General features: G+C 48.5%; 1 protein-coding gene across 2 annotated transcripts; it reads right to left on the minus strand.

The window, feature by feature from the left end:
- Positions 1-2821: 2821 nt before the first annotated feature.
- Positions 2822-50135, minus strand: ZIC3 (Zic family member 3). Of its 2 annotated transcripts, none has more exons than XM_080366104.1 (3): positions 49098-50135; positions 48321-48433; positions 2822-47711 (listed from the first exon to the last, which is right to left on the minus strand). In XM_080366104.1, the coding sequence occupies exons 1-3, from the start codon at positions 50131-50133 to the stop codon at positions 47529-47531; spliced, it is 1332 nt and encodes a 443-aa protein (XP_080222230.1). In that variant the 5' UTR covers positions 50134-50135; the 3' UTR covers positions 2822-47528. The 2 variants fall into 2 exon arrangements, with proteins under 2 accessions (XP_080222230.1, XP_080222229.1); XM_080366103.1 differs by having other exon boundaries at positions 48270-48433.
- Positions 50136-71734: the final 21599 nt, after the last annotated feature.

Consider the following 71734-nt stretch of genomic DNA (forward strand, 5'->3'; position numbering starts at 1 on the left):
GACATCAGAAATTTTCTAGTGCACAAGCACCCATCTTGCAACAACCAGAAGGCAAGGCAGAGCACCTCTCTTCACAACATCCAATCAATATATTTTTTGGCTATATAGCAATTTTCATGGAAGACCATTCAGACACATAGCCATCTCCAGTCTAGCCTTATACTGTTATGCAAATCCTCTCTCCAGCCAAAAGGGCTACTTTGCCTACAATACATTTGGCCCTTTAACATAAGGTTTTGTTAACTAAATTTTAAAAATTGAAAATGAAAAAAAAAAAAAAAAAAAAAAAAGAATCTTAGAGCAACTCCCTGTTGTTTTAGCCTGGGAAGATCCCTTGCCTCCAGCAGGGCTTCACCTTATTTTAACAAAGCTGAAACAACAGAGAGAGGTGGAAATGAAGAGTGTGAAGGTGCTTTTCTGGGCTTTGAAAGATCTAACACCAACAACCTAACGTTGACTTGTACAATGCCAGCGGAATAGGCTTCTGACCACAGAACATCTGGGAGAAGACTGGGAGGAAAAAACATTATTTGAAGGCTACCAGAATGTGAACCCCTTCTAAGACATGTCATCTGCAGCAGTGCCAAGTACTCTGAGAAGCAAATGAGACCAGCAAGGACTCTGCTCTGAACATACCGAGAGTATAAATTGGTATGACTGCAGTCATACACATTCTCTAAATTGGACATCTGCATGAGTTAACACCATCTCCACTCCTCAGTTTCTCCATGGTGTCTGTGTCACCCTCTCAGCTCAGTGTTGTCATGAAGATTTATATTTGCAAAATGTTTACAAGCCAGAAGCATTGAAAAAGAAAAAATTAGTAACTGTGTCCACAGCCCAGGGTTTTTGTGACATGCTGTGCTTACACAGTCCATGTATGCCATTCCTGCACATCAGATAAAGAAACCTGGCACACAAGCCTTGCTCATACACACAAGGGGTGCTGACAGCTGCATAAGCGAACTTCAGTTGTGGACTTGATGCAACCCTATCACTTGATTAATGTTTGGGACTGTCTTTGCTACTACCCCAACAGGGTGAGCAAATGCTCTGAGAGCTGCCAAGCCACTGAGCTTCCTCAAGTTCAAAGAATTGAGATCTTTCCCTGTGTGTTCAACTATGCAGAACAGCACTATTTTCCTCAGAGTTATATACCAGGAGCTAATTCTGATCACCAGTGTGTTACCATGTTATTTCTTCAAGGACCAGACTCCCCTCTCTCATGGGTCTCAGAAGTTATAAAGTTTTAACCAGAACCAACCTTGCTAACATTATACCAGCTACTACCCAAACTTCAGTGAGATACCGCACTTCAACAGCATCTTCCAGAGGCTGCACTTTGTAAAATGAAGAGTGCCCTTTGATCCAAACCCCAGCAAAGCAAATGAGCACAGTAACTTCAGTCCATGCCTTTGCTTCAGGTATTTTCAAGATTTTACATACTCAAAACCCAAATTGCCTCTCCCATGGAAAGTTCTCAAAGTCTTTATTGGTATTTTCAGAAGATACAACTTCCAAAGACTGTTTGTGCAATTTACACAGGTGCTAACCACAACTACTTATCATTTGTGCTCTCACAAAGCTCAAAGTGCCACAGGCTACAAGCAGAGCACCACTGTGCTGAGCATAAAAAGTCAAAGAAGAGATCCTTGCCTCTTCCTCCAGGTCCTCTTCTCAGCAACACAATGGGTTACAAACAAGGTGCTCCTTCCATCAGGCATCCAGTGGAAGAAGTATAATCATGATCCTGAAATTCCCAGTCTCCCACTGACTGCAATTGTTGTTCACAGTGCTCAACTCAGAAATAGTATTAATTTTGTCCTTTAAAGCCTATGCTCAGGTACACACCACAGTTCCCAGTTTCCTTAATCATCCCCTGAAAACCAGCAGTTCAGGATAGACACTTCACTCTTCCCCAACAAACACTAATTTTCAAAGATACTTTCCTGGGGGAGGGGAACTACAAGAACACTAATTTTTGTTTAGAAAACAAGAAAGGAGCACACAGAGTTCAAGTAAAACAAAGCAGAAATTAATACAACCTGTTACTTTTTGTCTGTGGTCATTTTTCTAAACAATGTTATCGGGACAACTCTGAGCAACAATGACCTAACAAAGACATCACATATTACACCATTTGCACAAATAATAACACATCATTTAGATATTTGCTTTCCTTCTCAAAGCATCACAAGGGAGTCTTCATTTTTTGAGTGCATGCAACTCCCATTAACATTAATGAGAGCTGCTCACATATATAGGATGGACAGTGGACCTCCTGAGAATCTCTGCATTCATTGTGCCTTGTCTGGGGAAAGCAATGGAAACATAACCAAGGCAGACACTAAATCCAGGAGTATTCAGTCACTGAACTGCCATGCCTGACTCAGCATTTCATATCACTTACTGCTCCCCCAGCTCCTTATGAAACATTGCTGTGGTACTACTCATCATGCTCCTGAACAGCACACCTCTGTCTCCAGCTCCCACTGGAACAGGTCTTTCTCTGTCACTCCAGGCAAATCCACTCTTTTTCCTCCACGTTGGGAGTGAGTCAGGATCGCTTACTGGGGATCTTGTTTCTCAAATTCAAATGAATGGATGACATCTAGATTTTCAGTTTGTAGTTTTTACTATGGACCTTTCCACATTTTGTCCCCACTAAGAAATACAGCACTGCAGCTAGCTGGTTTTGCCAGCACTTTGTTAGGGTTATGTCAATCAGCATCATAATTCTCTGCAGTGTTTGTGCCTTCAGAAATGGCATGTGCAAAGAAGAGCAGAAGGGCTAATGCCTTTCCATGAGAGTGTGGCAATCATATCACTCTGAGACAGTACTAGCAGGTATCTTAACTCCTCCTTTTCCATCTCTTCAGCCCTGTCACAACTATAGAGTACTGAACAAACTGCTATTCTCAGCTATGCTGGTGAGGAAAATGCATCTCCATGTGCTGTACAAGCCTCAATCCTGCTCATAATTCAGCAGGAGCTCCAAGAGAAGGAAGACAGTAGTGTCACTGTTGGAGCAGAGGAGTGGCCACCAAGAGCCTTGATCTCTATACCCAGTTTTCCTGTTGGGGAGGAAACCTTTTTCATTGAGATCTCAACCTCCAAACCAGTGACTGCACTACTTCTCAATTCCTTGGAGGAGTACCGAGAAGGTAGCCAGTCTTTGTGAAGGGCATTTAAAAAACAGAAGTATTTGTTATCCTTGTGTGTCTACATTAGGCTTTTTTTCATATCCCTTACAATGCCTCTCCGATCCCTTGCTTTTATTTCACACTCAGATCCCTGTGGCTCCAGTCCACATCAGTGAGACTGACGGAGAGCACTTTCTCCCCAGCAAGCAAGTCTGGCAGTAAACTTCATAGGGCTTAACCAAATCAACAGAATTTCGATGGGAAGTGAAACATTTCAGAGTTACTATGCTTTAAGTAGTAGCATAAGTTACAGCCTAAACCTCAGAAGCTATTATAAAATTATCACACTTAATTTTCACTTTCATTAGTAGGGTCTGTGCTCAGTAGATAGCAACAGCACTGACTTCCGTGGCTATGTCTCCCTGCCCAAACTGGATCTCTCCCTACAAATGCCTCCTGTGATATGCAGCACTATCTTGTGTCCTAAGAAATCCTTCACTTACATAAAATGCTAATCTAAATATATCACTTTCCATGGCCAACAATGGTTGATAAATTTTGTTCCCTTTATTTGTACCATTCCATAGTCATTATGAGACTTGGTAAAGAACTTTCTCCAGAGCAAAGGTAAGCCAGATCTAAGCTGCTTCAAAGTGCTGATTCAGCTTGCTGGTAGTTTATCACTCAGAGGAAAACACAATTGTGTAACCTAAGATGATATTACAGGAGGACACTCCAAGGAGGAAGAGAAGCAACATTTTTTTAAAAAATCTGCTTCCCTTCTCTTTTACTAGTTATCACAGAAGCAGAGCTCACCTTTAAAAAAACAAATTAAAAATTAATATTTCAGAAAAAGAAATAGCTTCCAAGATCACAATGCCATATTAAATTCTTTCCCAAGCTCAATAAACTATGACTTATAAAACTTATAAAATCCTTACTAGACTCTTGACAGCTCCACATGTGTCTGTGGCAAGAAGAATGGAACCTTTTGCTAAACATCTGCTAAATCTTGCATCTTGGCTAGAACGACTCTACTCGATAGCAAAACACTGTCTAACGCTTGCTGACTGTAGTCTGGGACTGTGATGGAATTTGTCTTTCTCCATGAAAACACTGCTCTGCTTTGCCATGGTGCTTTATCATAGCCTGTATTTGCTGCAGCCATTTCCAGTAATATTACGGCCTTTTGGGTTTTGTGCACAATTCTTTGTGTGTCGTGTCCATCTCAACAGCAATAATAGTTAGTAAGTTTAGTCAAAGAAATTTCTAAGAACAGTCAGAGAAGTTAGAGAAAGTAAATTTGCTTATTTGTGCAGTATATTGGAGACATTGCTCTATGTAGTATATTTAATAGTCTCATTCTACAGAATGGTGACTTCTGGTTTTCCAGGACAGATCAACATGTGCAATGCAGTTCTACCTGTATATAACCAAGTATTCCAAAAAACTATTAAGTCTCATGTTTCTAAGTTCACATTGTCCTGTCATTACTTGAAACACAGATATTCAGGTAGGGACAGTAACCCCACATCTTTTGGAGGGCACTCACATCTGCTTCAGGAGCCTTTTGCAATGGACAGTGATAGAAACAAGACATTGGGCTAGTGGTATTTTAGGCCTGGTCTAGCACAGCAACTAAACATTTCCTATTTGATCCTCTATGCAAGACCTTTAAGAAGAATCTTTCCTTGACACAACTTCCTTATTTGAAGTCATCCTATGACTCTTGATAAACCTCTCTGAGTCAGAAGACCTCAAGTGTCTTTTGTTAATACTAGTTGGAATAAGTTGCTAAAAAGGTTCAAAACATGGAGTTTACAAAAGCTTCACTTGCTTATGCTCAGAGAAGCTTTTCAGCTTCAAGGAGAAACTAACAGTTTTACATAGTCCTGCAGAGATGCAGAATAAAATCATTGCTATTTCCATAGTCTCGTGAGTGTAGTTTCAAAACACAAGTCTGTATAGCACAAGGAACAGATCTGCTAAAAGGGAGCTTTGCCCATCTACACCCTGTAGACATGCTGGTCCATGATTTGGGTGTGAAAGGAAGTTGTACACCTACAGACCAGCTGAATTTCCCAGTCTTTAATGATGTGATACCTCTAGCTCAGTTCTGCTTCCTGCATTGAGATACTTGCAAATCCAAGTAATTTTTTTGCAGCCAACTATTCCACAAGAAGTTTCCTAATTGTTGTGAGTGTAACAGATAGCCAGAACAGCTTTTTGCCATTTAATACATTTTTTTCATCCTAATAATCTACCCAATGCCATTTATAGTAAATAGGCATTTCCCCCATTGCACCTCTGCTCAGCCATATCACTCTGTAGATACTAGTCTCATGGGTTTGACTGATTTTTGACAATCACTTCCTTCCCCCTATTGTAAAGCCTTTTATTTTCTGAGGCTGGCCCTAACACTGGAGGAAAAAAGTTATCTTTAACCTGAGGGGTTCACCTTGGAATACAGTAATGCTCAAGATAGTCTTTCTGGCTTGCTCTTCAGCATGGAGTGCATCATAAGGCACAAAATCCAGAAGCATTTCTCCCTGTATCACTATTACCTTCCCTTACAGGGATGGATTTTTTGAAACTGGTGAGTCATCTTGTCAACCTACTCAAGGTAACCTTTCATAAAAATGTGCACTACACCACCATGTTTATCCCACGCGCTTCCCTCCTCTCAGATGGCAATAGGATAGAAAGACAAAAAGCATGCCTGCATTCATACAAGAAAAAAAATAATCTCTCACATCTAAAAAAGAAAATGTTATGGCAATCTGGGAACTCCAGTGCATTGGAAGATGAAAGATAAATCGTATTATGTGAATGTTACACATGTTGTTGTTATTATCTCCACGAGGAGGACCCCACTGTGCTAAATACTACACACACTCTAAATAACAGGCAGTTCCTGTCCCAGAGGCCTCATAACCTAAGATAAAAGCAGTATTGTTGTCCCCTTTTTATAAAGGGGAAGTGGGACACCAGAAGATTCAGTGACTTGAACAAGTTATTCAATGAAATGGCAGATCTGGGAATTGAACCCAGATTCAAGTCTCCATCCTATGCATCGCTCAAAATCACTTTTAGTTAAGCAGCAACATCTAAGCTTCAAATTGGTACTCATGATTATTTCTACTTATTTAATGACAAAGCGAAATACTTGATCTATTGTTCATCTCTCCATTCACTTTAGATTCCTATAAGATTCATGTTTAAGTATACATCCAAAGGATTCCAGACCCACAAGGAAATCATTTATATTCCCTTCATAGTCAATTCCTATGACACACTGAGTCCATTTGTGAGAGGAATACTTTAGTCCTACCTTTGTATTTAATTTTGTAGGCCAGTGCAAAGGATTAATTTGAAAGTATTTATGCTGTTTCTAAACACAGGACATGGTCATAAGACACTGCAAGAGCTTCTAGCTGATGGAACACCGAAGAAGGGAGAAGGCTCAAAAATAGATTTAACAACAATGCAAAACAGCAATCTGAAGATGTTTGATAGGTTAAGGAAGTTGCTGCAGGAGGTATGGAGGCTAAGGAGAAAGAAGATGGAAAGAAGACCCAAAGGGCAGTCAACAGCAACTTCAGGAGGAAGAAGAGAGCAGATCAGGCCTGATCTGAGCTGTGTAGGGCACAAAAAGCAAGGATACAAGTACTTGAAAGTCTTTGTTGATAATTTACATTCCGTAAGTCCAAGTTTAATTGTGTATTACCATGTAATTACTGCCAAATGGGGAAAGAATTCCTCTCCAAAAGAGTCCAAACGAAAGGCTAAATTGCAAGGAATAACGAACTACAATGGGGCCGGGTGTGTCTCCAGACAGCCCAATGAGGGAATACAAAGGCTGCTGCTTCGATGTTACTATTTGAAAAGTTACTTAAGACAAAAGAGCTCAAAAGCAATCTGGCTACTGAGTACAAGCACAAATGCTAGTATGCACACAGAACTGTACCAAGACTACACAGCACTTACTGCACCAAGAAACGACAGCGCCCAAAGGAGGCTTTGCTAAAGAGAAAGATAAGTCAAAGAACCGGCCTACTAAAAGCAAATTACTTACATATTCAAATTCAGAGAGCACTGGCATCTATCTTTAAACAGGCACCTTAAAAAAACCTACACATTACATGCAAGTGCATACAGCAGCAGTATTATGCCTCACAGGTGGTCACAACTTAGGAAAAAATATTACAACCACTGGGAGCAAAATAAGGGCAATTATTATTTTACCCAGAAGCATGACATTAAGAACTGAGCAGCTTAAATTTTTTTGAAAAAATCAAAGCAGTGCAAGCTGAGTGCCTAAAAAAATCTCAAACTAACAAAACTTTAGAGTTATCCCAGCAGTAGCTTCAAATTCCTGCTTCATTTCACTGTATGAAATAAGTTGTGAAATCACACACTTAAGCTACCCAAACATTTTTCCATTTAATATCTGAACCCAAATCAATATCTTAAGAGTCCTGAGAATGTTTTCTTCTCTTGGGAAATTAAAAGACAAAAGTACTCTAAGACTTAAAACAGATTGAGGAGGGATACAAGTTCTTTGGAGGTGCACAGAATGTTATTAGGATTTCTAAACCTAAAAGTCATGTGAAAGCAAACTCACTAATGTAGAGCAGCTGAAGAGATGTACACTGTGAAACTGCAACCTCTAGAAAAGTCAACTTCAGGCCTAATAGAAAAGCTGAGGTGGAAGAAGACATTTGCACAGCAACAAGGCTAGACAGGAAGCTGCACCCTGGGGAACCACCAAGTTTGTGCAGGACAAAGAAAATGAAAACTCATAATGAAGTTCAAACATTTTGGGACAGGAGGAGAGCAATACAGTCTCGCCAAACTGGATGGCTTTACTAGGCTGGAAAACAGCCTCTCTCACAATCCAAGAGTTGCCTGAATCACAGCAAGTTCTTCCAACGATTTTAAACAAAATACTTGCAGGCTGAATTCTACTCCTTTCCAATGGACTTTACATACCTTCATAAGACAGCAATCAAATTTGATTTGTTCTCAATATGCAATCAGAGATTCAGTTCTGGCTGTGTTTTAAGACAACTAGTCATAAAATGTCAAAAGTATAGGAAGAGGGAAAAGGGTTCTCCCAGCAGACTGGACTGCTACTGCATTAAGCTGGAAGTCACTATAGTGATCAGAGCAAAAAGTTAACTGTGTTTGAGAAAACATTAGATTCATCCCTCTGGAACAGAGACTGGAAAGGGTATCCCACTGCAGCTTTTGGGGTATAGTGGAATAAGAGCCAAAAAAACCTGACACCAGCAATTGTGATTACAGTGAACGTTTTGAAAGTGCATCCAAGTAGACTGCTTTTTTCACTGGTGGCATTAAGCCATTCTCCTAGCCCAGTTGTGATCACTGAGCTCTGTTTACTCCTACAGTCTTTTCTGTCTTGAGAGAGTACCTTTATTTCCTCATTTTCAGGAGGAACAAAATATATAGGGCTACATAATGGTGCTAGACACTGTATTTAGCAAATGGGAAGAGTAAACCCATGCTGGATTACTGAAGCTGTACAGGAAATTTTACCTGTTAATGTCTGACATGTCAATATGGTCAGTTCTGACAGCTTTCTGGCTTTTCAGCAAGAAACACTAAAACAAATATTTTCAAACAGTACCTCAAGAAAATCAAGTTTGCAGAGTTTTGCTTTGGACAGACTTTTTTTTTTTCTTGTAAATGATAAAAAAATAACCAAACAAACTCTAATACAGGTTAGTTTTCTCCTCCTTTAAGAACAGAATGTTTTCTTCCTAAACGGCTTCAAAAACTAGCAAACATTTTTCTGAGAAATTTCAAGTTGAGAGAGTAATTCTGGAAACCTCACTCTTCCTATGCAAACTTGTAACCAGTATCAGCATTCCCATATAGTGAGCTTAATCCTTAACTGAATGAAAATACACATGAAAATTAATAGAAATTTCTGCCAATATGTTCCCTTCCTCTAGGGAATCCTGCACCAGCTCAAAGTCTGCCTTCATTGCCGTGTTACATCAGTAATTATCTGGATAGCAATGTGCAATTCTTTCATTACTAAGTTTGAGAGAAAGCTCACTCATCTTTCTCAATCTTCTACTTGGTAATATATACCTAGTGTTTGGGAGGAAAAAAAATGAGGAACATTGTATTCTCTGAGGAAAAGTCAGATCTGGGACACTACGCTACGAAAAAATAATTGGTCCCATTATTATCATTGTTTCTAGCTTTACACTTAAGGGAGAAATATGTCTGAATAGCTGGTTACATCAGCAATGCAGATAGAGAAGAAATTCCCACAGTGTTAGTAAGTCTTCACACACTTAGAGAACGTGACCACACACAATACACATTACTGTGGAGAAGAACAAAGCAACCTCAGGAAGTGTCCCTGATTGTTTTCGGCTGATTAAGGACATATGCCAACAAGCCTCTAGTTGTTCAGGGAAGCTTTGCAACTTGGGTAGGTCAAATTTACATAACACAATTAAAGATAGAATGGTTTGGGTCTACCTAAAACTCGTATTCAGAACAATGTAAGGTGCAAGTTTAAGACAATTTTGTTGTTTTGGACCAGTTCAACCAAGGGACAACTTTATCTTTCAAGTTAAAAGAACAGGGGAGAGATTAAAAGTCAGCTTAGCTAATGTAAATAGCTAATTTACATTAATGTCAGCCATTTGTTTCGGAATCAAAACATGCAGACTTCAAGTAGTAACAGCAGTTTTAGAAAATAGCATTAAGCTGGCATGAACATTGGGCCTTTGAACAAAGATATTGCCTATTAGTTTTTTCTAAAGTCACTGCACAAAGACTTAGAGCTTTTTGGATAAAATAAACCTCCAAACGCTGCACTGAAGTTAACAGGAATCTGCCAGCCTGTTGCTCTTTCCAGCAGATCAGCCAGAAGGGCCTGTACCAGGTGTTGAGCAGGAGCAGTCATTGTCAGCCCCAAAGGCTTTACCAAGCTACTCAGCAGGGTGAAACATGCAATCCTCTGGGCATTGCTGATGCTGCTATCACCACAGAGCTCATCAACATAAGTTTTAACTTTGAGTTAACCAACTGACAGCATCACTTCGGTGTTGGACCAGGGGTGCCAAGGGAGGCTTTGAGAACAGCTCACCTACACAAGGACTGTTCACTTCTCTCCTCCCTCTGCAAGTCATCCAGCCTAATAAGAAAGTATTACACTTCCCTACAAATCATTCATACTTCTGTAAAGCAGCATTAAAAAAAGCCACAGTAGTTTAAAAAAAAATAAACATAGTACTTGGAGAAAAATGTAAGGTTTCCTGTAAATTAAACTGAACCTTTTTACATAATAGATAGCTCACAGCTATTTGTAAGGAAGTGACAAAGCTGCTGCAGATCTTAAGATATTGTAGCGGTTCACAGATGCACTTATGTAAATATTTTCTGACAACTCAGCTGCTACTGAAAACATTTTTGAAGTTATCAAAAAGAATTTAAAGTATTTTCCACTCTAGTCATTAACTCTTTATTTGCAAAAAGGCACCACCAGAACTGTTAAGCAAAATGCTCCCTTCTACAGGAGGCACAAGCCCAAACAGCAATGCTTTTAGACATGCCACCAAAATCGGAGCTCCAGCACTGCTATCAGAGGGCAGTCCACTATTAGCTTGTTTTCCCAAGCCAACAAGAAGCAGGTTTTCGCATACAGAGCGATCATGCTCCACAGCCCATGTTCAGTCCATATACCACACCACACAAGCAGCACTCTGGTGCTGTAAGCCAGTCAGGCAGCTAAGCCAGGGCAGGTTTTCCAGTCATTAGGCTACCAGATGTAACACTATGCCAATTTAGCCAATACAGTTAGCATTGTATGGTGAGACAGCAAGAGTCAAAGCCTGACCATGCTTGGCTTTAGCAACCTGAAAAACCAAAGGCAGAACACTTCACCTCAAAGCCATTATCTATTTCTTGGCATTACAAGGCAGAAATACTACATGGCCTGGCAGTGGTCTATTAGCATATGTATTTTAGCTACTGTGACACATGCATTGCCATTTAGCTGCAGTTTCTTTTGGAGCTTATTTTTCTCTCCAGGCATTTAAATTGTGTAATATTTTTTAATTTTAAGCATATACAAAAAGACATCTATTAAATGAAGGCTATACAAAATAGAGACAATTAAGAACAATCCATTAATGCTTTTTTATCTCTCTAGCAATCCTCCAGAAATCATTAGTGGACATACCAGATCCTATTAGATTCTGTATTTGAGTCTCAGATTTGAGGCAAAAAAGCTTTGTGAAGACATGTCTACAGACAGCTTTCCCTACTGGGTACTTATCCAAGCCACCTCAAGCATGCAAGGCACAAGATATTACTGCTAAGGTCAGCAGGAATTCACATTACTAAAAGGAACGTCACTATAGCTCTGTTTCAGATGGTACAACAACTTGGTGCTCAAGGCTTGATACTAGTTGCCTGGGTTTTGCCCAAATAGCCCATCCTTTGCAGGGGGAGTGGGGGTGGGGTAAGGGCAAATAATAGGACAAATCCTCGTTGTTGTGGAAAACCAGGTGATAGCAAATTGCCAGGAGACCACATCTGAGGTACAAAACCCTCTTGACAGCCCCTCAGCCATGTAATTCATGCTTCTCAGAGCTACACAGGGCAGATCTCACAGCAGAACAGATCTTCAGGGCAATCTGCTTTCAGAGTTCAATACCGCATAGCACTAGGGAGGCTTAGAGAAGTGTAAGAGACAACTGGACATATTTACAGCACCATCTCCTGACCAAAGTACCCAATTAAAAATCATAGATTACAGCAAAAAAAATGGCAATTAAATCAATTTAGCTTTTTTTTTGGTGTGTTCTCACATATCAACCCCATACAGAGATTTCTGTAAGTGCCTGTTATTCTAATAGAATTAATTAATGCCTTTTTAGTTGGTTCCTTTTAATTGTTATTTGATTTCCCTGTATGGGTGAGAGGTATTTATAATACTGTTCACTGCACTAACAGATCAGGCAGGTCACACGATCCTGGGGAGATGAAACAGATTCTTCCCTCCAGAGGAAAAGCCACATTTAAAGTCAGGGAATGGTCCATACTGGAACACACTCTCTCCTGACTATAAAAAGGACCGTAGGGAATTTAACCCTACAAACACCCCCACAGGTTTTTCTCTGTTGTCTGAACATACACATAGAAGTTTGAGTGGTCTGGCACTGCCGCTGTGACACTTATTTTCTATAAAGGTGTTCAAGCTATAGAGCTTCAGTAGCAAACACTGCAGTGGATGTAACTCCAACTCTTTCCCCACACAGCTGAGAAAATCTTGATACTACTGAAGTCCAGAACAAAATTGCCACTGACTTCAGTGGTGCCTTAATTTCACACTACTTTTAAAGGGATCTCATTTTTGGCTGGCAAGATTTCAACCCTTTTTAATTCCCAGAAGCTCAACCACAAATCCCTCTTCTCCTCCCACACAGCTGCTCTGAAACTCCCTGAGCTCCTCTAAGACAGCAGCCAAGCAGGCCTCCTTGGGAAGGCACAGGGCTTTGCCTGCAAGAGATCCCCACCTCCCCAGACCATCTCCCAGCTCCAGAAAGCCAATCTGTAAAAATCTTCAAATTGATTAAGAACAGACGCCCCCCTGCGAGCTTACCCCTTTCCCTCCATGCTCTGCATATCACTGCCCACAGCAATTTGCTCCTCCTCGCTTTTCCCACACCACAGTCAGGGGAGCACAGACCTGGCACAGGCAGCCCTACCGAGCTACATAAGCACGGGCCAGGGCCTGTGGCACAGCAAAGGACTCCGGGAGGCAGAGGACCCAGTGCTGGGCTCGGGAATCTGCAACAGTCCCATGAAGTCACAGCACTGGGATTAACTCAGAGCCTGACCCTTCCCCAACATTTGTTTTTAAAGAAAGCAGACATTAAAAATACATTAAAAAAATTGCAGTGACAGGAACAAGATAAATCAGGTATTGTCCAGCCAAAAATTAAGAACCCTGCATTTTGGTGTCCCCAAGCATCTTCCAGACACAGAGCTTATCCCAACCATCTGGCCATCAAATGCAGAGACAAGACAGAAACAGCCTAACAGAAAGATGATAGATTTCAGAGAGTGACAAAGCAGCATTAATGGGACAAATAAAAGGATGAATGCAGCCCCCTGAGAAGAAAACGTCACTGTGATGCGAAGGAGAAAGTAATGAAAAAGTCATGGGAGGTTTTCAGACTAGGAGCTTACAAATATCAACATCCACCAACCAACCACCTACAGGCTTTGGCATATTTATTGTAGGTGCCTTTGGCAAAAAATGGTAATTCCAGCAGTGTGAACAACTGTCATATCAGGGGGTCATGGGCACAGCACCGTCAGGCAGGAGCAACTGAGCCTGAAACATTGGTCTGGTTACAGCAGTGGTCAGTTTGTTCAAGCACCAAACACAGCATTAGTGGCAGGCCAGGTTGTGGAGGAGTTAAAGGTTCATTCTGCAAAGGCTCACCATGTGCTTCACGCTCAGCCACCCCACTGGCTATGGAATATTCCCACCCACGCCAGTCTTCAAGGGATGGGGGGCTCTATGCAGCTCAGTCTGGTAGAAAAATCAAAATTCCTGGGGCTCTCTCATTTCTGGCCAATCTCATTACTTTTTACTCATGGTGCAGTAAAGTCTAGAGAGGTTTCAGTCAGAAACTGGAGCCTTTTTGCATTAAATACTGTTAGCACTCACATAGGAAAAAGATGGCCCTTGACCTGAGCACTTGTATCCCTAATACGGGACACAGTCACAGGGAGAATCACAAATAAATAAAAATAAATAAAATAAAAATCTTTCTCAAAGCCCAGAGATTCCTCAGGGAGAACAAGAGATTAGATGATTTCATAGTTAAAAGACACATGCAGCACAAGTTGTAGTATACAAGAGCCAACTGAACTATTTTGTCCTGATCAGAATAGACCACCCAAGTCAATCCAGCGTTAAGCGATGTACTCCAGTTGGCCACTGGCAGGATTTCTCCCTGTAAGTGTTCAGGACAACACTGTGTCACCTCTGGGCTCTAGTCCCTCACTCCCCCTAAATGACATCAAAGGCCATTTGTTGGCATGTCCTTGCTTCATCCTCAGCCATACACAGGAGGAGTAAGCAGATTTTCCACTCTTGGTGAATTTTCTGTCCCTTGTGGGATTCCATAAGGAATTCCACCTGACAGTACTGATGTCCAGTCAGGGTCAGTCAGCTCTGATCTGACCAGGGTACTCTTACTAACCATGTGAAAGATCCCCACAGAAGTTTTTTAATAGCTTTTGCTTCACAGGGGTTACACATCTTAAGGCCCCCATCACAGCACAGCATTCAGTAGGGAGTTGCCATCACACTCACACAACAGGACAGCAAAAGTCATTCTGTTTGAGGCAGAAAAAACATCTGAATTACAAAGCACTTCCAAAGACGGACCATGCAGCAGGTCCCAGGGGTGAGATGGGGCACCGGAGCCCTTTATGAGTCACAACTACCTGTCTGCAGAAGCAAAGGTGGCAGTCCCCAGAGCCTTTCCTCAGCAACATTATAACCAGCTCCCCACGGAGTTATCCCCCCAGGTCACTGCAGCAGCAGAGAACAGAGTTGTCTCAGGAAGGACCTGCCACAAAGCACAGTCCAACACACACCCCCACAAGCCCTGGACTCTGGCTTCCTAAGCATGCCCTGTCACTTCCCTTTCTGCAGAGGACAGCTCTGCCAGCCCTGTAGTCCCATCCAAAAAGCAGCTTTCCCTTGGGCTCCTGAGGTGCCTTCTACCTTCCCTGTTTGACAGGATCTTAGAGCAGCTGTGTCACCACTGAGGAGGTGATTAGGCCTTTTTTCTGAACCTTTTGCAGGCTGCTGCCATTGATGTGTCCCACAAATGTATTCTGCTTCACTTGCCAAAAACATACAGGATCTATAAAAGAGGAAGATATCCTTCAATAGCTCCTAAAATGACTTTTGCTCCCTTCCCTAAAAAGCTGCAACACAAATTAGGGCAGAGATGGGCTGCTAAGGGAAGCTCCTTTGTCCCTGTTATGTTAGAAGAGAAAAATAATTGTTGGCTTTCCATCAGCCAGCAGGAGCAACTGCTGCAGTGCCATGCCAAAAGGATTAGCACCTGTCTGTACTTCTTTGTGGACAGCTATGATCTGCTGTTCTTCAAGTCAGTGTTTCTTTATTATGGCATGTATCAAAAGAGCACCATTGTTTAGAATATGCTCCTTATTTCACATTGGAAAGGGAAAATGATAGGAACACAGGGGCTCAAAGTTTGGAAGATGAAAAGGAAAACACAATAAAGACAGTCGTCTTTGAGCTTATGAGACTCTGACATGTCACAACTGTAAGCACTGAATTATCTCCCTGGTATACCTCGTGAACCACTTCCACTTCAAAAATAAAAATAAAGCATTAGATTTCTTTATGTTCTTGACAAAATCTGCAGTGCACAGCACTGAGCTGTGTCACATTATTTCCCTTACAGGTGACCTGGGATGGGTTTTTAGAAAATTGATTTCTGTTTACTTTCATAGGTTTCTTTACAATGGATAAATAAAGTCTGAAGGATCCTTCCCTCCCTCAAAATCGCCTTCTGTTCTCACTCACTTCCTCCAAACTATTTCTCAATAGCATCAGGAACACTCAATACAGTCTCATCCCTCTATATTGACTGGTCTCACACACATATCATGTTTCCCAGCTGAAATAAGTTCTAGGGACATCAAGGCAAAAATGTATCTTTCCTCCAAGCATTTAAAAGAGCCCAGTGTTACACCTGATTTACGAGCTAAAAGGCCAGTTCTGATGTCACCTGCCCAGCCACCCGCAGTAACAACTCACACAGCTTCTGCAGGTGCTCCCCACCACAGGCTGTAGTGACCTGCAGGCAAAGCAGCTACTGTTGCACAGAGCTTTGCCTAAGCCTACATAATTCACCTTTTCAACAGCCTGAACTACCTCAGGTAGGGTACACTACACGACAAACCTACCAGTTTTCATTGGGAGTGGCAGAGGCCATATCTAGAAGATTCCTGCCTTTGCTTCCCAGCAAGAGACACTTCAGATGTGTTTAAGCTTCAGCAAGCACGCACAAATCCACTAACCTAGTGCAGCAAGCTCAACATCCAGAAATCAGAAATTTTGTAACTTCTAGATTTCACTTGGACCTTTAACTTCATTGTTTAATTTTCATATTTTTGTGTCCATATGAGTATGCGGTAGCATTGGCTTTCTCTCCATCAGAAGGCTCAGGAAGGTGAGCTCTGAATGCACAGACCAAGCCACAGACCATCACAATAGCCTGCCCTTCACTCTAGTGCAGTGCACAGGACTTCTCCAAACCCCATCCTGCTTCAAATCAAATAGCAACAGGATGAGCATATTCTGAGCCTCTGCAGCAGGTTTCGAGAGGAAAGCGTCCTGCCTTGATATTACATTTTCTGGTGACAATTACTTCACCATGTTCCTCAGCAAGGGGTTCCAATGTTACACACTCCTAAAGTAAAATACGTACCTTTTTGACCCTACATATTCCTACCTTGAGGAACTGGGCTGTATTGTGCTTTTCTTCACAAGAATGAAAGCCCTCTATTATGAAATATCTGCTCCCCATGTATGTAGGTACAAACCATGAGCATCTAACAGGGCAAATCTTAATTTGCTTGATTAAAAGGTGTCTGTAAGTGCCTTACCTGCCCTGATGGCTGCTCTGAACCCACTGCAGTGCCCTTCTTAGAGAGTGAAGAGCAGCACTGGGCAGCGTTGCAGCAAAAACTAATCCAGTAATCCCATTCTGAATAAACAACCACTGACTGGTAGCCCTTTCCAAGCACTGAAAAAGTGCAAAGACCTCAGTCATTTAATCAGACCTTCTCTTCCATACACAAGAGCAGAGAGTCAGTTGGTCTTACTGGGTTAGCAGGAATGCACAAATCCTGGGTTCCAGTCTCAGTTTCCCCAATGACTGGCATCTCTACTCCTCTCATTTCTGCTGGAGATGAGCAAGTCATAGCCATTTAACCTGCTGGCTGTCTACATTAACAGTACACCCTGGGGCAGCACCCTCCCTCGTGAGCCAAGCTGCCCACATTCAGGTCTGTGCACTGCTCCCCGTCCTGCCATCATGCCCAGATGTTCTTTCTTGTGGCTGCCAGTCCCTGGCCTACTCCCAGAGACAAGTTATTAATCAGGCACAGCCAGGTCTCCCGGTTTTGTTTTCAGGGGCAGCTGCTGTCTCTCATTATGGGTTTACCCTTGGCCTTATCAGCAATAAATGGGAAACTTAGAGGCACAGACCCACTCGTCCCTCATGCACCACGAAGCAGAGGGCAGGGAGCTACAGCAGAGAAAGCCCGTTGCTGCTGGGTCACTAGCCCACAGCTGCCCGCAAAGCACGGCAGGACTCCCCCGGGTGACTGGCTGAAGGAGTTCTGAGAGCCAGAACAAAGCCCAGAGCACTAACTATCTAACTGGTAATTACTTTCTGGTGAAGACTGAAAAATGGGTCATTAAAACCATATTAAACTGTTTTCATTAATACAAAAACCTGATTTACATTTTTTTTCCCACAGAGCCATTATGTTCCAAACGCGCTACACGGATGATTTGTTTAATCACAACCACATGGAATAGCAATTTTAAGGGCCTGTGACAATCACTTTTTTAACCAGGAAACCTGGTTTGCAATAATTGTCATGTTTTCTGTTAGCCACCCTTCCCACTGCTATCATAAACCCATTCCTTTCTAAACAGACTGCCTTCCTAGTTGCACATAAAAGCAGCACAATCCACTGATACAATTAATAATACTGAATATTTAGGTCAACGTCAGTTCTATTAATTTTATCTCTTAAAGACTCGCACATTTTCTAAACAAGTCTAGCCCTTTGGGGGGTTAAACTGTAATTTGCAGTCTGGTTGTGAGTCCCTATCACATAATAGATCAATTAGGTTGAACACTCTAGTATATTAATCTTATTCACACATAGTAAAGGCAAATATGGCTAATTACTGTATTACAATATTGCCTACTTTTCCCAAATATGTATTAAGGAAAAGGGGAGTTTATTACATTGAACTATCAAATAAAATTATCTTGATATTAAACTGACAGTGAAGATGAATGCTTGTATTAATCCATCTTATTTTTCCTAAATCAATATCCATTGGAAAATCTGTTTATCATTACTAATGTGTTGGATCTGTAGAAGAGGCTTTCTCTTTCATACCAAGAACTCAGCATTTCCACTTAAAGCATGGCTTCTCCATCATGGCATTCTATGAAACAGCAGCATGATTTCTTTTGCCATATCCATCAGCTTTATATTTGTACTTTCAAGTTATGAATTAATGGGTATGATTTCAACGACTCCAGAGAAATGCAGGTAGTGATCCAAGCCTATTTTCTATGCCTCTCCCTGCAAACTTGCATGGCCAGAGGGCTTGTCTCTATGATGAAATTAATTGAATTCAGTTTTTAAAACTACCAAGTTAATCAAGATTGGCACAGCATTTAACTGGTCAGTGGAAACAAGGAAAGTCATGGTCAGCATTAAGTTTACCCCAGGCAAGTTGAGGTGAGCCTGAGCAGGATTTGTCCTTGTCTGCATTCACTAATTAGCAGGTATCAGCTAATTCATCCATGGGCTTGTAATAAAATGGGGCAAAAGAGTACTGTAAGAAGTCACCTAGCCTGCCTCGAGGCACCGTGAAAAATGAGTTTAGATGTGACTAAATATCCTAGCAGAGACCTAATTCTATTCCCTGTTCTGCCACCAGTCTGCTGTGTGACCAAGTCACTTCTCTTCCTCCACTATGGCAATTTCCCCAAGCCCCTGTCTCATTTAGTTCCCACACAAGACCCCAGAAGGCAGGAATTCCCCCTCCTGCCCACGTGGCACCCACCACAAAGGGGCTTTACGGGAGCTGGTGCTCTAGGCATTACTGTAGTCAGATGTTACACACTATTAGTAGCAAAGACAGGGCACAAATTAAGAGGATGGCTGTGCTTAGTGCTTCCTTAATGTTTTGCACATTTGAATCTTCAAGCAATAGCTCACAAGCTGTGAATTTGTTAAAGTGGAAACCAGGCCAGTAAAAATAAAGACAAAAACCTAAATGCTTGGGCTGCTGCAACAGAAGTCTTGTATGAAACACCTGACAAAAACACAGAGATTAATTCACCCATATAACAGACAGTAAATTCAACAAAAATGTTACTTAAAAAAAAAAAAAAGGTGCTATTTCCTCTACCCTGCTGCAGCATATGGAACAGCTTGGATCTCAGGATCATTTCACAGGACACCACTGCAAGTAAGTTCTTCGGCTCTTCTAAGAACATGCAAGTGTTTATGCTAAGCACCTACACATCCCAGAGGCCAGTCACTCTACAGCAGCCTCTACACCACATGAAACATGTTGGCATGTGATTATTTATATGGTTTTGCATACATGCACACTCCCACATACAGGAAAGAGGCAGAGCCACGGAGGGTGCAGGAGCCAAAATGTTGATTTCCTGTCTTTGGCTGACATCATTCGTTTACTATTTGCTATTGGAAACCTCCTTGCTTGGAAGAGTTTCCCAGACTTCTTGCATCTCTTCTCTGCAAGCTTTGGGAAGATAGCCTATTCTCAGGTGATCCACAAAATAAAATGTTCCAGAATTGATTTTGCTGAGAGCTTATACAGCTGCATGATTATAAATTATTACTATTTCTTCCTTGAAAAGCATTATTACATAGTATGAGGCTACACTTTGTCTTCTCCATGGCTAGAACTGTTCCCAGCCAGAGCTGCTTCAAGCATGTAGCTGTTCCATAAGCAAATCTCCTTTCTTAAGTGGGTCATCAAAGGTCAGGGATACTCTGAGTTCCCCTTCTCACCTCATGGGCCTCTAACTTCAAATCCTCTCTGCAATTTTTTTTTAACTGCCAAGTCTAAGGGATCCATGGCCAGAGACATCCAGATGTTTGTTATGAAAAATGCAGAATGCAAGTAACAATGCAGGAAAATTTTCCTATTTGCTTACAGCAAAATCAGATGAGCTCTGCACTCAATTTACCAGAAGTAATTATTTAGTTAAATCTGTTCCTGTTGTTTAGTAATCTCAGGAAGAAAAATTAGTCTCTCAGTCCTAGAAAAATCTGTGCAAAGGACCACTTTTCTCTCCTTGTTTGGACCAAACTGTACAAATCAATAGTTTAATTATACCATATGGAGCCAATGCTGGGATTAATTACTCTGACAGAAGCATGACCAGCAACAAGATTATTGCCTTCATAGTGACAGAAGTTCGCAAGGACCCAGACTCACCCCATTCAAAAGAGCAACATTTAAGGATACCTGGAAACCGGAAAAATTCTTCTGGAGAATCTCCTAAACACAAAGTGATGTATCTCTTGCTCCCCAGAGACACTTTAACCCAGCAACAGCACCCTAGGATGCATGGTCAGCGCTCAGCAAGGAAGAAGAGCTGGAGGAAATGGCTGAAGGTGCTGGAGCTGACTGATTTCCATCACTGTCCAGACTGAAGGGAGTAATCAATTCTGCCAGAATTATAATTTCAAGCAAGAATACATGCGCTCTTTGGAGGACAACAGCATTCGGAGAGCACTAAAGGCATTTGAAAGCCATAGCCACTGGAATAAGGTTTGCTCATACCACAATCAACAAACTATTAAGCTTGCAACCTTTTGCTCTGGTTATATTCATTTATGTATACTTCCTGTTTTCCCCTGAAATTTGTCATCTTTTGCCTGACCCAAGAAGCTCGTTCTACAGTAATAAGTGTCAGTGAGCCCTGAACTCTGTGACCAGCCAGGTATGAGCACATCCAGCAAGCTCCTGGTCCAGAACAACTCCAAGCAGAGGTTTACAAGCTAGGTACATCTGTTGGAAATTAACTGGGGTTTGGAACTGCAAATACAAGGTCTTTAAAATTATTTTTTGTGTGCTTTTACAATTAAATTACTTTGATGAAACAAGTTACATTTGCAGGCCGCTTGCTTGTGACTTAATATCTCTGGGTCTTTCCTGCTATTACAGTGTATTTTTCTCAGGGAAGGTAAGGACTAAATAGGAAAGACACAAGTATGTGAATTGTTGCTACTGGACATTCAAATGAGTGGTTTTCAAGATTTGCTTTTTTCTGCAGAAGTTCTGCACTGCATATTATTTTTAAATATGCAACTAACCATCAACACAGCAGGACATAATTTTTTAAAGACTCCAAAGGAGTCAAGTATGTTAATAATCCAGGAATCAAAAGATGCCTCATACAGAACACAGGAGATGAGCTTTGAGGAGTGGAAGTGTCAAGTATCCTATGGAAGAAAAATTAACACTCCAAAAAGAAAGTTAAGCTAACATAAGGGTTTGCAAGGAACTGTAAGAGTTAATGCTCTCTCCCTCCATTAAGCACATCAAGAGTGTTCTTTTCCTAATGAGTTAACCTCTTATTATTCAAGTTTAATGGGGCCATATATTTGTTTAACCCTGTAGCCTCAGGAGTCAGAATTTCCTGGTGTTAATTATATGGCGTATATGCAGACTCTTTGCTAGTAACATGAAATGGCAATTCCTGCCAAACCTTGAAACTAGGAATCTCCGGCAACCCTTGGTCTGCTTGACGGAAGAAATACACCTGAAGGTTGTAACTGCCCACAGTTCCTTAAATCCAAATCCTGCCCTCAGTTGCAGGGCAGGAGACAACAAGCTTAGTACACATCTTACTTCCTATGGCTAGTTTGGACTTGTGTAAATTGAACAGGCATGATGCTGTCAGGGAAGAGTTTCACAAAGACCAGGGCAACATTGCCTTCCCTTTGTAAGGGAAGGGAAGTGGTCCAGACAGATCACACACCAGTGTAGAAATCCCACCTGGAACTTCCTACTTTAACTCAAATGAGCAAAGAAGTCACTGTGCACACTCTGCTCTGCTAGAACAACCCTACCTGAGTTTGTGTTTTGTTGTTATTTTGGGGGGGGTTGTTTCAAGAGAGAGTTGTTTAGTACCAAGCCTCTCAGGAAGGGCAGGACCCACACACACTGTAACAAGACCTCCAGCAACATCACAGAGTGCCATGTTAAGCAAGAAGCCAGCCCAGGGGATCAGGAACCATTAACTATGTCTTAGAAAAAGCAGGGGGTACTTATGGCCTATACCAGCTCTAACTTGGGATCAAGCTTCTCTCTACACATTCCAGGTACTTAACACTATTCAACAGGAACAAGAGATACAAGGGTTTAGGGATGAAGACTGTTACCCACCTCCTCCAACGACCTGCTGGATGAAATAGGACATATTCCTTCCGTTCTCCCATCCTCCAGGTTTTCTACTTCTGGGCAGTACAGACACCCAATCCTTTGCATGGAGCTGGCTTTGTCAAAGTAGATAGGCAAAGTGGAGAGTTTCACATCCACCCATTGCTACCCTTGCAAGCAAACCCCGTCTGACCTTGTGCACACCCTATGTCATCCCAAAGACACAGCTGCTGTGCTTCAAGGACCTACAAAACAGGAGAAGGACCAGCAGAGCAAGGTGCTGCAAGTCTGTTTCAAAGATGCTTGGGCAGGAAACAGGACATGCCATCCTACAGCATGACTACTTCCATCATAAAACCCACTCACCAGGGGATGGATATATGATCCCAACTGACATGTGACAGGGGATGCACATGGGGTATGCACACATACCCCACATCAGATGGTGCTAGTTGCAGAAAGAAAGGAAACATTTAGCCCTGCACAAATCTCCTCCCTGAGTTTCTGCAGATAAAAGCAGACACTTTGGTAAACGCAAATATCTTCAGAGCCAAGGTTATCCTGGGTGTTCATTTGTCTGTTTGATGATCATGCAGACCCAGAAAAGTATAAATCCCATGACAGTAGGACAGCATGTATGAATATGCAAAGGGATCGATAGACAGCATACTGTAGCAGTTCCCTCAAAAGTGATCTCTTAAAACCAGCCCCTTAGGCCACTTATTGTTATCCCAGCAGAGAAACATTAAGTCACAGTTTGAGGGTGGAGGCAGACACACAATAAATATCCTTTTTGTTTGTTTGTTTCATAATGCAAGTCATAATTTGTTTAAACAAAGAACAACAGTTGTCTTTGGTAGTTTCACTGATTGACCACCTCTCCACCTCAATTCTCTGCTAGATCTGGACACTTAAAAGGAAGGAGGCTATTTGCAGTGACACAGTGGTTAACAGGAGACTGAACTTCCACTTCTTAATATGATACCCTGAAATGACAGCAAAGAAGTATTGCTACTAAACTGGGAGATTAGGTCCAATTGCCTCCAGTACACAACAACACATGAACTCTGACCTCTGGATCAGGGAAGAAGCTGTACTTAACTCTCTGGAAGCTAAATTACACCCTGAAGCTGTGTCTTTCTTTACCATCCTAGGTTGCTGACAGAATTACCCAGGAAAGACAGCCAGAATGCATTTAGCACTGAGACTTTGTTTCCCTTTCAATAGACGGAAGGTACACACACAAGCCCTTTTTAATCAAATCACAGAGATGTTCCTGGGCCTGGAAAGGTGACACTCCTCCAAAGTTCCACCAGCATCAACAGAGCAGAGCTGCAGGTCCAGTGGCAACCTCCTTCGGACAGTCACAAGAAGCCACTGTACTTCCACCCACTTACAGATCAGCTCAGACTACCATCACCCTACTATTTCCATCCTGCTTATTGCAATGAATAAATATATCAATAATTAACAGCAAGTCAGAAGATGATTTGCACTTCTGTAGGGCCCTTCCTCCAAGGAGCTCGTTAACAGCACAACAGCTTTGTGAGAGCCATTGTTCTCCTCTTTCACATATAGGGCTCTCCACCGTATCCAGCAGTGGAACAACTTCTCCAAGGGCCCTGGTACAACCCACCAACAAGGAGAGGCTGATGCCGAATGCCCACGTGCTACCCACTAGGCTGCACTTCAGGTGGGGGTGGGGAGGGAAATGCCAACAGCACAGGCTGCATTCCCAGCCACCTTAAGAGCAATGATTTCCTTTAAAGCCTTCCTCATGTGAGAGAAGCAAGTTCCTTTTTATTGTGTAACACTGAAAAGACAAGATTTTTGGGGTGGAGGGCAAAGTCAAGCACAAGGGGAAAGCGTTATTTCTAAATAACCATATAGCCATGCATGGCTTGTGAACCATGGTTAATTTAATACCCACACGTGCTCATTAGAGCTATTCATGCGCCTACTGCAATCAGCTTGTTTACACACTTATCAATGACAACTTTCAGATTATTACTTTAATTAAGAAACCCCCTTCATTCATTGGGATTATATTACTGAAACACTTTCTTTTCCACTGGGGGAAAACTAGCACTTACAGGAAGACAAGGAGCTAGTCAGTACAGCTGCCAGTTGTTACGTGGAGTTCATGCTTCAAGGAGAAAAAGACACAAGGAACCAGTGTCAGATGCCTCCATCACAAACGGCAGGAAACAGGACTGCGATGACCCAGGACAGGACAGTTCTCGGTTATACAACCTGCAGTCAGTCCCTGGGAAGCTTCACAGCAAGTCCTGTGGGACTCACCCACTCCTGAAGAAGCATCCTTTCAGGAAAGAGCACGCAGCACCACTACGCCAGTCCCTGGGGTTCCTGGTATTTCCCGGGTGCCCTATGGCTGCTAGGGCTACCTAGAACTCGGGCGTCCCACAGCCAGGCTACTGTCCCTGGCGCAGGGCCAGGCTCTCCTCAGGCAGGGCTGGGCAGGACACCAATGAGGACAGGGAGCTGCGCCTCAGCGCCCTCCCGCCTCAGCGCCACAGGGTAGGGGCCCCACGGTGCCCCTGGGACCAGGTGGCACACCCCCATTGGTTGGGGGCCACCACTGGCAATTGGGGATTGGCTGGCCAGGACAGATGGCAGCACGGGATTGGCCGGGCACACCTGAGCTCCTCTGCAGGGCTCAGAGCCTTTGGGACACCACGTGCCAGGGCCCAGGCGCCGCAGTCTCGCTGGCTCTGAGTGCAGCAGCTCTCCCATACCCCTCCACAGGGGGAACTTGTCCCCTACAAGTGCCCACGGGCATGTGGGAGGTGCAGTGACCCCCCAGGCCCGGTCAGGCCCCATTGCCAGGGTCACACCCAGCCCCACAGGGCCAGGCCAGGCCCAACCCCACAAGCCCCACAGGAGCTTGTGCTGGGGCACCAAATCCTCCAAATCCGTTACAGGTGCTCCCCAGAGGCCTCGGCTTGGAAGAGCACCCCCCAGTAACGCCAACAGCATCGGGGCTGTGAGGGAGCCAGCCAGGAGCCCAGCACTGACCAGGGCTGCCTGCTCAGGCCCCATGCAAGCACCTGAGCACCAACCGTCTGGTGACCTGCTGGTAGATGAAAGTTGAATACAAGCTGACCTGATTTTATCAGAGTAATAAAATAATTCCTTGCAGATCTTGTTAGACACCAAGTTCACAACAAAACCGCCTGCAAGTCAAAATTATCATGCAATTATCCTCAGTTGCAGCTGGAGCAGGACTCAGCTGCAAATGAACAACTGATTAACAACTGGTTAACTCCACCGGCATTTCATAACATCCTCCAGTTCCATCTCTCAGTGGAAAGATATGTGACATTATTTCCCAGGAGGGGATTTTAACATTGTTACCATTTTATAGAGCTGAAAAGGCTGTGTTAATAAAATGCATAATTGAAATTTACCCCTCCTTTCACACTAAGAAGCTATAAAAACTTTTGTACTGTTGGTCCTAAATATTTTTTGTATCCTACAGCTATAACCGTTTCTCCAAACAAGTTTCAAACTGACACATAAACCAGTGTATTTCTTCAGTGGCTATTGCTGTGAAGGCAGTCAAATTAATCTAGGTTATGGCATCTGACTACAAAGTATCCTACAGATTGCTTTTATACATTTGCCAAATACTTTCCAAAATGCTGGACGGAATAAGTAATAAATAAAGAACATAAACTCTGAAAAACACTAAAAAAAATAATATTTGTCTTTTTTTTCCAGCTCACCAATCCTCTGTGTTTCTTTCCATGCATAGTTCCAATTTTCCAGTATTCATCTCAAAATCTACTTTCCTCCTTTTTTAAAAAAAAAAATTAAAATCTCAGCTAGTGAGACAGAGGAGAATCTCTTGCACTCAGCAGACAGTAGTAACAAGCTATTGAAGGCAGGGACCTTGTACGAACTGGTGTGAGCGAAGGCGCCCAGCTCTCAGAGCAGGCACTGCACAGGCTGCGTACGAGCAGGACTATTCCAGCCAGCCACCAGCACCTCTTCGATCTGATTTTCCTCTACATGATCCAAGGTTTGTTCTACAAGCTAAAAGACAGAACAAGTTAAACTTGTCCCCGCTTTCATTTCAAATTTGTCCTTGTCTTTAATATTGACACAAAAGTCATTGAACTACCTGGGCAAATTGTGCATGCTGCTGCCCCAAAGCACCACACCTTGGGTTCAGTAGTAAAACGTCTCCTGATTTTAGCAAGCCTCAGTTTCTCTCCGCACAGAATTGCTGCTCCAAAAAATTCACATCCCAAGGGAGCAAGCCAGAGCCCTCAAAGCACCAACCTCTGGAGCAAATGACATTGCATTAATAAGAAACACATCTATTCTCTGCACAACCAAGCCCTGTCAAAACCTCTTTCCAGGTTACTAGTAGGTGGCCACGGAGTTAATTGTAAATACATGTCTGCACCAATAATTCAGGAGAAGAGGAGATCCTGAAGAAGCCCATCAGAAATAACAGGTTTGTAGCAAGGCCCCCGAACAGATGCAGTGCTGCCTTTCAGAGCCAGACCTGATTTCAGGAGGTTTCCTAGGCCTATTAGCTCTCGCCCATGACCCTCACAGATATTCTAATAAAGTTATTTTCATTTCAAGGCTCAGTCTCTAAGGACCCATTCCTGGAATCAAAGCTTTGCCCTGTACATGCAGTTACACATACACTGCCAGGTTAAAGAGCATTGAGTAGGGGCAGGAAATCCATGAAGACTTCTCCCCTCTGCAAGGCAGGAATTTAGCACTGAGGGTCACCTGCCTGCTCTGGCATGTGCTACTGAGAGGACTGGCACCCAGCTCTCCTGCTCCTGCAGGAATACACTTGCCAGTATTTTATGCCTGCAGAGTCCTCGGCACATGCAGAACTTCAGCAGCTTCTGAAAACTTCTCAATTCTTTGTCTGCCAGGTGGGAGGAGAGGAGTGGGCTGTCATGACCAAGTCACAGGAGTCTTGATAGAAAAATCCCTCTTTGGAGTTCACTAACACATAGAAAACAGCCCAGGATCTGTAATTCTGGTACCGTAGCTTGCAAAGGGTGAAGAAACACCAGTCTGACGATTCTGATGGACAGAACAAAACAAAACATAAATATAACCCACATTCCACAACAGAACTGCCCAGAACAGCCTCCAGGGATCCAGCCTGTTTCTCCCACTGCCAACAGGAGCTCTGCCATCCACTTGGATGGGATTAGGGCTCAGTTTTAGATAACCATCTCAAGTGGAAACCACAGAACATGCATCACAACTGGAACTACAAGCCTGAAATAGAAAGCTATGGGCCGAATTCTGTCACCTTTATTCAACCCTCCTTCCTCCACCTCAAGCAAGCTCAATCCTGGCCACTAAACCAGCCTATTTGCTGCCTAGCAGATTCTTGGTCCTTGATGCTGGATGCCCGGGATTTACAAGCCATGTTTAGACATAAATAGAGATCAGTCTCTAGGCAGGATCATTCAAGGGCAGACCAAGTGCTGATGACACCGACTAAGAAGGTATACTTGGAGGAGTAAACTAGTCGGTGCTGCCACAACACTGGCACCAATGCCAAGTGCAGCAGGAAGACTTAAGACCCAGCGAGCTCCCCCAGCATGAGAAAAGTTAGATGCTGTGGGCACTTGCAGTGCCCCAGATGTCAGAGCAGATCAGTGCTGGGGTAGCAGGGGTGCTGCGATCCTGGAGTAGGGCTGGATAACAATGCAGGGCACAGACAGAGCAAGGGCTGGTCATTAAAGCTTGAATAGGCAGAAAGGAAAAGGAATCTCCTAATCATTTCCTTTAGCCATCTCAGCTCCCCTCCCATCCTTTCCCCCCTCCTGGCCTTTTGAAGATGCTTGCTAATAAGTGTTAACGAGTTGCCTGACAAAGGAGGAGGGGGGGAGGAGGGGGAAAGACACTAGTGAGGAAGAAAAGGGACCAGACAGAGGTCTGTGAATGCCATGGTGTATTCTGGATGTAAAGGATCCCTGAGACAGGACCCCCACCCCTGGCAGGCTCATTTCAAGAGCTGACCTCTCAACTGAGGTTAGTGGGGATTTTTTTTTTTTTTTTTTTTTTTTTGCACATCACACGTCTCCTTTCCTTTCTTCCAGTCCATCTGAGACACGCCTGCAGCTTGCACACACCAGCTTGCCACTGTTAGTGCTGCCACCTTCTTCAGTTCCACCACTTATTTTCTCTTTCTCCCTCCATTTTAGACCTCTCTCATGTACAGCCAGAACACAGCTGCGCACGCTAAAACACCCTGGACTGCTGTTTACCCTGTCCTTTCTGCCAGCCTCAGCAAGAACATGACTCTCCCAGAGCCCAGGCAAAAGACTCACAGAATACTCCTTGTATTTTCCAACCACCTCTACAGCAGCTGCTCTTTCCACCTTGGAGGGTTCACTATCTTTGTCAGATTTACTGCTTGCAGCCTTAAATGCTGGTATTCCCATTCCCCACTGCACTCACCTTTTCTATAGAGGGGCTCTACCTCCCTCCAGGCCTTCCCTCTGGACACAGGATGCTGCTGTTCTTCTGCCCCTCTGGGAATCAATTCATTTGCTCAGGATTTCACATCACTTTTGCACTGGAACGGCAACTACAGAAGGTTGTGAGAGAACAGAGAATCAGGCCCAGCATCTTTTCCTATGAGAGAGTTTACCTCAGCCAGCTTCTAGCACAACTCCATTTACATGGCTCCATCACCAGAGCTTATCAGTCACCTTCTCAGCTGGGAACTGCAGCACCAAAATGGGATGCCACAGAGCCTGAGGACCATAACCACTTCACTCTCACCTTAAAGAGGGGAGCCTTTCATCTCAAAGCTGCATCTCAGCCCTTTTAGAAGCACACCAGGACTCTAAAGAAAAGTGCAAAGCATAGTTTGCCTCACCCAAGTCTCTAACAACAGCCTGAGACACAGCCCTGCACCCAAAGCCCCCAAGCAGCAAAGCGGGCCCTTCTGCTAAGGCAGGCTTTTTTACAGCCCCTCCTCAAAGCAATCAGTTCATTTCTCCCAGCTGGCCCACCTCTACTCCTACAAATCACTACCTGCTGCACAGGCCTTTTTCTAGTTGGTACCAAGGGGCTGATTAACTCCTTCCCTGCCAGCCAGTGGAGGTCTGTCTACCTTAGCATAGCTTCCCACCTCTATTTCCTCTTCCCAATGCCTCGGAGATGGAAAAGGTCTCTCCCTGCCATAAACACACATGGAGCCCTTTCTAGAGAAGGTGGTCATCTGGCTGTTCACTTCATTTGGAAAAATCATTGCCCTCGTTTATATTCCTAAATACCAATCTGAGCTTCCAAGCGTATGAAGTGATTCAGCTTGAAATCTCAGCCCTGAGGAATCTCCCCCACCTGCGACATCCTTATTGACTACAGACCTCTCCCCCTTTCTCCTGCCAGCAGGGAGGTGAAGCCAGGCTCACCCCTGCTATAATGCCATTAGGAGACATTTGTGCCAGCTGAATCCAGCTTCAATGGAGTTACGAAGTAAATGAATTTGACCCATAATTTTGTTTCCCACAAAGTACAACTGAGACCCTCAACATATGGATATTTCTTAAGGAAGTGATTTTCTGAGAACAATAGTGAACTTGAAGAGACTGACAATGCCTCTTTAGCGGTTTGGCTAGTAGAAGAAGGTTATCAAGTTGTCCCAGGGGGGAAAAAAAAGTAAACTCTTAACTAGAGATGCAATTTTTGAATTGCTAGAAAACCATTGATTTAGTATCTAATCAGATCATTGTGGTTTTACTCATTCATGCTCAATTCATCAAGAAAAGTGGTTCATTAATCTAAAGAACTAGGCATAAAATTTATATATTGACTACTCTGTTTTATTGCCAAAGCCTACTGTATTATAGTTCAGTTTTATGTGCATTATAATAAAAAGCATGTGTGAATTCTCATATTTTAAAACAGTTGTGGATCCGTGTGGTTTGAGTTAATGCTTTTGAAAACATAGTCTCCACACGATGCTATCTGAAAATAGAATCTGCCTATGATAAATCTTTAACTCTTGAGATGTGGTATAATAGCATTTTGTGATAAAAAGAAATCCATTTTTGGAAAAGGGACTTTAGCCATGCGCTCAGAAAATGTTTTAAAAAAATAAAACTTTTAAGGAGGCAAAGACCAATTCACTGCAATACAAAATCTCACCTCCACTGAGGAAAGGAAATACTTTAGACACTACAGCATGGGGAAAAAATTGGCAACTCCAGCCAGGTTGAAAGACGAGAGTAAGTACATCAATAATTAATCCTTATATCTTACCCAAGAAGGGGGGAAAAATTTCAGCCCAGGTACAAGTTAACATGTGAGGACTATATACTGGGAAACATGCTATTGACAAATGGCAGAATTAACCTCTGTATTCTTCATTTATAATTAAGCCTGCAGTTGCAGGAGGATTATGAAACAAACATTTGTTCCCATTTCACTAAGTCTATTTATCAACAGTAAATATCAGCAGCAGAGATAAGAATAATATCCAGTTTGTATTTTTCAGGACATCAGAGAACAAGACCTCCTGCAAACAAAAAAAAGAAGGTGAAAGTAAACGAAGCTCTAAATATTAGTGCAACATAACATTCACATTACTTACATGCTGAAGAATAGTACTTATGTCAAATGATGAGTATGACTTTAACCATTTGCATTTCCATATTTTTTAGACTAGCTCTGTGTACTTCAAGGATACGCTAATGCAAGAAGCAGCATGTTTACAATGCTTGGCATCTGCCATATAAATAGAAGCGATATACCATCTTCATTTGCTTCACTGGTAACAGGTGCTACCACCTCTAGTCTTCACCAAAGGTCTAATGCAGCTTTCTTAGAAACACTGAGCTCGATTATGCTAACAGACTTAAATGCAAATGTTTTTTTCTGCTAAGGGAGAATTCTGGTTAACAATCAATGTAACAGTATGGCCTATTGTTAGAACAAATTACCCAGTCCATTAATTACACAGCTATCTTTCCATCAGCTAGAAAAAAAAATACCCCCAATTACATACACATACTAAGTAACCTGTTGTTCCAGTATGGCCAAAATGAATGGTGATGCGAAAAACAGTGGTGTAACTCCCCTGGCTCTCCTGAAGTTAACTCCCCTGGCTCTCCTGAAGTTAAACCACGATGCTTTGGGCCCGTTTGTCTAAGGAAGTCAGCGTCTTCGTGGGTGACTGATTTTTAGTGACAATCCCTAAGTAGTTGTCATATTCTGAAGTTGCTCACCCTGCCCTCCAGGGACAACAGGCCCGCTTGAATTAGTACTTGTGCCCAGGCAGTGGGAACCAGACTCTCTTGCCCTCCTGCCCTGGGGTACAGAACCAGTGCTGACGAGCTTGTTCGGTTGTAGCACCTAGACATTGGAGTCATGGTTGTCCTTGAGCCAGGCCTCTGCTTCTCAACTCTTTTTGTATAAAAACCGAAAAATCCTGCAATTAAGTACTGGAACATGGAGCTTCCCTTTCCCAGGAGAGACACCTGGACTTCTGAGTCCACACTGGACCACACCCTGAGGCTCCAGCAATATTTAGAGGTATTACATTAATGAGCACTTTAGCAAACCATCCACTACACAGTGACAAAAACTCCTGTCACAGTGTAATAATGGTGACATTGTGTCAAAGCTTCAGTATGCTTCAAGGGAGTCAAAATGACACTCAACCATGCAAAACACAGTCATCTTCAGAACATTTCTGGGTACACACAAAAGAAATAGCCAGGACCATACAACCTTTTTTTCTTTCCAACCATTAGACTTCATTATTCCACCCAAACAGCTGTTAAAAAGAACCCAAGGTTTCATATGGAAAGAGCAGCACAAAAAGTGGATTGCAATTGTTGGAAGAATGGGGACCTCATGAAAAATGAGTGCATGGTTCCCCCTGTGACAAGATTTGAGAACTCCAGCAAAGCCTGGAAAACCTTCTGTCATGTCTGGTTATCTCTGCTGCATAACGTGTTCCCCAAAACTTGTTTCTCTTTTGAGCAGATGGGAAATCTTCACTCCTAAATGAATCTGGGGCAGTATCTAATGATGCAGCCAAGCAAGGCCAGCACACCACCTTCCACAGGGCATTCAGAGCAACAGATGAACATACCAGTAGTATGTCTGCAGGGAGAGGCACTGACAGACACCCTTTCTTCTGCCCCTCAGACAAGATTACTAGCTGAGACTCAGCACCATGCTGCATTAACTCTTGCTGACCAAGGCTGTCCTGGGTTTAACCAGCTCAGAACAGGCAGCAGGAAACGGGGCTGCCTGCACGTGCCCTGAGCGGATACAGCCAGTATCTAACAAAGACTGCACTCCGCATCAGATCTGCATTCCTGGGACTGGAGCTTCCAAAGTGGCAATGGGGAAGTGATACCTTCACCTGATGATTCTCACCCGAGCTCACACTAAAAAGTCACATGATGGAAACAAGCTCCAGTAGAGGATGGCTCTGATGTTTCCCTTTGCAACCTCTCTGGTTAAAACCTGCTCTTATTGTTTGTTGTTCCCAATTCTGATACAAACGATTTGTGGGTGTGGATTTCAGCCAATCCATTGCAACAATTATGAGAGGATTCGCTGTTCACCAGAGCACTACCATGCAGTGAGTTTGGAGACCTATATAGCAGCACACTGCATCATACCTGAGCAGTACAAATAAGCTCCATCAAATACCTGGTTTTCTCTTGGTTAATATGTCTATTCAGCAAAGCAGCAGCCATCAGGAAGATTTAAGCATATACATAAAACTAAGCATACATCTAAGAGCTTTACTGAATACATGTCCCTTGCAGCCTTGTGATAATCATGTATGTATCTTTGCAGAAACAAAATGTTAATGAGTATTCGTCAGAATCCTTTTTGCTTCACATTAAAAATACTCTTTGTGCAAGTGTTCCCAGGAGAAAAAGGAAGAGAGGATGGAGATTTCACAGCTCTCTGAAGGCTTTTATACAGCATTCATCCTATTTTGTCCAACTCAATAGCAGCTTCTGCTTCAACCACAAGTACACGTCACCATTGCCACTACCCCCTAAAAAGGCAGATATGGATCCACACTAAAAATTACTGTGATGAAGACAAACTTGGCTGGGTATCATCATGTAAAAGAGGGACAGAATAGACTGAGTGGGGGTTGTAAAAGAAAAATGGTGAGTGACCGAGAGCACAGGCAAAGAACAAGAGCCAAACCCATTTAAATAAACCCAAGGACAATCTCAGAGATTGCTTTTGTGTGGGGGCCAGCTGAAAGAGGCTTGAAGTGGGAACAAAACCAGACTGTTGATGTTTTGCGCACTGCAGTGTCCAGGAGCTGGTGCATCTTCTTGGTGAAGACGTAGAATTGCATCCAAACAATTTCTGTTTCCCCTCTTACAAGCAAACAATCTGCATGCCTCAAATTTTGACCAACCACCTGATTCAAAAGCAGCGAGGCTCCAGAACCAGCAGCCAGAGCAGCTGTCTTCCCTCAGGGAGCAGGAGTGACATTATGACTGAAGTTAAAGACACTGAGGCCAAAGAAACTCAGCAGCGTCTGGACTTCAGGTTCATGCTCACACTTTAACAGGTTCCAATGTAAAACTAAGGACATATGGTGTCCTTGACTCCAAGTTTTACTAGACAGCAGCGTAACACCATCCCCCAGCACTCAGCCGCATCCTGGGCTTTTTCAGCTCTTCTCAGACTGTTGGGTCCCATAAACAAACAGCAACGTTTGTTAGGGCTGGCTGTGGAGGCTCCCTGGGGAATGTCCTCCACCACCCTTCCCACGGTGGGCAGCCTGCACTTTCCAGCTCCCACAGCCAACAGGCCTTGAGTTTCAAGCTTCGGGCTTGGATTAATGGCAACCACTTCCCACTAATTCTCCTATGACAGCCACTCAGGGAAATGCACCACTGAAGCAAACACTTCCCCACATATTCCAAGGGCTTTGCAGCATCTCCTGACAAGCATTAAAAAACAGGGGAGTTTGAAAGTCAAATTGTGCCCTCAGAAAGAGCAGCCATTTCGCTGTGATAATGCTGTGCAGGCAGCATCTCCCCACACTGCCTTTCATGCGGTCCCAGTGGTGAAGCAGGACACAGATTCCCATTATTAGCAGCTCTCCAAAGTACAAGAGACAAATTATCGCCTGGTAATAACTATTAGTGAGAAGAGTATTCTGTACTCTTAAGATTTTTGTTTATCATCTTGCATTGCAAAAAGATTTTGAATAATCTCCCAGCCAAAGTTGCAACGACACAAATACTAATGCAGCACCAAAAAACGCTTGTTTGAACCAAGCACAGCTCACATCCTAAAGGTGGTCACCACAGCACGGAGCAAGCAAAGCCACCAGCCACTTTGTACAGTGTCTTTGCAAACTGGAGGAGCCCTGGCAGTTCGAGCACAGCCACCACTGGCAGGACTGAGCAGTGCTCGTTCGCGGTTTTACATCACTCCCCGAAGCCAGGGCTCGGACTTCCCAGGCCTGTCTCCTAACTGCGGGAGCGCAGTGCCCTCCCGAGCCCTCCCCACCCCTCTCTCAATGCCCTAAACTGACTGACGGAATTAGATTTGTGGAGTGAACTCAGTTGCTTTTGATCTCTATTCAAGGTGCCATCAAGGGATCTTAATAGGTAGTATCTTAGCAAACGCTTTAAGGCCTGAAACCGTCATTAAAGAAACTCCTGATTCTCACACTTGTCTGAAAGAATAGAGGAGCAAGCTGGCTTCAAATGTCAGCTGACAGATGGGAAGACATATGGACTATAGGATTGCTGATCTAAAGAGTCAGAGCCATGGTCAGGCTAAGGAAACATACATCTTTATTTTGATGTTGACCTCAAAGAGAAGAGGTCTGAGCCAACAGAAAGGGGAAAGGGCAAAAAATATCACAAGTCTGAGGCCAGGATTGCTTTGAACTTGAGGACAAATATACTAAACGGTACCAAGTTGACAAAAAGGCTTCCTGACACTCCGTGTCTACAAATTTAGCAGTGTGACCCATATAGCTGCTTGATGCATTTTCAGTAACAAGTCGAGTAAGGATCAGTAACGCTGATGCGATTCCTTGTGGCACCCAAGAAGTTTGTCATTTCTTCCAGTGTCAACTATTCACGAAGCCCCAGCATGGAGCAGGCACTTTGGGTTAAAGCCCCCATGATCCTTCTGCCAGTCTTTGGAGGGGCTACAGACGTACAGGATCACCCCATGCCACAGATCAGTGGATCCCTGCAGATCATTTCTCCTCGAGTCCTGTATTTGTCTCTGTACTGGCTCTATATGGAAAAACGTATGACCCCATCCCAACTCATTAACATTGCACATAGCATTTTCTATAAAACTCCCCCTGGGACGCTTAACTGTATTCCTTTCCAGCACTGAAAAAATGTTCAGGATAAAGTTTAGACATTTGGAGCCTTCTGCTGAATTTAAATGGCTGTGCGAGGAATCCATGAAACAAATGAAGGGACAGATATCCTATTTTCTTCCCAGAAAAAAAAGCAGGGCCTTTTAGTTCACTGTCTTTCTTCATGTCGTCTTTTTATCACAAGTGTGCACTGATGAAACTACTTTAATGCAGTCTGTTCCAAGAGATTAAATTGAATGTCTGTGTAGAGTTTCAGGGCTCAGCAGCATAGCATGGCAGCTTCGTTTCACATCTCCGGGACACTGGGCAGGCATAAAAATAATTGCAGACTCAGAAACGATCAAGGAATGTATCCCGGCTGCAACAGATGCTGTATTAAAAGGAAAGACAAAAGCCAAAGTGCATAATGAATTTTAAAAGATTTCTTTATCAAACATGTCATTTGTTTGAAGGACTGAATTGCTGGCATCAGATGTGGCAGATCAGCTTGTTACCAAAGTGAAACATGAGGACTGCTATGCAATGGCAATTGATGAGTCAATTGAAATCACTGATGTTGCTCAAATACTCATCTTCATTTAATATGTCAATGGTCAGAAGTTAACCAAAGACCTTCTGTTTTTGTCGCCACAGAGGCAAACCAAAGGCTACAAAATATGGTGTGCTAGCACTGAACCTCAGAGGCCCTAATATATTTAATGGGAGCTGACGCTCCCACTACAGTTGTCTGCGAAAAATAATTTCTGACATACTCCTAACAACTGAACTCAGGCTGGTGAGTATCAGTGCCTTGTCCATCAAACATTCTCTGAGCTGTATTAAAAGCAAGATATTAAATGGCATTAGATTACCCAGAAACACAGTCGTCTGTCTAAGGCTGACACCTATTCCTTGTGCTGATTGTTTCAGCTTTCTCTTTATGGGGATTTTGTTGAAGGGAACAGTTTGCTAAGTACTCAGGTGGTTTGTTGATTGATAAAAATACAAATAATGCTTGGTAAAAATAGAGAAAGCTATTTTTAAAATTCTTTCCTCCTCCAAAACAAAAACAAAACAAGGCAAAAATAAAACAACCCTCAAACATATTTCCCCCATCCCTTCTAACTATTTCTAGGTTACCTGGACAGATTTTCTTGTCTTAATACAACAAGCCTAAATAATCTTGAAAAAATCTTTAGAAGGTTCAATTTTTATACTTTGGAAGCCCAGAGTGAGAAAGCAGAAAGGGTGACTTTATCTGAGCCAATTTTCAACAGAAGTACCCATCTGTATTTTTCACTAGAGGAAACAGCAAACTGACCAAGAGAGCCAGTCCTCTCTCAGTGCCTTTGGAACACACTTTGAAGATCTTACAGTAGAGAGGCAAGTCTCCCCTGAGTTTGGTAAATAACCCCCCGGATAAACTTGCTGAGAACATGCAGGCAGATGTAACTAGTTGGGAAAAGCTTTCAGCATGGTTTGCTTTACGGGCTGCACTGCTACTGCTTTTTTCTGCCCTGGTATTTCCACCTCCCCTGCTGACGGAGGCAGACAGGAGCGAGAGGTCAGCAGCCCAGGGGTCTCCCGTTGGTGCCCACGGGGCCTACCCGACAGTGGGAGAAGTCACCCAGAGCCTAAGGAGAGACACCCCATGCCTCTGGCCACGGCCAGCCTGCAGCCTCAATCCAGCTGCAGCGCGATGCCTAGTAAATGCTCTGGGATTTGTTAAAAATGAGGCTTTTCTAATATGCTGAAGATGACAGACCTCAAGTTGTCATATATTAAAATGGTGCGTACATTCCTTCCCCCAAGTAACCAATAATGGGACAAAAATCCTTGCCAACTCCAGTCCGTCCCTCCTGCCAAGGATTGTTTGTTTGAGCTCGGCTCATCCCAAGTGCCCCCATTGGGATCCAGATATAGATTAACACAGTTTGGAAATGCACAAGGGCCACAATCATGCAAGGCTTGATCCAACCCAGACTGGAGTCCGTGGAAAGGTCTGCATTGACGTAAGTGGATAGAGAGCAGCACCATCGCGCCTGCTGCTGAGAACCCAGCCCCAGTCCCTTCGCCACGGCAGGACCCAGGCTGTGGCCTCCAACAACGGAGAACGGGAGCCGTGGGGGAGCAGGAGGGCAACAGCAGCTCCCCGAGGGTCCCTCTGGTCCTGAGCCTGGTGGGCATGAAGCTGCCTGCAGCACGCCAGCCTCCTCCTTCCCCCTGGCAGCTCAGGTCTGGATTGCCAACGGGCTCCGTCACTGGCCACATCCCAAAGCTCCGGCATGGGAACGGCGCCACCGATGCCCGCGGCCCGCACCCGGCCCGCACAGCTTTATCACGGGAGCCAAAGCTTGCGTAGCACGGAGTGTACCTCACCCCAGGCATCGCACGCTCTTTCCCACAGGGCAAATCCTGTGCGCACCTCCAGAGACACACACTTTTGTGGGGGCTCTGCCTGAACAGCCTGCGAATGCAAAAGGCTCAGCTGGATGTATTCACGCACAGGGACAAGGAGCAGCTCCTCACTCTGCACCAGCTTGGCTGCCTTTCACTCCCCTATTCCTCCTTCGCCAACCCACATCTCTTTTGTTCCTCCTTTCCTCATTCCCACATTTTTGTGCTGCCTCCCAGGCATCCCTCGCTTTACCCATCAGCCTGCCCTTCCACACTCTTCTCCAAGTTTACTTCTCAGCCATCATTTCTTTGGGATTTGCTGCAGTCACAGGAGCAAGAATCGAAATGGGGAAATACCAGCCTTGGGGCCCTCTCTCTTTCACAGTCTCGGGTACTGGTACAGTGCTAGTAGGAGACAGTACCAAGCCAAGGGGGGCAGCATTCATGCATGCACTAGTCCCCAGCTTGGGGCCTTCTACTCTATCACAGCAATAAAAAACTGCCCATTCAAGTCCTTTGTCTTAAAGATTTCCATCCTGGCTACAGCAAGTGCAGATTTATTGGTGGGAGCAACTGCAGGAGGAATAGTAAACAGCACGCGCGTGCGTGCCTATGTGCCAGCGCATGGGATACCATGCCTCTACCGAGCACGGCAGAAGCTCACAGCAGCCAGGGTTAAATATGTGACTAATATAAAATGGGTTTCCCAGTGCCTTAATAAATAAATAAATAAATAAATAAATCATTTGGCATCTTCTTTCCTGACATACACAGCACAGCCAGAGCGTTGTGGGGATGCACTGATGGGGGAGAACTGAAGCCAAGAGAGACAGCTGACTACACTGGATCCGAGGAATCAGACACCTGCCTTATTACGAACAGTGATGCACAGCGTGGCCTCTGCTTTCTCACAGGCCTCCCCTCACGCAAGCTAAATTACACTACCTGTATCCAAGCGAAATTGCACAACCTGTATCCGTCACTGCCTGCCACCATCCTGCTTAAAGGTGCAGCCCCACACCCACTGCGAGAGCCCGGCCAAGGGGCAGACCCCTGGCTCCCCGCACACTGTTTCCTACCACAGTCTCCCAGCCCTTCCACAGAGGCACACAAAACGCTTACAAACTTGTTGACACTTCAAAATAATACGTTAATAATGATAAAATCAGCAGCCACATCTTTTGCTGACTTCTGTAGGAATTTTGCTGGAGAAAGGATGGCAGGACGCAACTCCAAGCACGCTGAGTGACATCTTATATTTTCCAAACCGCCCTTAGATTTTTCATAACATCTAGCAAGCAAGTTGCTGACAGAAGCAGGATGGTTGCCTGTTTGTTGGGCAAGAATACTTCACGATTCAGTAGAATACCAAATTTGGTAGAATGTCTTCCACTTTGGTAGAAGATATTACAAACAACTGTGCATTTTAACACGTTTTCGTATTACGCATCACTCATTCTGGGGAAGGGGGTGGTGATCATTTTCTGCAGACAGCTAGCAATGCTTCCAAGAATGAAAATGTTCATCGAAAGATAATGAAAACCAGACATTTAGTAACATTTTCATTTTGCATGTTTAAATATTTATAACTATGTTCATAAAACCACATGTTTGCTCTCCTAATGCTCTAGTGATTGTGTTTATGAAATGCAGTATTTCTCCGATGCCCCTTCCTTGCGTCAGCTTCTCTGCCGGGCACGATTTACTTGCGCTACGGCACTGACGACTAGCTTTTATGTAAAAGACTGTCCGAGATTAAGAACAGAAAATTACTGAAAAGAAGAAAACATATTTTCAGAACATTAATGTTTCACTGATGCATATGTGATTTTAAACTTTGTAGGGGGCATGTGTGCTGGCTTAATTCTTTCACTGCAATTTATTGTCAATCTGGAAGGAAACTATTTCTTAACCGACAGCAAAACAATGAAATCTAGAAATACAAGTGTGATAAAAATAAGATGCTGATATAAACTACTGTTACCTCTAGAAGACTTTTTTTTTTTTTCCCCTAGCTTGGATGAAAATTAAATGACTACAAGAAATTTTGTTTTAATGGTGCGGTTGCTCGAGTTTGTGTTACAAATTTCTAAAAAGCTGATCAAGTGGCCACAGCCTGAAATTGGGACTGTTAGACTTAGCAGACTCAGATGTGAGCCCGCTGTATTCTTCGCTGTCCTCTGATCGCAGACATCTTGGTATAGCTTACATGGTCTGTTCTGGTGTATCAAACGTGCAGAGAAACCACGGCTGCAAGGCAAGGCTCAGCCACACAACTAGGGACCCAGTATAGGACCCAGTAAGTTCTTTATCAAATTACAATTCTCAAAACATCCCGTGTCAGCTTGTAATTTCGAAAAAGAACCAATGGGTACATGGCTCTTTTTAAAATTCTCTTTTCCTTTGTTTTATTTAAACATCTCCAACCTGAGATTTTTGAAAGGGTCAGGTAACTCCTATGAAATCAAGTCCTCAGCAACACAAAGCGAGCATCAACAGAGCATTTTTTTTAATCTCAGCCCAGCGTCCTCACAGACATACAGGGAGTATCTTCAAGGTGCAGTTTCAACCCCTTTGGTCCTTTGCCTGCCTTCTCCTTCCACACCAGCAAAGAACGCAAAGGAAACAGAAAGAAAGTAGCAGATTGCAATGTCACATTGCTATCTCATTTTAAAAACAAAATGAGTGGTGCAATGCTATTAAAGTAAATCAGTCTGCTTACTGCATTATTTTAAAACACTTCTGCAGGCCAAGATTAAAAATTGAATAAATATTTTACTGCTGCAGCGTTGCCAATTCTTACAATATTACCAATAGCCTAATTTTAAAAAATATAAGTCAAGCTCCAGAATCAGGCAATTGCACAAAAACTCAAGCTCCACTTGAAAACACAGGTATATGCCCCTTTGGCCTTAAAGCTGTCACAAGAAAAAAAAAAAAGGGGGGGGGGGGGGGGGAAGGCAGAAAAAGAAAATAAAACCATTCACTTTCTTTTCCTTTCTGAATTTTGTCAAATTAAGCAAGACCATTTCAGGGGTACCTGAAATGTGATTTTAAAATATTTATGACTGACAGTTTCAGCAAGTTCCTGCAGCATCTTTTTTCTAGTAAAAATAAATACTATGAGAAAAACTAGTATTCTGGGGAACATCTACCTTCCTTAGCACCAGGAGCCCTTGAACCAGTGAGCAACCACAGTCCAGTCCTTGCAAACTCTGCATGCATCGGAGGAACTTTAGTCACATAATCTGCTGCATAGAGATTTTTCTCTTAATTAAAGATAGTATTTGAGTCCAAATACAGATTTTTCCTATAGTTAAGACTGAGTTTCTCTCACCAATCTCAACACAAGTTTTACTTTTTTCTTGAGGTTATCAATAATCAGTGAGAAGCTCAAGTCCACGGATTTAATAGGATGCTAAATGCAAACAAAAGAAATGTTTATTTTCAGTAAGAACACAGTGAAGTGGTGGAGACTCTAAATTCAACTGCATTCTACTAACACAGGTAAAAAAAACAAACACAAACCAAATTAAAATAAGGAAAAAAGCAAATAGAAAGAACAGTATCATCTTCTTGCCCAAAACAGTAAATGGATTATGCTATGTAAACTACAGAAAACAGCAAAAATACTTTTTAAAAAAAACAGCCAACCACCACACACAAGATTTTGCACTGGAATAATATCTTAGTGAAAATGGGAGGAATTTCAAGAAGAGGTAAGTAGGTAGGTAATTTTATCGAAAGCAAATACTATATGCCGATTCGCTGCCTCTCGAGCCTTCCTGGCTGTAGCTATATTTTCCAAGGTGGTTGTTCTCTGTGGCATGCAAACGCAGCAAGCCCATGGCTAGCAGGAACCAAAATCCTGACATTTTCTACCCTGCCGTGACCCTGCCAGCTAAAGGCCACATCCCAGCCTGTGAATAAAGCCCACCACTCATTCCTGCTCCAAAAGCCCACCACGCTCCCCTGAAGCACAGGGAGCAGTGACGACCCTGCACCTGCCCGGGCACGGCACTCCGCATGGGCTGCAGAGCAAAACACTTTTTCTTCCCATACCAAACCGTGCCAATGTTCCACTTTTTTCCAGCCTACAGACTAGTTTCTACCCAAACACCACAGACACTGGAAGCCAGGTAGCACACAGCCTTCTCAAAAGCTTTAGGATCTCTGCCCAGCCGCTTGTTCTGCCACGCCAAGTGCCCCAAAATCTCGGCCTGAGAGCCATTTTGTATCTGCAGGACTACCGCAGGCCCAAACCGGGATTATACAATGCTCTGGAAAAGGAAAAAAACACGGGAATAGCCCTGTTCTGCATGTATCCTTTATGCTCCTCGGCCATTAAGCCTCTCGGCTTCCCCAGCCTCTTTCCAAGGGCAGGACTGCTGGTGACCTTTCCCCTCTCCGAGTTTCCCGGCTGTCCCAGGTCAGGCTACCTTGCCCAGCGTACACAGGAACAAATCCCCAACATGCGAGCTGGGTCTCCCTCGAAAGGAACTTCACGTATTGCCCATTCAACCATTTCAAAGTCGAGCTTTAGCAATTTCAAAGCTGCTACTATTGAACAAGTTGCCAAAACAAAATCATTCAGCTAAACTTTTTTTTTTTTTCCCCCCAGCCCTTTTTATGAAAGTTTCTTTTCACTCAAACATTTGAAATGGAGAAACATTGCCAAAGTGTCGGCTGAAAGGAAAACTAAGCGGCACATAACCTTCTTTACTGAGAATAAAAATTAGCATCTTAATATTAAATTATATCTGCGCCCCCTTAGACACTGCCTCCCCTGCTTTATGCAGAGGGTTTTTCCACGGCTAGTGCAGAACATGGGTCTGTAAAGCCACCCTAAACCTTCTCCTACCAAGTCTGCAGGGCAGGTCCTTACTTTGCCATTCTCACTCACCAGCATAAACTCTTACACAAGCATTTTTACTGCCTGCAGTTATGTTCAGGTGAGCAGGCACTTGCAAGACAGATTATATTTTTAACCCATACAAACAGCATAGCAAGGGTAACCAAATGCCTTAGTTCAGGGGATGTACAGATTAGTCAGCACGATACAAATTATTTCCTTCTGCACACTCCATAATAAAATTAGATTTCTGCAAATGATTTTAAGGCTTTCTCTAGAATTTTATCTCTCCAAAACATGAGTGTATCTCTGCAGAGATACTGCCCATATAGTTTGGTCAAACTAACAGCATAAATAACAGGGATGGTTTATCCAACAGTCATGAAACTTAAGCTCAGCTAAAAATGCTGGTGTTCGTATGCAGTGCTTTTAACCTGGGAACATCATACTAAATAGTAAAACACAAACACACAATACTACACCCTTATCCATTGCTTCAGAGCTTTACAGCCGACAGAGTTACTACAGGAACTTAATTCCTGGTGTTGTAGCACCGAGACACTCGAACACAACCTGATCAAATGCCTTCAGGACTCTGCCTTCACACTGCGTGCAACCACTAGCTGCTAATGGCATGCACAAAGCTTGAAAAAAATAAATATTATTTTCAGAGGATTACACCAGACAGAGACAGATATGCAAAAACAATTACACTAAAGGAATCAAAATATTCATGGCTCATAGAGCGTGGTAGCGAAGGAACGGCTCCAGCTCATCGCCTGCCTCTGCTCAGATTCTTTGTAGCGCTATAAACCAACATTACCCCTTTTAGAAAACCACCCCTTATCTGGGGACAAGTCCACCCAACCCTACTCATACAAGCAAGCACAGCGACTTCAAGGGAGCTGCTAGGCTGGGAGAGGGCAGCAGAATATGGCCCTTTTTTGTGAACAGTCCTGGGACCCCTCTGGGGTGCGACACAAGACCCATTATTAATGACCCACTAAAAGCTGAGCTAACACAGCACCTGCTCCGCCAGCGCTGCCCTGCCCCGGCCAGCTCTGCAACGCTTTCGCCCAAGCTGTGGGCACAGGGGATGCCTGCGGGTCCCTGCTGCCAGCCCCCGGCATTGAAAATCATGAGCTGTCTCACCCCGACTCACAAAACCAGCCTAAGAAATGTGGGGAAAAGGCTTTTTTGCCTGCTCTAGGACTCTCCCTGCAATAGGCAAGGGACAGAACCTTTTTGATTCTTTCCACAGAAAAATCCTTCATATTTGTCCATGAGAGCAGAGCACTCGGCTGCAGGGTGAGACAGCTCTTCCCCGGCCTTCACCCCCAAGGTCTCCGGGCCAGCAGCAGCCAGGGGGGCAGAGGCACTGCAGCAGCAGCAGCACCCACCAGCACAGCGTGCCATGCTGAGGGGACACAGCCCTCCTGCCCCACCTCTACGGTGCTGGTGCTGAACCCTGTGTGCTTTGCAAGCATTTCACAGCCAAACAGGTCCCCAGCCCCTTTTGCACCCAACCCAAACCCATTCCTCCATCCCAAACCACGCACACACACCCCAGCTGCCCCTGCCCTGTCCATGCCCCATTTTGGGAGGAGGAATGGGGGGATGGGGAACTGCAAAGTGGCCGGGGGTGGGGGGGTGAGGGGCACTGACCTCAGTGCAGTGCGGGCAACAGTTTGCTCCCCCTTTCCCCATACTGGGTGCAAGCTCTGGCACGGTGGGGAGGCCCCAGGGTGGGGGGGCCAGCTGGCTACCCTGAGGAAGCCAAACGATCCAAGATGCTGGTTTTACATCCTAGCTATAAAACCAGCAGGGGCTGTGCTGCCGGCCCAAAGCAGCACTGCAGGGGCAAGAGAGCAGGTACGCCAGCAGGGCCTGAGGGCCCCAAGGACCAGCCAGAGCCATCTGCGGGGCGCAGAAGGCCCCCCACATCCAGCCCCCGGCGGGGCTGCTCCTCCGGGGCCCGGAGATGCTGCAGCCTCCCAGATGGGGTTCCCCAAGCCGGACAACCCCGACCGCAGCCAAGCCTCCCGCTCTGGGACGGCGTTTTGGGGACTGACAGCAGCAGACACCCCCGGGGCACCCACCCAGGGCGCCCCACCGCCCAGCCCTGCGCACCCCGCGCCTCCCCGGTTCCGAGCAAAGCAGTAACGAAACCGAGCCTACCGGCACGTTTCCCAGCCTGGCGCGGTCCGCAGTGTCCGAGGAAAACCCGACGGCGCCCGGCGGCTCCGCTGCTCCTCGCCCGCACCGTGCGGGGCGGCCCCGCTCGCCCCCCGGGATGGGCCCGGGCCGGCCCCGCTCCGCGTCCAGCCCCGGGCTCGGCTCTGCGCACAGCGAGAGAGAGACTTCACAGCATAAAGGCAGCGGAGATCCACGTCTGGCCGGGGCACCTCGGGGGGAATTATTTTAAGAAGCCAGGCTGGGGCAGTGAGGAGCGGGGAAGCTGCCTGCACAGGGCTTGGGGATTTTTTTTTTTTTTTTCAGATGTGCAGCCGCAGCGGCTGTGATCCACCTTTCTCCTGTGTTTTTCTGCCCGGTAAACCTTTCTTTTCTTTTTTTTTTTTTTTTTTTTTTTGAGGGAGTCGAGGGGAGGTTTGTTCAAACTTAATTTTTAAAGCATGCAAGGTTTTCACGGGTTGTTCGCCCGAGCGGACCCTGCGGCACGCTCGAGGGGACAGGCCGCCCCCCTGTGCCCCAAGTCAAGTTCAAGACGGGTCTGTCTGGGGTCTCTCCCGGTCAGCGGAGGTGCGGAGCCCGTGGTGTGGGTCCGTCCCCCCGCCTCGGAGCGGGGGTCAGCCCGCGGCAAGGTCCCTGCGGTGTGAGGGGGGATGCGGCCGCCGAGCCGTACGCCCGGGCTGGCCGCGCTGGAGGGGAGCACCGGTCGCACTTCGCCGGGGCGGGAGCCCGTCTGCAGCCCCACCGGAGCTCCGGCCGGCCCGCCGGGGCCGCGGGCCTCTCCCGCCGCCGGGGGCACGGAGGTTTGCCGGGGCTGGGGAGCTTCCACCATCGCTCTGGCTGCTTGGGGCTCCTGGGCGGCGCCGGAGAAGTTTCTCGGGTGAGATGTCTCTGCTGGACCCCTTTTCTCTCCTGAGGACGGGGAAGCTTTCCTGCATCCTAGTCAGAATAAAGAGAAAATAAAAAAAACCAAACAGGCGATAATGGAGAACGTCCAGCGCACCGCGAAGCCGCCCCGGGGTCCCCCCGGCCTGCAGCCCGGTGCCGGCGGAGCCGGTCCTGCACGGCTCGCCCGGCCCCCACACCCCCGCCACGCAGGCAAGGGGCGCCGGCCGCCCCGCCGCCCCGGTACTCACCGTCGGGGCCTCCCCGTCGAGGCGGCCCCGCTGCCCCCGGCGCTCCTCTCCCTCGGCGGCGGCGCCGCGCCCCGGGCTCCGTTCGCTCGGGAAGGTGCCGGGGAACGAACCGTTGGGCGACGGAGGGCGGGGACAAAGGGACAGGAGAAAAAGCAGCAGCGAAGCAGAGGCTTCACCCGGCACCGCAAGCTCGGAAACAACGGCCCGGGCCCCGGCGGCCGCGCCGAACCGGGCCCGCTACGGCACCGCGGCTGCCCCATCCCCCGGAGAGGTCAAAACCAGCTCTTTCCAAAACAATAAACTTTTAATGCTAAAGCAGTTATAACCAAAAGCTGTACAGAGTTGGAATTTTTTTTTTGTTTGTTTGTATTTTTTTTTGTTAGAAAACAATTTTTTTCTCCCCCATAAATATTGTTCAGTTCCCGGCACTTTGTATCAATAATTAAATTACGAACGATAAATATGGCATCATGGATATGTATTTACAAAAAAAGTTATTACAAAAAGGCAACTGTTATACTAAACGTCACAATCTGGGTAGAATAAACACCACATCCTCATCCTGAAAAATACTGACCGACCCCATCAGACGAGAATACATTCACAAGTGTAATGCTTGGAGAGAGAGAGAAGGAGAAAGAGGAGGAGAGCAGAGAAAGAAGCAGCAGGAGAGCTAGAGAGGAAAGTTCAAGACATAACAGGACTTTGGCACGGTTTAAGACTGTAAGTTTAAACAATCACCACTAAGGCGAAAGAGAATTTTCATCCTCATGTCAACATCCCACCGAAAGAAGGAAAACCAAAACAGATTAAGAATTAAAAAAGTGGGGAATCGGAGGAAGAGGGACTCGGGCAAGGAAGAAAAAGAAAATATCAAAGAAACAACTGCGACTGCAAAAAATGAGAGAAAAAAAAAAAAAAAAGAAATCCAATCCTGAGAAAAGGACATGGCTAGTCCAGCGTCTGGGCTTGCAAAAAATAGTAATAATTATAATATAATAATAAAAGACACCCCCCCCTCCAGATCCTGGCAGTTTAACTATGCGTAGCCCTATGCGGTCATCGGTGTGGAAACTCCATTTCCGTGGGAGCGAGCTGCAGTTGGCTTGGTTTGTCCTTTTTTTTTTTTTCCTTGTTCCCAAAGCATTTGGTCCAGTCTGTGGCCGGGCAGCAGCTGCCTTCACACATACCACTCATTAAAATTGGGGGGCAGTCCAGGGTTGTGGCCGGGGTTACTCTGGAGGGCGGCCGGCGGCGTTTTAGTGGAGTCCTTACTGCCAGCAGAGCCCACTGCAGGGGGGGTGGAGGACTCGTACCCCGAACTGGCTGCAGGGGAAGAGTCCGACCCCTGGGATTCGTGCACCTAAAACCAAGAGGCAGAGATGGGAGCGAGCTCCGAGTCCCCGCCACCCTGCTGAGCCAGGCTGGAATGCTCCCCCGTGCAGGAGGGACACTGGGGTCCAGCGGCTCGGCCTCTGCCTGGCAAGCAGGCAGTACATGCCTTGCTGGCCACCCTGAGCACCGGCAGCAAATGCCTGCCTCGGCTCCTGGCTACTCTGGGCAGCATCCTGGCATGGCGGGCTGTAGCATCCCAGCGTGGGGGGCTGCAGCACCCCGGCATGCGGGGCTGCAGCCACAGGCCAGGTTGCATTTCACAGCTTTCCAGCACTGAGCCGCACTCCGGAAACTGGGCAGCGCTTGCACCGGTGGGAGCACAAAAAGAAACTACGCCATTTCCCTGGGCTGTGCTCCAGTCATGGCCTAGATAGACACCGGGAACCGCTCAGGCCACGCTGCCAGCATGGAGCACTGCGGCAGGCACTGCTCAGCTCTGCCCTGCCCAGGGAAACGAGCCCTGAGCACACCAGCGACTGAGCATCCCCGCTCCGGGAGGAAAGGGCTGGAGCGCAGGGGTGATTACCTTCATGTGTTTCCTAAGTGAGCTGGGGTGGGTGTAGGATTTGTCGCACACCTTGCAGATGTAGGGCTTGTCCGAGGTGTGGACGTGCATGTGTTTCTTCCTGTCGCTGCTGTTGGCGAAGCGCCTGTCGCAGCCCTCAAACTCGCACTTGAAGGGCTTCTCACCTGTGAAATTCAGAGAGGGTGAAGGAGGGCCGTTCCCCTCTCCATCCCCACCTGCCTCCTCCCAGGACAACCTCTGCCCCGCTTGCCCCAGCCTGGGGATGCGCAAGCACCCCAACAAATGAAGAAGGGGAAGGGGGACAGCAGGGTTTGTTCCAAGTCAGATAAATTCGGGTCAGCCTTTATTACTTCTCATTCACCTCCCGCCAGGCCCGCGCTGGGCTCCAGTGGGAACAAACGGCAGCTGGGCAAGCCCGGGGTGGGAGAAGACCCGAGATAAATTCAGGGGCTCGGACAGTTTTACAAGACGTACTGGCGGATACGAGCCAAAATACATTTGCTTTCCTGCCTTCTCCCTCTCTTCCCTCCACCCGTGCGGAGGGCTGAAGGGAAGACGGGGCTGCAAATAAAAACCACTTTGACAAAAGTATCGCTGATTTAATTAGGAGAGACGCCAATCAGGCCTAAAAATAAAATAAAAAGGAGCGGAAGTCACCGAAAATGAGCCTTCATTAGCATTTCTATGGTTCCCTCCGCAGAGGCGCGCAGGGGGCCGCGAGCGGCGGCAGCGCCGTGCTCCCGTCCGCGCAGCCCCGCGGAGGCGTGTGCCCCCCGGGGGGGGGGGGGGGGGGAGACGGGGGGGGGGGACGGGGCACACGGGCCTTACCTGTGTGCGTCCGCTTGTGAATCTTGAGGTTCTCGGAGCGAGCAAAGATCTTGCCGCAACCCGGGAAGGGGCAGGGGAAGGGCTTCTCCCCCGTGTGCACCCTAATGTGGTTCACCAGTTTGTATTTCGCCTTGAAGGACTTGCCTTCCCGCGGACACTCGTCCCAATAGCAGATGTGGTTGTTCTGCTCCGGTCCCCCGACGTGCTCCATGGTGACATGGGTCACCAGTTCATGCATGGTGCTGAAAGTCCTGTCGCAGCTCTTCTTGGGCCGGCTGAGCTGGCTTTCGTCGAGCCACTTGCAGGACAATTCTTGCTTGATGGGCTGGCGCATGTACCGAAAGAAAGCCCCGGGGCCGTGGTGGTGGTGGTGGTGGTGGTGGGCCGCCACGTTCATGCCCATATTCATGTTCATGTGGTTGTAGTTGTGGAACTGGGCGCCGGCGTAAGGGTCCGTGCGGGGGCTGGAGACGGCCCGGTAGGGATCCGGTCGCCCGAAGAGGTCCCCGCGCAGCCCCAGGTGCATCTGCCCGTTGTCCACATGCCCGTTGGGGGACGTGTGGCTCGGGCTCTGCTCGTGGAGCCCCGGGAAGAGCAGGTAGCCCGGGGTGTCCGGGATGCCGCCGGGGCCGTGCAAGCCGCCAGGGGAGCCACCGAAAAGCCCGTGCTGCGCCGTGCCGGAGGCGGCGTCCGCGATGCCGGAGCCGCGGTTGCGGAAGAGAAAGTCGCGGGTGGAGTTGAAGGCGGCGGCCCCGCCGTAGGAGGGCACCTGGCCGGCGTGGTGGTGGTGATGGTGGTGATGGCCAAGGGCGCTGGCGTAGCCCGGCGCCTGCGGCGTGAACGCCGAGCTCTGCCCGGCGGCGAGGTCGTGCGGGGCCGCGTTCAGCTTGAAGGCGGCGGCGTGCGAGGAGTCCCCGAACGGGCCCAGCCCCATGCCGGCGGCGTCGCGGCCCGGCATCTCGTGGTGGCGGGGCGCCGCGAAGCCGCCCACCCCCAGCGCCGGGAACTGCGGCCCTCCGTCCAGCAGCATCGTCATGGGCGCGGGGCCGTCGGCGCGGCGGCAGCCTGTCCCCCCACCACCCACCTCCCGCCCGCGCGCCCGCCCCCCCAAAAGTACAAAACCACCCCAAAACGCACCCCCACCCCCCGCTGCGGGCAGGCGCTGCGGCCGGCCGCGGGCGGGCAGCGAGGCGAGCACCCTCCGTCCAACACAAAAACAAAACAAAACAAAAAAACCCAAAACAACCAGCCCCCAAAAACCACCCGCCCCCAGAGGCGCCCGCCCCCCGCGCCGGGCCGGGCAGGGCGGCGCAGCAGGGCGAGGCGCAGCGCGGCCGCGCTCCCGCTCGGCGCCGTCGGGGCACTGACGGGGCGCCCGCCCGCGCCTCGCACATAAACCAACTCCGGGGCCAGGCCGCGCCGCGCCAATGGGGAACCGCCGGCCGCCGCGTCACCTGACCCGCCGGCCGCCGTCCCATTGGCGGCGCGCCGCTTGATTGGCACGCGCCCCGCGCCGCCGGGGACGCTGATTGGGCGCGGGCGCCTCGCAGGTAATAACGGGGCGGCGGAGGGGTGGGGGGCGGCCGGGCGCGGGACGGGACGGGGGGAGCGGCGGGGAGCCCAGCGCCCCCGCTGCTGGCGGGGCGGCCCGGCCCGGGGCCCAGCGCGCTGTGCCGAGGGGCAGGCGGGCACCTCCGCGCACGCCCGGTGCGAGTCCCTGTGTCCTGCAGCGTGACCGTGCGCGGTGCCCCCGTTGCCCCCCCCCCCCCCCCCCCCGTGTCCCGCCGCGCCGCGACCCCCCACGCAGCCCCACGCCGCGCGGGACGCTCGCCCTGGGCGGTGTTGGCGGGGGTCGTAAAGCCGCCGCAAAGCCGCCACGCTGCTTCAAAAATAAAAACACGTTAAAACCCAAACCGGCGGCTTTGGGGCTGTTTTCCCTTTTCCGTTTTTTGTTTTTTGTGTTTTTTTTTAATTATTTTCATTTTTCTATTTGTTTTTCCCTTTGCTGACTAAAGGCCAGGGCAAAGCCGCGCCGAGCCGAGCGGGGGGAGCCCGCTCCTGCCCCTCACCCCGCAGGGCGCAGCCTGCCCGGGCCGGGCCCGCTCCGCCGGCCCTTGCGCCGCCGCTGTCCCCCTCGCTGCCCAGCGGGGGGGCGCCGGGGGGGGTCGCACCCCGCTCCGCGGGCACTGAGGCTCCATGCCCTCCCTCCCCGCAGGGACGCGGCTGAGCACCACCCGGCACGGCGGCTCCTGCGCTGTATTTTTCCCTACACTCTTTTACACACACACAGACCTTCTTTCTTTACTTTTTTTTTTTCCGTTTCTTTTAAATTTTATTTTGCAAAGGCAACGTTCTGCCTTGGAATAATTATCAGTTGCAGACAGCGCTATAAATCCACTCATTTTCTGTTCTGGAAAGCATTTGCAAAGAACTATGGGGAGCAAGAGTGGAAATAAAAGGCAGAAAGAAAGATGGCTGTAATTGTAATATCCTGAGATCTGCTGAGCCCCCAGGTCCGGCTATTGGGCAGGTCTGCGGCTCGCCGCCGGCTCTCTGCAGGAAACGTAAAATCTGATCAAGTTCAGAGATGCATTGAGAGCCCGCTTCAAGCAGCGCTTTATAACCGCGGCCCTTTCACATCGCTCCCCCCAGTCAGCCCCGGGAAAGGCTTCGCATTCTTTATTTTAAGGTTTGCCGGGGAGGGGGGGTAGAAAAAAGGGGGGGGAGGAAAAAAGCGCCACCGATATAAAATCTCCCAGAGAGGTAACACCGGTGCCCGTCAAACAGTCAATTTTCCCAGGCCACAGCCGCCAAGAACAGTCCCAAAGTTGGAAGGTGAGTCCCTCGCTGCCGTTACTGCACGATCGCAGCAGAACAACAAGAGCGGGAGGGTCCCGGGGGGGTCCCGCCCCGGGGGGGCCGGGGCCGCCGTCGCTGCGCCCCGCGGCCGTTGCGCGGGAGGCGGAGGGGGCCGGCAGGATTGAGCCCTTTCCGCGGGGCACGGCCGGGAGCTCGGGCGCGGGGGAGCCGGGGCAGGGCCGGGGACACCCGGGCACCGACCTGCGGCCCCCGGGGCCCGGCGGCGGCTCTACCTGCCTGCTCCGGAGGGCGGCGGCGGGGTAATTAATTACCGTCCGCACGTGTTGGGGTTTCTCGGCAGCAATAACCCCCACCACACTACACACACACACCCCCCCAAAAAAAGGGAAAAAAAAAATAAAAAAGGGAGCATAATTCAATTAGCCCGTCAGCTGAGCGCCGGGGAGGGCAGCGCCTCTGAAGTCGCCGACCTGGGGCGACCGAGGGCGACTGACCCCTGCCTGCGCTAGAGGCCTCACGTGTGGCATTGTCTATCCCTAATGGGATGCGCCGGGGCCGGGCCGGTGGCGGCGGGAGCCGCCGTGCGAGCGGGGGCCGCGCCAGTGCCCACCCGGTGCCCACCCCATGCGGGACCGCGGCTGCCCCGGCCGGGCGGTGCGGTGCGGGGGGTGGTGGTGGTGTGTGCGCGAAACCCTCCCGCTCGGAGGGAAGGAGCGAGCGTGGTCCCACGGCGGAAGGAGAAGCTTTTAAAAAAATAAAAATTAAAAATTAATTTTGTTTTTTCGCCTAGAAAAATTCCCGCGCGCCGGCAGCGGCGGCACCGCGGGGCTTCGGGAAAAATGTCCCGGTGGGCGTGGGGGGGTAAAAGAAGCGATCGTAGCTTTGGACGAGGACTCGCCGTTTCGGGGAGGGTTTGGTGGCTTTTGCAGCAAGCGGCGCCCGCAGCCCTGCCATGCCGCAGTGTACTTGCGGATCGGACTACATCAATTAACCTATAAATCTTTTTTTATACGTTTCCCGTTTCTACTCTGCCAACTTTGCCTGCGTGTGCGCGCCCAGCAATATCCGCACGGGCGTACAGGCACTATTTACACCCGATCCTTCCTGGCTAGAATTTGCCAGCTCAAGGACCAAAAAAATTGCAGAAAACGCGTTTATTTTTTTTAAGGGCATTGTCGGTGTGGCCCATGATTTTTTTTCCCCCTGTGCTTTAGTAATTAAAAAAAACAAAAGCATCGTATATTTTGTACCTATTTTACCAATTCAGTAAATTCCATTTTTATTCAGCGGTATTTCTGGCCGATCCCAATTTATTTTCCAGGGGCGGGGGAACACTGTTTCTCTCCCCTTTTTAAAATCTATCTCAGTTGCAAACAACAGCAACCGGAAAAGTATTCTCGCAGGCTCCCCTTCTCCCGTCGTGCTCCCAACGCGAGGGGAAGGCGGAGAAAGCCCCCCTGCTTTACGTCAAGAACAGATATTCGTGTAATTCTCCTCCACCACCTTTTTTTTTTTTTTCTTTCTTTTTTGTTCCCCTTTGGGATGATTTGGGAATTTAACAGCCACAAACACGTAAAACCCCCGGAAAGCGGTGCGGGTCCCCCCGCGTCCGGAGCCCCGCCGGTGCCCGGCTCCCGTCCGTGCCCCGCACGGCGCGGCCCCGGACCTCCCTGCCGGGCTGCCCCCGGTGCTGCCCCCTCCTTGGCCCGGGGACCCCCGGGGCTTAACGCTGCCCTGTCCCAGCACACCGGCAAGGGGAGCCTTGCCAGAGGAAAGACCTCAAGGTCTGGGCCCTGCAGCGCAGAAGGAAAAAATGGTCCCCAGTGGGTGCCCACCCGTTACGGCGGAGTTCGCAGCGGGGCAGGTGAAGTTTCGGCGACGGCCCCGGGAGCCGGAGGCCGGCGGCGCCGAGAGTTTCCCTCGTCCCTTCCACCGGGGGGGCAAGTAAAAGGCAAAACAAACCCGCGCAAACAGCGACAAAAATCCCCCCGTGCCGACCTGCGAGCCGGCCGGCGAGGGGAATATTTCATACGCCCTAAATAGCTTTTAAACCGCGTTGTATCGCGCTTAAATGAATATCCCTAACAAGCGTAAAGACAAGTAGTTTTTCTCCTGCCATAAACATATTGCATCTCCAGTGTAATTATATGCAAACCAGGAGCGAACGAGACATCCCCATTGTAGCTGTCACTCAGCGGAGGGGGAAGCACATGTACATTTGAACTTCAGAGATACGGGCTGGAGTAAACAGGTCTGAACTTCGGCGAGGGGAGGGGGCGAGGAGTACGAAAGGCCAGGCGGAGGCAGGCGGAAAGACCGGAGTGGCGAGGGGATGTAGGTGCCAGTGGGTTCCATCCTGCTGCAGCCCGGAAAGCCGGGCTGGCACCGGCGTCCTCGCCCACGGACCAGAGTTTCTCGCGTGTTTGGTGGGGATGGGGAGAAGTTTGCCTCCAAAAATGAAAATCACCGTTCAGCTGTGTGGAAAACACGCGTTGGCTCCGAAGAGAGTGGGAAAACCACGAGGAAGAGTTAAAAGGAGCTGCAGAATAAATGGATCCGGTCGCCCCAAAGGGGACCGAGGGACAACCAGGGACAGGGGGACGGCGGGGGTCGCAGCCCTGCGGGATGCCGGGGCTGCCCCCTGTGCCCTGGGATGCCCATGCACCTAGATGGCCACGCACCGGTGTGACCCTGGGGAAGGCCACCCTCGGGAAAGGGGAAAAAGGCCCCTGCAAAGCCGTTAGTACGAGGCACCGTGCGGGCCCGGGAACAGGCAGAGGAGGAAGCCGGGCCCTCGGCACCCCGGCCCGGCCGATAGCATCCTCGCTCTCCGGCTGCCCCCTTGAAATCCCCCCGCGCTTCGGAGGAGAAGAGGGGGTGGGGGGAAGTGGCGAATATCTCAATCAGCGAGGAGGTGACCTGTGACCCGGAGGGTGGCTCTATTGTCCCGCTCTTGCGGGGGACACAGACTTTAGTCAGCCTTTCTGCGTGACTGAGCCCTGAGGGGCAACCGCAAGCCCCGGGCTCCAGGGAGGCATCCCGGCCTCGGGAGCCGCCAGCCCGGCATCAGCTGCCGGAGCACCGCCGCCTTTTCCCTGGCGTGCCGGGGCCGCTGCCCCCGCACCCCGGCTGTTTCCGAGCCCTCACCCGGGGTACGCGGCCCCCGCCTGCCCCAGGCCTTTCCCCGGGGGCCGGGCGGGCTGGGCAGAGCATCCCCACCCGACGGCGAGCCGGGGGGGCTGGAGAGGCCCCGCTGGGTGTCCCCGGCCGTGTTGAGGCTGGGGTTTGACCTGCGGCGAGCGCGGCGATGCTCTAAGGAACCGACGGGGATAACGGGAGGGGAAGGGCAGGAGGGGTCGCCCACGGACACACACCCCCACCCCCACCCCCAGTTCTTCAGCCCCCCGCGAAACCTGCCGGCCTCGACGAGCAGGGCTGGGAGCGGGGCTGCGGAAGCCGCCTCCGCCCGTGCCCGCCCGGCGGCGGCTGCCAGCGGGGCCCGGAGCGGAGCCGGGCACGAGGCGGCGCTGCGGAGCGGCCCGGCCCGGCCCCGACGGCTGCCGAGTCCCCGGGCGGCTCCGGGCACCCCCGCTGCTGCCCCGCGTCCCTGCCCGCACACGGCGGGGTCCCCAGCACCCTGCCCCGCAGTCCCGGGTGCACCACGGAGGACGTGGCAGCCGGGGGCCGTAGGGCTCCGTCCCCAGATCAGCCCCATGCCAGCCCGTCCCCGGGCCCGGCGCCCCGCCGCTGCCCACGGACTCGCCCGCCTCTGCCAGCCGAGCCGCCCCGGGGCCGCGCAGCAGGTGTAAACCCCGGTAACAAATCCCTTCCCCGAGTGCGAGTCGCCCTGTTTGAACCGGCACCCCCAGGGGCCGGAGAAAGCAGTGTCCAGCTGCCGAGGGCCAGCCGGGGAGAGATGCCAGGCTCCGGGTGGACGACCTAAAGCCCGTCCTGGGAATACCCCCAGCCTGCAGCACGACCCCTCGGCGCCTGCGGGGACACCGGCTCCCGCGACACTGCGAGCCCCGGGGTGCACCAGGGATGTTGGAGGGTCGAGGGGAGATCCTGCTCCCCGCGGCCCCGGGCTGGGAGCTGCGACCGGCTGGGAGTCCCCGGGGTAGAGCCGTCTAGTGCCGCTCCGGCGGCGGGCTGCGGGGCGGCCCGGTGGAGCAGAGGGCACTCGGGGGGGGGGGGGGGGGGGGGGGGCGCCGGTGGGCTCCGGCAGAGGGGAGCCGGGTCGGGCTGTGGCACCCAGCGCCGTCCCGGCGCACCGACAGGCACATCGGCAGCGGCCATCGAGGGTGTCTCCTGCCGCCCGGCATCCTCTAAAGACGGGGCCACGATTTCGGCAGCCCCGACGATGTGTTGGAACAACGCGTTTAAAGTCTTTAAAAAAATTAAAACGAGGGGTTGCCATCGCTTGCCTTTCGCCATCCTCCCTCCGGCCGCATCGCCCAGCGGCTCTCCCCACCACCACCGGCGGCTTTTCCCAAGGTGTCAGGGACAGAACCGAGCGCCCCTTCGGCCCTCCGGTGCGGGGACGCGTCCCCGCCGATCCCTTTGGGGTGATCTGCCCATTCCCATCTCCTCTCAGGTTTATTTCCCCCCCGGGAAAAGCGGTGCCTCCGCACAGCTGCGGGTCTGCCCCGCTCCCGTTGCTTTCGCCGCTTGCCCCACTCCCTCCGCCAACGAAGCGCTCCGGGGGCGCTCCCAGCCCAAAGCCCCGACGGGCTCCGGCCGCCCCGGCGGCTGCGGCTCCCGGGAGGAGCCGGGCTCAGCCCTCGCACGCTTCCCTGAGTCAAATATCCCCGCAACGGGAGCCGCTTTCACGGGTGAAATCCCACTCGAAGCCTTGGGGGCAAAGCGGGGTGAATAACAGCAGCAGGGCGTGGGCTCTTGCCCAAATGCCCCCCAAATGCCGCCGGGTCTGCACCGGGGGGTTCACCCTTTGCCTGCGGCCGCGGGGCTTCGGGGAGAGCCAGCTCCTCTCTTGCTGCCGAACGCCCCGGATTTCGGGCCGATAGACGACCCCTCGCCGCTCTGCTCCCCTCTTCTCTATTTTTATTATCGAATACCCCGAGGAGCGAATACCCCGCCGCTGCTCAGGCCCCGCGCTGCGGGACGCGGGCGCGCAGAGACCGCACCCCGGGCGCGGGGAGCAGCGACGGCTCCCCCGGCACAAGTAACCCCCTGTAAACTGTGTGCTTGCCACCGGGTGAAGGGGTCGATGCCTTTACAAGGACTTTTATTCCCCTCCCCGGAGGATCAGTTCTGTAATGAGAACCTCGTCGAGCAGAGGCGGGGGAGATCGCGGTGGAAGAGGTGCCTCAAGTGATCAACCTCGGAGCGGGCGGTACCGGCGGGGGAGGGAGCGGGGGGTTGCGGGAACCTGGGCTTCGATGGGGATGGCACCAAAGGGGGAAAAAAGAAAGGGGTGGTGGTGGTGGAAATAAGTAACAAAAAGGAGAAAAAGAAAGAGAAACCAAAAGAAATCCGAAAAGCAACTAAGCAAACCGAAAGCCCCATCTCGCAGCCCTTCAGCTGCGGCTCCCGCAGGAAGGCAGCTATGTGCTCTCCTTCGTTTAAATTCCCTTGGCAGGGCTGCGAGCCCCGGGGCCGGCGGGTAAGCGCTGCGGGAGGGCTGCGGGCAGGACTGCGGGAGGGCTGCGGGCAGGGCTTCACAGCCTCTCAAGTTTTCAAAGCCAGGAAACAGCCATTTCCCGCTACCTTCGCCCATTCCCCGATAGCTTGAAAGGCGTCCACGTTTATTTTAAAAACTCTTCTGAGAGCTGTAGTAAATTGAGTTTGCTTGTAGCTACAAAGGAGAAAGTTAAGCATTTGTCTCTGCTGTTGTATAGGCAGCCAGTTGTTTTAATTAAAGGGTGGGGATCCGTGATATATACACCAGATAAAAGCAAATGCACAGAATAAACTAATTAAAACATTGTGTTTGGAACACATTTTATTTCTTTTTTTGATCTTAGTTGTGTTTTAAAGAAATGTCAGCGCACTATAAAGCAACCTTATTTCCCTTATAGTGTGCGGCGCTTTTCAAAGGCTAGTGTGATATATTTTAGAAAAGAAATCCCGCTGTGAAAGCTTGCGTGTCTTCTCTTTACCAAACTAAGCTCTTGTCAATCATGCCAAGGCATATCCAATCACCAAGTCCCTTTTTGGAAAGCAGCTCATCCCGCTGTGCTTTTATATATCACACCGCAGCATGTTTAGATGCATTTTTACTATCACTTCAGGAGCGGTGACTGATGAGAGCGCAGTTACAGTACCGGCTTCCCCAAACGCCGGAGTTGCTAACAATTTGCCTGGCTATTGTGTGCGTGTCTTTCTCTCCCTCCTCCCCCTTTCCTGTCTCACGTTGCCTCTATTTGTCATGGACAACTAAGATGCAGGGGGATATAGGGGGTGGGTATTAGCTTCCGAGGTGCTCATCACCTGCCTGGGACACGGTGACAAGAGGCTCCGCGGCTGCCCAGCCCCCGCGGCTTGGGGCTGCCCCGATGGCACGGGGAAAAAAACGGAGGGGAGGGTTCCCCCCTTGCAGCGCCCCCCCCCCCCAAGCCGCACGCCCGGCTGCAGGAAGCTGCGGTGCCAAGCCCCCCGCCCCCCGGAGCCGGCTCTCCCCGTCCCGCCGCTCCCGAGCCCCGCGGGGGTCCCGCGGCCCGTCGGGGGTCCGGCTCCGGGCGGGGAAGCCCCTTCCAGCGGGGGAAAAGCGGCGGAGCACGGCGAGGTGTGTGCCGGGGCATGAGACATCGTCGGGGCGGGCGGGGGGTGGTGGTCATCCGCGCTCGTCGCTCCCGCAGCCGGCCACGCCGACACGGATGGCGACAATACCGCCTGTGCTGTCCCTCTCCTGTTACCGCGAAGCCCTGAAATCGTTGCAGGGGCGCCGGGTTTACCTCTTGATCCCGACGGCAAGTGAGAAAAAAAATAGGCATTTTTTCTTTTTGCTAAATTTCTAGACCCTAATTGAAGACAAGTGGCAAATGGTTTTTATTAAAACCCCCCTCCCTTTCCTCCGCCTCCAACTCCGGGTGTTTTCAGACAAACTGTGCAAACCTCTGGCAACGCGCGCCTACAGAAACATCCAATATTCCGCCGTTCAGTAAGATATTAATATCGCCTGGTTTTGTCTCTCTTCCCAGGCGCAAATTTCGGGGACACGGCTATGCACAGATCGCCCCGGCGGGTCCTTTGATGTGACCATGTCAGAGACCACAGAAAGGCGAGCCGGGAGGGACGGGCACCCCCGACGCCCTCCGCCTTCCAAGGCGACCTGGGCACAAAGGCTCCCGATGCTCAGTCTATTTACAGGGATTCCCCCCCGCCACACACCCCTCGGCTCCATCATTTTATCTCACAAGATTTCGCACCCCTCGTTTGCAGGAGGGCTGCGAGGTTTCCCCAGACGTTGGGGTGTCCCCACTGTCCTTGGGTGGATCTGGCCGGACAGGGAGACACGAAACGATTTTGCCGTTTGTCTTAAAAACGGGACAGATGCGGGCATTTATTTCTATTTTATTTCCCGTTTAACGCACAGGCGGTGGCGGCTGCTGCATCGCAGCCCGCCCTGAAACGAGAACTAAAGGTGCAAATGAAGCCGGGGCTTACTGGTGCAGGAGGGGGGGAAATGAAATATATACCTACACATACATTTTATATCCTTTAAATCCATGGCACTTCAGATGCCGGGTACCACCCCGTGCCCGCCCCATTTGCCCTGCAGGAAAAAGAGCTCGGGCATCTGCGCTGTCGCTCAGCGCCCGCGGAAAGCCCCTGCGCGCATTCCCCTGCCCTCCCCGCTCCACCCCCCCCTCACGATTGCACACGGCTGGAGACCCCCCCCCCAGCTCCAGAGACCCTCACCCCAGGAACCCCGGCTCGGTGCTTGGTGAAGGTGGGGGGTGAGCAGAGAGTGCTGCCGGCAGTGCCCCAGCCCCCTGTCCTTCCCCGCTCCCCCCCAGCCCCTAAACGGGGCTGCAGCTTCCAGCCTCACCCCAATCGTGTCGCGTGTCCCCCCCACCCCGCCCCGTACGAGCACTAATTAGCTGTTTTCTTTGAATGTTCCTGGGAGTTTTCCTCCACCAGGCAGAGTAAAGGTCTTCCAGGTCCAGCATTTGTCCCGCATTTCTCCGCTTCCCCCCAAAATCTTGTCTATTTGACTCTCCTGAAACGCGATGCTTTGAGCAGAGTCTCAGCCCTCCTGGCTGCAGCATCAGGCCATGCAACGGGACCATCCAGAGCCCCCTGCATGTGCCGGAGCTGCTGTTGCATTCCCAGGAGGCTCCCGCTGAGCCGGGCTGGACTGTTCCTCCCTCCCTAAACCTCCCCCAAAAAGGGGACTTTCTGCCCCTTCACCCCCGCTGCCGGGAGGCAGACTGGGGGCCGGTGTTCTCTGGGGGCCCGGGCAGGGACCTAAGAGGAGGTGGCTGGAGAGGCAGAGACCTCCCAGCTGGAGGTCAGCCTTTGGGGACAGGAGGCCACCTGGGTAGACACGTGTCCCAGGGGGTTCTCCCTCATTTAGGACACCAGAGGCCCTGACACTGGAGAGCAGAGCTCTGATGTGGCACTTGGCAGGCTGGGGCCGAGGGGCAGCATCCCATACGGAGGCCAAGCCCCACTCATGTGCCAACATGGGCCACAGTGCAGCCCCTATTGTCACATGCCTTGAGTCAAAAATACTGCCACTATCGCCAGTCCTGGGGGCTCTGCACAGATGTGACATAGGGACTTTGCCTGCCCAAGGGAGCAGCCCCCTCCCATAGCTTTGTTGGCAGAAGAAGGGACACTAGCAAAAGCACCTGCTGAGATTGCAGCAAAGTAGGAACCGCTGCAGGTGCCAGGAAAGATTCAGCATCACCTGCACATGCCTGCCAAAGGTAGAAGTCACTACCAAGTCTCCGCTACAAAGAGCTCGCTTAAAACAGTTTTCATAAATTGGTGTTTTAGAATAGCACTGCTGCTTGATCCCTTCCCCTCCACTTCTTTGCGTTTCTTGAACCTTTGCAGGGCACAGAGATACATTTACATGGGTTTTCTCCTCTAAATAATGAATTTAGCAATCGTTTAAAAAAACCCAAAAAACAAAACCAACCAAGCAAAGGTAAAAACAAGCACACAAAACTAATCCAAGATCTGGGAAAGCACACAAGATAACCTCCTGCCCAAAGGTCCAGCAGTACACACAACACTAAAATAAACCTCCTTAAATGAAGGGGGTGGCGGTGGGGAATAGATTTCTCTAATCAGAACTAGAAAACATTAGAAATTATGAGTTTTATCGGTCTCCTCCCAGGCTGCCAGGAGGGCACTGTGCAGGTGTCCCCTGCCACTGCTGTGACCACCTCCCTGCAGCAGCCAGGGTGAGAGGTGGTCAAGCAGGAGGCCCTGAGCTCACTGGGGTGGGTGTCCCCACCTCGCTGGGAGCCCACACAAGGGGCCAGCAGGTTCACCCTAGGCAGGGACACAGCACATCCGATCCGTGCTGCTGCAGCTCGGGATTTCACTTCCCAACACTAACAGCGGTATTGATCTCTCTAAATGGTAGGATTTGGGCCTTAAGGTCTTTAGCTCATTTTGCCACGTGAAAGGTTTTTCCACCTTTCCCCTAGTGCCACGCTGGGGAAGAGAAGCAGCTCCCAGCTGTGGCAGCTCTGCCTGCCGAGCGTGGCTGGCAGGAACACACACTCCCCATCTTGAAGCACATCAGCCACTGCACAAGTTACCTGTATGTTTACATTGATCCCGCTTGTGAAGAAACACCAAAGCTGCCCACACGGCAGCTGCCCCAGCAGAAAATCATTCACCAGGAGGAACACAGCAAAGTCCAAAAGCAGCACTTAAATACCTTTGAAAAAATCTGCATTTCAATACTTCAGGGAAAGCCTGATGTAAGTCCAGCAAAGCCAGGGGCTTGGAGTCATGCTGAGGCTTCACCCATTCCCTTGCCATCCTGACCAGCAACGCTGAGAAAATGCTGCATTTCCCTACAACCCCATGCAAACCTCATCCCACGAGGCACAAGCCCAGGTGTAACTTACTCAGTGCAGCGATGCTCCTCACCTGCTGGCAGCTAAGGCAGCACCCAGGTGCTGTGTAGGTGTGAAGTGCTAACACACAAGCCGAGCAGCACAGGGCTGATTTGGCTGCCCTCACCAAGCCCAGGGCAGAGCCTTGGCAGATGTAAATCCCCGAACCCCACAGTACCACCGGGCCGGGCTGGTTTGTGCCTGTTGGCTTTAATGACAATTCAGCTGGAAAGAAAGCAGGCAAAATTTCAGCCTGGTATCTGGAGAGATGGAAACAGGACTTCTAGCCTTACACTGGAAATTGTATCCATTTTTCATATCCATTTTGAATTTTCAACATATTCATGTTAATTTGATTCATTCATAAGTGTAGATTTTGTTGCTGGAAATCATTTTACACACATTTTTAGTATGAAGATAGGAAACAAAAAGCTCCCAAATCCATCTGCCTGGAACAGCGTGTCAAGGAACAACACACAAATGGCTATGTCAGCTTTCTTCTCCCTGGGGTGCAAAATAATTTGGGTTCCTCAAGTCTTCACTAGAAAGAAAATAATGTATAAATAAAGCGCATGCCCTGAGCTCTTCAGCAGTTCCCAACTCTTGCCAATACTGATGGCAATTAGATGCATAAATACCTTTGGAAACAGGGTCCTGGGGCCCAGACCACAAAGCGGTGTGTGCTCTCAGCCCCACCAAACCTCAGGCAAAGAGAAGTTTTTTGGAGGTGCAGATGTTGGCATTATTTAGCTGATATTTTACAGATGCTGCTGTACAGTTCTTGTATGTTTCTGCATAAATTCACCGTAATTTCGTATTTGTTACTGAGCTCCAGACAGCAGATAGAAAAATTATTTGGGTTGGAAAGTTTTCAGGGTATAAAAGCAGATGATACCCAGACCAACTGTGGTATCACTATAATAATATAAATCATGATAATAATTTCCACCTTGAAAATTAGGAGCTGCATAAAATAGCAGCATAAAATTGGTGTTTAGAATATAAACTTGGCACCAAGTTCTCTCTGCAGCTGCTGCAAAACTGCACACAAATCTCAGAACAGGAATAGTACTATTGTTTTTAACGGATTACATTTTATTAGATTTTGAAGAGTGTTCACAACATAAAATGCATGCAGGAAGTACTGTGTATGTAAAACACAGCCACATTAATTATGAAACTAGTAAATGAATCATACATTACTGCAAATATATTATGCATTGCTTACATCGCTTTGCCGTGGCATGTTTGCACGATAGAAATAGAAACTAGAAAGGAAGGTTGGAAAGAAAAAAAAAAAAAAAAGAAAAAATAACAACATTAGCTGAAAAGACAAGAAGAGGAAAAGCACAGAGGGAAGATGTAATACCAGCATGACCTTATTTTTGTACGAAGCCAAACTAGTGGTCCTTGTGATATTTGAGTCCCTGGGCACTGCAAACCCCAGAGTTGAAGAGAACTCACGGGGTGATTTCTCTGGTAAAGTTACTTGATTTTGAGAACAGAATAACATGGCTTATCTCACAGAGCATCGCTAGAGCTCACGGATTTCTCTCTATTTTTCACAAAATGACTTTTCGTGCATGTTTGCAGATTTTAGAAGAGTTGGTGGTATACTGTATAGGGAGAGTGAACTGGCTTTTTAAGATGATGACTTACTTCCTGCCAAATTTGCTTTAAGAAACCACTTCAGTTCTGTGCACGAGACTTCATGTTGCTTTGATTTATTATCCAGGATATAAACGGAGAGTTGTCTGGTTATAGTGGAATTCAGTGCAAAATTAAATTTTTCTCCTATAGGAAGAACAGAACTATTTCATGCAGCCAAAACACATTATCTTGTCCGTAAAACTCTTGCCGTATATTCATATATTAGGCGGGGAGGAGAGACATACCATGAGCCTGCCGAGATAACACACATTCGGCTCAACTTGCAGCCAAATCACGATGCGACGTACGGCTGCTGATCCATTTTAAAAACTGCATAGCAGGCTCCTAGAGTACAGGAAAATATGAACCCTCTGGCACCCCTGAGCTCAGCCTCTCTCCCCTCTCTGGGTTCGTGCTGACACGGAGCCTCTCGCTCCCAGCAGGCAAGGCAGGCAGCTGCCCGCAGAGCTAGCGCTGGCAAGCTGGACTTTGCTTTTGCCAGCTTTCTCTCCTAAGGAAAAGGTATTTTCCAAGTTGGTTATCCCATTGCTTGCATTGCCCCTGAACCTGCTGGGCTGTTTCGATGTCTGCTGGCGGAGAGGGGAAAGCTGGGCTGGCTGAGCGGGGCAGGGGCTGTGTGCCCAGGAGCGGCAGCAGGAACCGCGTCTGCTCCTGCGAACAGCCCTGCTGGCCTTCCTCCTCCCTCGGCTTTTGGAGGGGCCCCTCTCTCTCCTCTGCCTTGCACTGCTGTTGACACCCGCTTGGTCTCGTTTGTCTTCAAAGCCCCAGTGTAAACTGCAAAGAAAACAGAATATGCAGTCAGCATTGCGTCAAACCCTTGCCAGGCTCTGCCCAGGCATCGGGGATCTAATCCAGCCGACCATTCCCAAAACCAACCTTCACGGGATTATAAGAAGACTTTTATTTTCAGGCTCAATTTAGCATGCGTATGTTTAAGCGGAAGAGCTGCTCCACCCCGCCTCTGCTCCACACTCGCTGCTGTGCCACATCGCTGTAAGATACTGCAGGGACTGAGAGAGGCTGGGGGTTATCAAACCTTACTGAAGGCTTTTGCCTTTGTCATGTATCGAAAGGACCTTTCCCTTAAACAACTCATGTTACCGAACCCTATGGAGATGTCTGCTGATTTTTATTAGCAAAAAATCTTTGAAAGAAGGAAACTTGGTGCTGGGAGTTTGGGATAAGCTAAGCCCAAGGAGGAGGAATGCAGAGAGCAGACACAAGGGCAGGCGCTTGCTGCTGGCAACCATTCTGACAACTGCAACAAACAGCACTGTTCAATAACCTGTTTCACCTAGCCCAGGGACTAGGACTCTTCTGGCACCTCATATACACAAATAATTCTGAGAAATATTCGGGTTTTGATGTCAGCTCTTATTGCCCTCCAAGTCTGAACACCCAAGAAAGCCAGTTGCATACTCATTTCAGTGTTAGAGCTTACATTACATCTCTGAGATGAAGTAATAGAAAAATGTTGGTTGGAAGGGACCTCTGGAGGTTTTGTGTCCAACCCCTCACCCAAAGCAGGGATAACGTCAATGTCAAATCATAACAAGCTTTACAGTACACAATCCAGAAAAGCCATGAAGGAATTACATCGCACTCCCTCTCCCCAAGTGACCTTGGCGAGCTCTTCCACATCACATTCTACCTTTGTCTCACTTTTGGCCGGATAAGCTATTCTATAGGAAGCCTCAGGGACTGTACTGAGTACAGAATTGGGTTTTCTAAGTCTGTAAAGCTTTTTCTGCCCCAAGTACAATTCACCATCTGTTCTTAAAACCTCCAACATTGACATAAGTGGCTGCCCTGGAGAAGGACTTGGGCACCATGTTTAAATGGTTTGGACTGGGAAATGGCCAGAGCCTGCTGAAATCTGCCTCCACCGAGCCTGGTATGTTTTGGACCAAGCCCTGAAGAACAGTGGGGCCAAAACTCACGGTGTGTTTTGTAGCTGGAAAGCGCTCCCTCTTTGTGCCAGGTGGCCATGTACCCCCTGGCAGGGTGAGGACATGGCCCTGGTCCCCGCACAGCCTGCCCTGGCAGCAGACAGTCCTGCCCACCCTCTTTTTAAGAAATAAAAGGAGAATAAACTGCACATAAAAATTTAGGAACGCTGCAAATAGATCAGTCCAATCAAGATCTTAGGGATGCATTATTTCCTCCTCGTCCATATTCAGCTCTTGCTCCCATGTCAGAGAATGGCTGCAATGCCAACATTTCATATTTAGGGGCTTGGGATCAGCGTGGGAATCAGCATCCTGATTACCATGGTCAGCCAGAGAAATCCACCTGACAGGGGATTGGTACACTGTTCTTTAACACCACCTGGCTCACATAAGGTTATTTACGTTGCAAGGAAAAAAACTGGGGCATTGGTGGCAGGCAGGGACCAGGTGATGGCTGGCACATCACGCATCAGTGAGGCGGGCACGTGGGCTGGCGTGGGGCTCCATCCCTCCTTGCCCTGGGAGGCTCCAGCGCAGAACCAGAGCTCTGCTCCCTTCTGTCTTATATTTCCATCACCTTAGAGCCAGTAAGAAAAACAAAGCCTTTGGAGGATTTCTGCTAGCTCCAGGCAATCTAGAACCTTTGCCAAGGAATTACATTGAGGCAATATCAAAAAACAGGGTTGTCTCCAAAGTCTTTTAAATACAGAGGTTGCAATCGGCATCGTTCCTGGCAGGCAGGCAGGGAGACCGACCTACCCATCAGGACCCCATTTTGTGACTTACAGAGCCTGTCAGGGAAGATCGATAGTTGGCATGGTAACAAGCTCATTTCCCAAGAATACAGCTCCTTTTTATTAAATTTGGCTGGCTATTGATCAGTTCCTGATCCACGTATCAAAACATGACAAGCACTTAATGAATCACAGATTTTTATTGAGGCGAATAAAAGAATAATAATATCATGAGGCAGCTGGGGACTGCTGCTGCTCCCGAGGATGGCCCGCTGGCTGAGGCCAGAGCTGGGCACGGTGCAGGGGCTCCCGGACTGGGGCCGGGATGGAAAACGAGCACAAACGTAACCTACTCCTATGGCAATTTCAAGACCTGTTTCCCCCTACCATGGATGTCTCCTAGAGCAGCATCCCTATCGAGCAGCTTTCTGTGCTGCGTGGGATTTTATCCCTCCTCCCCACTCACTCTCTGCTGTCCGTTAATGAGCAGTGACGCTGGGTAGTCCCTCCCGTGGCTCCCCACCCTCCAAAGCCAGTGGTTTCCTAGAGGTTGCTCTTTGGACATGGAAACTTTTCCCTCCCCAGCAGGGTCCTGGTTCCCCACGCAGCGGCAACCCACAGGCAGCACAGCCACGTTACACTGCGGTGAAGCGATTGATATGGTCAGGCCACGCAGATTTGCTGATATCACCTCTAAAGTTTGTGATGAACTTATTTACCTTGGGCCTCCCAAGAAAAGCTGGCTGCTTTGCATCCTTAAGCACGTGGCCGCAGCCCAGGCAGCAGCTCGGCCGGTCCCCGCAGCAGCCTGCCATCCCTCCATTTACCAGCCTGGGGGTCCGCACTCCTCCCGTTCGCCATCCCAGAGCTCCAGCATTGCACAGTACAAAACCCTCAGCCTTTCTACAGGAGCAATACAATCCATCAGGAAGATGATATGTCTGTTCAAATTGCTTTAACGTGCATTTACATGAGAGATAATAACAGCTCCAAAGGCTTCTTCCAGCCTGTTAAATAATACTCCCTTAAAATAGTGTCTGAATTCATGCTGAAATGACAGACTATAATAATCCAGTCATACCCATCCAGCATATACAGCCAACTGTAGATGCTTAGAAAAACTGCAAGATGTATTTATTTACATGATACAGTATATGATAGCTGATTTTTTCAGGTCATCTCCTGTGATTGGTGTGATACAGCGTAGTTGCTGTAAGAGGTCTTCCTATCTCCCTCTATCAGATATTTCAACAGGAGAAAAAATGCCCTGAGGACACGCACAGATGGCTTGAAGCTTCCAAAAAAACTAGTGGTTCTGCAAACTAGGATAAAAATTTCAGACACAGGATAAATACCCTGGCCATGCCCCTGCACCCCCTGGGGACAGTTTCTACATCATAACCAATCAATTCATGGTAAAGGCCAGCATTTCAAGCAGCTTCACTTAAAGAAGTTCTTAAAAAAACACTAAAACTTTTTAACAAATCAATGTACAGATTTCAAAAGGGCTCAGGCTCTAAGGTCAGGTAATTTGCAAGGTTTTATTTGGTGCCTGGGGAGCCTGAACCCCTTTTCCACTGTCTCTGCAAAAAGCAGAAGCTCAATGAAATGAGCCACGGGGTAGGTCACAGGGTTCCTCTGAGGCCAAAGGAGCTTTATTCCTAAGCCCTTCATCACTATGTGCTATGTGGCACCAACCCAGAGTGACGTGTAGGGTTGCTACAACCCCTGATTTGGGTGTTTGTGCATCTTGATAGTGTCTTGTATCCTCTCCACCCATGACAGTTCTGCTCTGCACTGGCAAAGCTGGACAAGGGCAAGTTCTCCTCGAATCACTGAGCTGAACACAGAGCAATTCATGAGGCATCTTAGAATCACAGAATGGTGTGGGCTGCAGGGGACCTTAAAGACCACCCAGCTCCAACCCCCACCATGGGCAGGGACCCCTTCCACCAGCCCAGGTTGCCCCCAGCCCCGTCCAGCCTGGCCTTGAGCCCTGCCAGGGATGGGGCACCCACAGCTGCTCTGGGCAGCCCGTGCCAGAGTCCCGCCATCCTCACAGTGAAGAATTTCTTCCTAATATCTAACCTAAATCTACCCTCTTTCAGCTTAGAACCATTACCCCTTGTGTTATCACTACATGCCCTTGCAAAAAGTCCCCCTCCAGCTTTCCTGCAGGCTCCTTTAGGCACCGGGAGGCTGCGATAAGGTCCCCCTGGAGCATCCTCTTCTCCAGGCTGAACAACCCCAGCTCTCTCAGCCTTGTACAGGAGGTGCTCCAGTCCACTGATCATCTTTGTGGCCACCTCTGGACTCGCTCCAACAGGTCCATGTCCTTCTTACACTGGGGGCTGCACAGCTGAATGCAGTGCTCCAGGTGGGGTCTCACAAGAGTCAAGTTTATCTGCCTGCAGCCACATCAGCGATCCTGCACCATGAACAGGACTCAAAATCACCAATGCTCAAATGATGGGCTTGGTGCACCATGTACAACCACAGCTATATACACACTTCAGGGTGCACTGCTATTGCTCGCGTTCCTACAGGACCATGACCGTACATCATCTGGGCTTGCTGACGCTGCTTGAACACCAGTCTGAAAGGTCACGAGAAGACAGCCCAGGAAGCAGTGGTTGCTTTTTCTCAGGCTTTTGAGAGAAAGAGATGCCTAGAGAGCAAAGCAGAGCTGCCCCCACACTACCTGGGGATGACAGACTGCCCCAGGTCTGCAAAGTCACTGACATTCTCCTCTTCGACTCAGAGCAAAGGATGAACTTTGTTAACACATTACTCATGCTTTTTCCAGATGCTCAAAACACAGGAAGAAATCAGGTTAAATCAGTAAGAAAGCAGACAAGAGCAATTCTCTTTGTCATCACCTCCCTCCAAGGGCAATGTTGGAGGAGAAAGAAGAGTGCTGCCTTGCCCATTTGAAAGCTTAGCAAATCCTACCAACATTTCCACAGGAAAAGCATCACGTTCCTATTTGTTGTCTATTTCAGACTGTGCTCCCAGCCCTGTGTGTTCCCCTCTTGAGAACATTCAACCCAGACGAAGCTACCTAAGCAGCCTAAACACCTGAATATACCGAAAGGGCAAACAGTGCCAGATGTATCTGGAGACACATCAAACCCATCGTGTCATTTAGAAGTCTGACTCTGAAATTCAGACTCCGGATTGGAGTTAGGCATTTGGTTGTAGAGCAGTGGTCATGGTTTGCCTTGAGATCAGACAGCTGAGCTCCACGTAGGGTTTGGGAGCAGGGCGAGCCTCACAAACCGCAGGTGGTTTTTCCCCACACAGCCCCCGCCCAGCTGCAGAGCTGAAATTCCATCAAAACAGCTCCGCAACACCCAGGTGGAGAGCTGCGGCAAACCCCAGGCATCTCCCCTTGGCCACCTACGCCAAAGATGCTCAACGTGAAGCCAGTAAGGGCGGCACTTTCTGCTTACAGATCAACATCCCATTATGCAAGCAGCCAGTAAAAATTCCTGAGGGAAGCGAGGGTGTACGCTCGTGGGAATCAGCCATTTGCCGCTTTGAACTGCTTTTGCCGGAACAGTAGGATTTCAACAGACCTCTGCACTTGGTGCCGGCGGGAGGCACGCTGGTGCCCATCGGCTCTCCCAGCAGCTCCGCCGCTCCCTGTGAGGGGCTGGGAAAAGCCCATAAACCCATGAACCCACCGCAGAGCATCCTCCTCGCTCTCCGGACTTTCTGGGGCGGGTAAATGCGGTGACAGGAGAGCAGAGTGGAGGGACTTAACAGCCTGATCTTGCGCTAGGGTTTAATTTAAGTTAGAAATAACATCACTCTTTCTCATCTAGATCATATTAGGATTTTGAAAGGGCAGTCACGCAACTTCCCCCGGCAGTTATGGCAGAACCGCGCTCGGAAATGAATGGAGCTCGTGGAAGCATTCAGGACTGAACAATTGGATTTATAATTAGGCCTAAAAAGGAAAGAACGCTGAATAAAAGCAGCACAGCCAATTTTAGAAGAAAAGGAAGTTCTGGATGGAATTCATTGGGGTAGAGCACTGAAGTGGAAATGGAAAGTGTTCAAAGATAAATGAGTTTAGGCCTAAGAGTTTGCTTGACATCTAGAAAATGTACTAGGAACACAGTGTCAAGAAAAGCTAACGTGAATAACAAAGAAACACAAGAAGTGAGAGAAGAGAGGAAAGAGCCATAAAACTTTGGGACAACAAAGAGTTGCAATTATAGAGGGAAATGTAATGAAGTGTAAAAAATCATAATGAAAGCAAAGATAGAGAATGAAAGGATGATTGCATATTTGCTTAATGCACATCGGAGAAGTGTCAAAGACATGGGGAACAAGAGGTCACTAAATGAGAAAATAAAGCCTCAGAGGAAAGGCACTGAATTTATTGCTTTAAGTACAGATTTATTTGCCTGGGATTTACCACTTGAGGGCCAATGACAGAGGCAAGCAACAGAAACGCTTTCCTAAAGGAAAGGAAAAAATTCTGAAGCAAATGGAGCTTTTTTCTTAGACGACCAATCCAGCAACACAGCCTAAGCCACCAGCAAAACGCTGGGATCTAATGGGGCCTTAGAAACAGAGGGAAAACTCAGTCTAAGCGTCCCCCAGGTATGGGGGGATTAACATTTTCTTACTGACACCCTTTACTGGCCCCAGGAGTCCTGTCCTAAAGTGGCTTATCTTTGCAGGTCATCTGCACTGGAGAAGGGGTCTCCTGTCAGCTCTGCATCCTCCTTTCCAGGATTTTTCTGATAGGATGCAATTGGTGCCCAGAACACCTGCCACATCCCACTTCCCACTTCCCACCACCCTTGCAGCATGGGAGCTACACAGAGCAGGTGCATGCTGTGGCCCACAAAACCTTCTTACCTGGTTCAGAGCAGCAGGACAAAGCGTGATGAAAACCACCCCAGGTTCTCCTGTGCGGTGTCCCATGGCCTCCCCTGCCCCCAGCGCCTCGGTGGCTGTTACAAGGCAAACTCAGGGTTTCCCAGCTATGGAGAAAACCGAGCTTTGTTCCAGATGAAATACAGACAAATACCTGTCACCTGAGAATATACCCCTTCCCCAGCACAAGGCACAGCTGTGGCTCTGTGTTTACAGATCTCTGGCTATTTTTTGACTCCAGCAGAAGAAAAAAAGCTCTTTCTGTAGAGCTGTCCTCTTCCACACCCTGGGGACCCACAGGGCTTTGAATACTCTTTTCTGCCCTGAAATGAGGAGTGGCCATGAGCTGCGGGTCCCACTTTGCTGAGGGAACTGGGAGAGGACAGCATCGAGGGAAGGGGCCAGCACCCTGCAGGCAACTGGCTGGTTCCCAAAGCCGTGGCGTGGGGCAGCTAATGGAGAACATGGCTTAGACGGCTCCATTGCAAGCACCAAAGTGGAGCCCTGGATTGGACATGAGGGAGGAG

This window comes from Falco punctatus (assembly GCF_963210335.1).
Source record: "Falco punctatus genome assembly, chromosome: 15".
In the NCBI taxonomy this organism is placed as follows: Eukaryota; Metazoa; Chordata; class Aves; order Falconiformes; family Falconidae; genus Falco; species Falco punctatus.

Bases quoted from the DNA above. Each gene is read 5' to 3' on its own strand.
- ZIC3 (XM_080366103.1), bottom strand. From the start codon at position 50,133: ATGACGATGCTGCTGGACGGAGGGCCGCAGTTCCCGGCGCTGGGGGTG. The intron at 48,434-49,097 runs GTAAGGCCCGTG...TGAATTTCACAG, and splicing joins TCACAAGCGGACGCACACAG to GTGAGAAGCCCTTCAAGTGC. The intron at 47,712-48,269 runs GTAATCACCCCT...TCTTGGTTTTAG, and splicing joins CACTTAGGAAACACATGAAG to GTGCACGAATCCCAGGGGTC.